Below are 72,089 nucleotides of genomic sequence, written 5' to 3'. Positions count from 1 at the left end.
TTCCACGACAGATATCCCTCAGATTCTTGATGAGCGTAAAAGGTTCATAGGCTACAAACCTTCTAGCCCAATCACCAGGGATATTGTTCAGCATGAGACTCATAACCTTTTTGAGATCCGCATCCCAGGCGAAAAATCTCTCAGGGGTCATGTCTCTGGCATAGTAGCTTGGCATGGGATGTAATAGTACATACTCAAGTCCATTGAGTCTGACTATTTCAACTAGCTTAGCTTCCCATTCAAGAAAATTTGCTAGGTTCAGCTTGACCATAAGCTCAGAACCCATGATGATGTTTTGATTGTTGTTTGCCATAGTAAAAACTACAATTGAAAAGAATAAACAAATAAATAACCATTCAAAGTTTCTCTTAATAAACTTAAATTCTAGCATACATGCATAATTCAATGTTCATTACGCATTTTATTCAATTTATGTGTTCCGGCAGGTGTGAATAAAATGATTCCAAGATCCTAAAATCATTGAAGAATTAAGCACAGTTTGTCGACTCAATTCTAAAACATCTTAGGTAAGCAAAAACCTTTTGCTAATAGTCTAGAAACTATTCTTGGTTGATAGGCACGTCTAAGAACTTATTAGGTAAACCTATCGATTTTGCCACGACATAAAAGGACTCCTTACTTATATCGTTGAGTTTCACCAAAACTAACATGTACTCACAATTATATATGTACCTTGCCCCTTTAGGACCAATAAGTAACACCTCGCTGAGCGAAAACTATTACTAGATTGATGTAAAGGATATCCAAGCAAGTGTATATTTTGGCATGGCACCTTTTAACTCAATTTTTAAGTTTGGAACTTAAGGCTGTTACTATGTTGGTTAGATTTTAAGTGAACTAAAATCCTTAATCATGCAACATAATCAAGCTTGATCTCATGCATATTTAAGACATATTTAAATGCAATAAATAACTTAAAACATGCATAAGATAATGTAATCTAGTATGGCCCGACTTCATCTTGAAGCTTCAACTTCAAAGTCCGTCTTGAAAATCTTCGTGGGAGGCACCATTTTCTTTAAATAGGATAAGCTTATAATTAAAACTAATTACAACTATTTGATGGTACGCAGACCATATTTGAATTGAAAAACAATTTTGGTACTTTAGACCAATTACATTCAAATTAATGGTACGCAGACCATATTTTCTATCCTATTTGGGCCATACTAGTCACTTCATAACCTGCAAAACAGTACATATACAATATATACCATTCACCCATTCATTATCATGAATGGCCCACATAGCTGGTTAGTAAAACACATTATGCATCACATAAACATTTGCAGCAATTAATCAAGGGCACCAATAATCTACAAATTATTCAGTCCTTATTAATTCTAATCAAGTTGTTTTAACCTTAAGGATTTGTAGACCTAATCAAGAGTTTATGACTAAAAGGGCTCCCACTTAAACCAATAAATTCATATGCTTTACTAATTTTAAACATAAAAATGTATTTCTAGCATAACCGGAAACATACAAATTTAATTAAAATTTAAAGCTCATATAAATTTATAATTGAATCCGCTTATTTAATTTATTTTTCAGTCGTATTTAAATTAATTCATGATTTTAATTTTAGTAAAATAATTAGAATAAATAAAATTTATTATAATTACAATATTCAAAATTAAAATCCAAGAAAATAATTTAAATTATTAATTTTAAAATTAATTAAAATTACGAAAGCTGAAAATTTCAAATTAAAATTTTAAAACGATCTAATCGTAACGCAACAACCCCACGCAACGCACGCCCATGGACCATACGCACACATCCATCGCTGGCCATGTGCGCGCAGCCCATGCGCTGCGTCGCATCGCTGCTGCTCACCATCGCAAGGCGCGCGCCAGCGCTCGTCGCAACAAGCACGCTGCTCACCATCGCTGGGCGCAGCGCTCGTCGCACGCGCATGGTGCTCACCATCGCTGGGCGCAGCGCTCGTCGCACGCGCATGCTGCTCACCATCGCTGGGCGCAGCGCTCGTCGCACGCGCATGCTGCTCACCATCGCTGGGCGCAGCGCTCGTCGCACGCGCATGCTGCTCACCATCGCTGGGCGCAGCACTCGTCGCACGCGTTCGCTGCTCAGCATCGCTGGGCGCAGCGCTCGTCGCACGCGAGCTTGCGCTCGCTGCGCGCGAGGCTCCGCACGCTTGCGCGAGGTAGTGCGCGCTGTGGCGCAGCTCGCTTGCTGCCCACACGCGACTGCTCGTGCCTCGCTCTATCCCTTGCCCATGCGCCCATTGCACACAGCCCACGACACAAGGCAGGGCTGCTGCGCCTTATGCTCGTGCACCATGCCCTTGCTCGCTGCATTCGTACCGCATGGGCGACGAGCTCCCTTGCTCGTAGTCGCATGCCCGCACTATACAACACACCTTAAGGGTAACACGTAGCGTCCATTGCTTTGTGCGTGCAAGTTATATGAGAGAATCGCATAAAAATTAAAAATTTATTTTCAAAATTAATGACAAATTAATAAATCATATTAATTTCATAATTTTAGGGCGAAAAATCGAAAATTTATTATTTAATTGATTTCCGATTAACATGGATTCAAGTCTAGGTCATAAAAATTTAAAATTTAACATAAATTTACAATTTTTATGGTGTTTTTAATCATAGGTATCTAATTAAATTATAACTAATTATGAAAATCAAATTAATTCTAAATTATTCCAATTTTCAACAAATTAATCATAATTACAAATTAGATTGCATAATTAACAAGGCTAGGCATTCAAACTTGTTAAACATATACAGTAGGTCAATAAAAAATTCAAGATTTATCAACAAGAATCGCAAATATTTAATTTAACATCTTAAATTTACGAAATTTTGCATTCGAAAAACTAAAACCTCCGAAAAGTCATAGTTAGGCTTCGAATTTGAGAATTCTGGGTTCGGCCGAAAAATATTTTTTTTGTCAAAATGTTAGAATGCCTTTTACATGCGGAATTGACACAAAAATCACTCGATTTGGATGAGTAACGAAGAAACTGCCGAAAAACTGCGTACGTATAATTAAATAAACGCAATTTGCAATTAATTAACAATTACGAAAATTAATCACCCCTTTTAATTCTTGCAAATTTGTAATATTTAACCATGTTTATGCAATTTAGATTATGAAAATAATAAGAGGCTCGTGATACCACTGTTAGGTTATGATACATATGACAATTCATAAATCATGCGGAAAAACCATAAAGCCAGGAAATCATATTATTTACACATAATCATTTAGCATAGAATAGATGCATACATGTTGTAGCGTTCCTTCCCTAGCTGCGCCCGAACCGAATAAGAACAAGTCTTTAGGACTCCAAATGTCGTCCCTCCGTAGATAGTCCACAGTACGTCCGGATCCGCCTCAAGTTAGACCAACTAGAATCGCCCTTAAGGTGCTTAGGAATTTCGGCTAGTGTAGGCAAGTGTATGGCTGATTTTATTTCAAAACTTACCCTTTGAATACTTCAATCGTACCCATAAATTGTGACCCTAGGCACCTATTTATAGGAGTATGGAAAAGGAATTGTAATCCTACTAGGATGTGGATTTGCTAGTTAGAACTTTATTAGGACTCTAAATAACAAAGCAAATCTAATAGGATTAGGATTTTAATCTTTGCACAAATCCTAATAGGATTAGGATTTCCCGCACACGCATCGCACAAGCCGTGCACCCGCGCAGGCCTTGCGGCCCACGACAGGCGCACAGCCCATGCTGCTGTGCTGCGCGCGCGCCCTTGGCTGGGCCTGGCCTTGCGCTGGGCCTGGTCGAGGCGTGCGTTGGTGCGTGCGGCTCGCTGGGCGATGGCCTGGCTTCGTGCTGGGCCTTCGTTTAGCGGGCCTCGTCCGATGCTAATTCGTACGATACGCTTCCGATTAAATTCCCGATTCCGGAATTCATTTCCGATACGAACAATATTTAATATTTCCGATTCCGGAATTAATTTCCGTTTCGAACAAATATTTAATATTTCCGTTTCCGGAATTATTTTCCGATTCCGATAATATTTCCGATTCTGACAATATTTCCGTTTCCGGCAATATTTCAGATTCCGGCAATATTTCCATTTCCGATAATATTTTCCGATACGTACCATGTTTCCGTTTCCGGCAACATCTACGACTTGGATAATATTTATATTTCCGATACGATCCATATTTCCGTTTCCGGCAATATCATCGTTTCCGGAGTATTCATTTCTTGCTTGTGACGATCTCAGCTCCCACTGAAACCAAGATCCGTCGATTCCGAATATCCATAGATAGAGTATTTAATGCCATTAAATACTTGATCCGTTTACGTACTATTTGTGTGACCCTACGGGTTCAGTCAAGAGTAAGCTGTGGATTAATATCATTAATTCCACTTGAACTGAAGCGGCCTCTAGCTAGGCATTCAGCTCACTTGATCTCAATGAATTATTAATTTGTTAATTAATACTGAACCGCATTTATTAGACTTAACATAGAATGCATACTTGGACCAAGGGCATTATTTCCTTCACTTAGATATAGAAATTGATTCTCTAAACTATGCAATGAACCTCATACATCAGACAATAAATAATATTCATACTCAAATATGAAATTTGCGAATAACTTTCCTTTACATAGTCTGTGAAACTAGAGGATCGAGATATACTAATATACAAAAGCAGAAATATTGTTGGAGAACTACTCATAATCTTGATAACATAAAAAGTAATTCAAACTCTCAACAATTTACTAATAAAATAGTAAAAACAATAATCAGATCATAAAAGAAGAGAGAATCAGTACCTGAAATTAGATGAAACTCCGATTCTAGAGGATAGATCTGTTAGGAGCCTAAGTAGTTCTTCATGAACTCCCTGATTGAATTTCAAATGCCGAATCTCATCTACATTGACTTCATAAAGATAATTTTTAGGGAAATTAGAAAACATGAATTCATATGAACAAAATGGAATAAAATTTATTGAAATCGATAATTGATGTTCGTTGAGCTGCCAATTCACACAAATAGAAAAGCAAATCCCTAGTTCTACAATTTAAACCCAAAATTGAAAGAACAAATTTCAAACGAAAGATTGTTAACGGATAAATTAAACTTACGTTACCTAAATCCAGATCTAAAACTGCAAAGTAGAAGATGCAAAATCCATCCAGATGGTCGAACAAGGTATGCTACTTCCTCCCCCTCATTGAGCGATTTTCTGGCGAAATCTGCCTCAGGAGGGAAAATCTCCTCCCATGGCGCCCAACCTCGTTCGACCCAGGTCCGCTTTTGGGCTTCTTCCTAGGTTTCGGTGTCTTTCGGGCCGAATTGCTCGAGGAATGTCTCGTTGACCGGGAATGCATCACAAGCGTAGGATTTGGGGGGGGGGAATTGAGAGAAGGGGTAGAAATTAGGGTTATGGAGTTAGGGTTGTGGAAAATGGGAATTGGGGGTTTAAGAGGGGTTTTAGGGAGGAGAGAGAGTGGGAGGAAATGAGAGGTTCATCTTCACTCTGTAAGTACCACCGGCGACGGACGATGAAAATGGCTTCACACAGGGAAAGCTGAGGGAAGAAGAGGGAGTTGAGTGCTCGAATTTGGTCCTGAGGTTTTATGACGAAATGTTTTAGTTAACTCTGAAGCGAAAAAAAATTTACATGTTATTGCAGGGGGCTTTTACCTGTACGCTGCAAAATAAAAGGGTTATTGCAGGGGGCTTTTACTCTGTACGCTGCAAAAAACTCTTTTGCAGGGGGCAATTAATTTTGTACGCTGCAATAACCCTTTACAGGGTTTGACCCGCGTTGACCTACTGGTTGTTGAAGCGTATTAATACATGTACGCTGCAACAAGGGGGCTGCAACAGGGGTTTTTTCTACTAGTGTAAAGGCTGGAACTTAATGGTATTATGTTCCATTAATCATCATAATCAATTTCTGTTTGGACAACGGAAAGATTCACATTCAAAGTAAAAAAAAACATTTATTGAGTGTTTATTTGAATGAAATGGTCACTTAAGGGTTGAGTCATATGATTGATTAATAAACAAACGAATCTCTTCACACTCAAACTTCAGAAGGTTCAAATCAAACATTTTTGATTTGTGTTCCACATATCTTTGGCAATGTCATACGACCATATCAACAAGTCAACATTCTAAGATTCCATGGCATGGATTTCTGAAAGTTGGTTAATTTAAGACACGTGGGTCTTGCTTGTTGAACATGACATAGAAATGGACTATTGTTAGAAGTTTCTAGACAATAAAGTTCATGGGCCAAAGATGGATTTTATGACCTACCTATTTCACAAGAATTTGAGAAAATATGGCTATATTTACTCAAAATGAAATATGTGAAATACTTCAATGTAATTCACAAAAGGATATAAAATCAACTTGGCAAGAATTTTGGAACATCTAGGCTGGGTCAAGGTGATGTTTGCATAAGCCAAGAAAGATTATCTAGATTGTTTATATGGCAATATGACAATTGAAGCTCCATAAGAATATGGTATGTCCAAATGGAGAAATCGGAATCTATTCGATTAACGATAATCACGACTATTTTCCTATATAGTTTCTAAATGATACTCTCAAGTGACTTTCACACTAAACAAGGTTGTCAAAGCTAAGATAAGATGTCATAAGGATTGAACTTCGGTTCAGTACATCTTTTCAGCATATATATCTAGGGTTGTCAAACCCAGTGGGAGTTAGTGTTTACATCAAACAAACTCAAGGATAGATATATGTTTCTTTATGAGCGACTCATAGAAACAAAAGGTATTGATTATACCACAAATCTGAGAGCATATGGTTGTTGCTCTAGATAATGTCTTTTAGGAAACCATCATATTTCCAAAAAGGAAAGTGGGAGAAAAATGACCTCGAATGGACTTCGAGTCAAGCAACAAACAAATGTAGGATACTTAGGAGTCTTTGGAAAAGCTTCGTACTTAGAAGCCTTTGGAAGAGCTTCAGGAAGACTTTAGAAGTGCTTCAAGAGAATCCTAATACTCAAAGGACTTGAGTAATGTCTTTATAGACACTAACGTTTGATGTTCAATACCTAGGTAAATCGTATAAGGAATAGAATTCAACCAAGATATATACATAGATATCTTGAGGAATGAAATCTGAGAAGACTTTGGAAAGTGCTTCAAGAACATACGACTTACAGGTTAGCTACGACGAATTAAAAATTCTCAAGTATGGTTTGAGGCGATCAGAAACTTAAGTATGGTTCGAGGCCATACAAAATGGTTTGAGGCCATTTCATCCAAAGTACCTTCATCTTGAAGAATCAAATCTATGATTTGGTCGATTTGCATAAAGGGTTCACTCCCATTAGTTGCAAACATGTTTTCTAAACAGAACGTTGATTTGCATAAAGGGTTCACTCCCATTGGTTGCAAATATGTTTTCAAAACATAAAAAGATGATATTGTATACACATACAAAAGAGAAGCTAGATTGGTGGTTAAAGATTGTAAACAACTTCACGGCGTTGATAATGTTGAAATATTTTTCACCAAGTCGGAATGCTTGAACTATTTTGGATAAATCTAGCAATCATTGCATATGGCAATATGGCAATTGGAAAACGAAACACCTTACTCAATTGGACTTGTAGAAAGGAATTGTGTACATCACACAATGTAAAAGTTTTGGATGCTAGATAAAAGAGCAAGCTTAAGAAATCTATTCGTAGATTAAAGCATGCAAGTGGGAATTGGACCATATTTGTCTAAAAGGCTATTGAGAAATCATAGCTTTATGAAAATATGGATCAACTTATAGATGAGGAGTTTAGTGGGAGCTAAGTCCAGTTTATTAGTTCTATATATGAGATACATATCTCTGTATTGAAAATGACATTCAAATTCTAAATGGTTAGATTTGAAAGTATTTTATTAGAACCATGGTGAAACTTAGAACATACTGGGTTAAAGATCTATTGGATAGGATCTAAAGAGTTGTTTGGATTCTGTAAAAGTAATTACTAAATCAAACACAATGGAGAGACTCAAAAGAGACTCTCATCCCATATGATTAAGTCTAAGTTATGAATGCTTTAACTAATTATAAAGCTAGGATGTTATCACTAAAGTTAAGCATGAAGGACCTTGAAGAGGTGGATAGTGACGAGTTTATACCAATCTCTATTGATCTGGATCAAAGATCATTGGAACAGTGTCAAGAACATCCAATACATTTGGAGATGTAGGATGAGCACTTGATAGGAGAAAGTGAAGATAACTAAAGTTTTGATGCTACATGCATTTGCCTAAGCAAAAGTTGAATCTTGTTGTTAGGCAAACCACAAACATACACGGGCAATTAGGCGTCGAGATTAAAAGGTGGTAACATAGGTTCTAAATCATATGTGATGCATGGGAAACTGAATCAATGATTAGTTTCCAAGTTCTCAGTTGAAAGATGTATCTCCCACATCTATGTGAACTGGTTGGAGCATTCCAAAAGGAAGCATCTATAATTTGAAATTCTACATAATTGAAATGAATTCATTGTTGCCTAAGAAGCAATGAAAGGGAATTATTTTTAGTGGGAGTTCTTCAATGAACTCAGGTTGATCACAAGTATGCTACCTGGATGATTTTCTATTTTAGATATGATTATCATTCTAAACAGCAACGAAAGACTAGATCATACTAGAAACATATTCAAAGATCTTTTCATCTTACATCGAAAGGCTTTCGATAGAAAAGATGCTAAGGATAGCAAAGTATGATAAACTAAACCTCTTCATTGAATGAGACACAACATTCATATGCATAAATGGAATCAAGTTTGAGTTCCATGAATGTTTTAAGTATTGGGTGAAAGGCCTATATCTGTAAAACATTAAATGCTTGATTTTGGGTTTGAGGCCCACAAATTGGTAACCATTTGGTTTAAACATTTATCATTTATGAAATTATATTTCATAGTTCATTTAATCTTGGTTTAGTATTAAATGATAAGTCCATGTGATTCAAATCATTTAAATGGGATGTCAAGAAGGATTCTTTGACAAAGAAACACCCATAAGTGAACTTGAATATTGAAGTCACAAAGGATCCCTAATCTAGGTCATTGAAAGGTGGACGACCAATGACTACTTAGTTTTGTTTCTTGAACTAGAGTGACTGGATGTCAGAATCTTTTGCATAGATACTTATTGGATCTTGTATCGGATTGACCATGAGAACACTTTAAGAGATTAAAGTCATGTCATAGGTAGTTCTCATTAATGGTGATTAGAAAACATTCCTCAGAACATGAGCGATTATGTCTGCTCGTTTGAGAATTAGTTCGCTTTGATACTAGCTAAACGTCGCACCGTAAAAGGAGGCTATAAAAGCAATTATTGGGCGTACTATGAATCAAAGTGAGTGTTCATAGATTGCAAGAATGGATTATCCTCCTATCTTTGATAGGATATGGTGTTGTTGTGTAACAAGGCCTCTCGGAGAGTTAGATACTCTAAAATGCATGGCCGTGCTCAGAATGGTTAGGCTTAACCTTCTGCAAAAGTTTGACAGTTGAACTCTGTAATCCGAGAAACACTTCTGGACCTAATAAGGATGGCTTGGATCTTACCTTATGCTCAGTAAGTAACACTAAGTGACAAAGGAATATGGATGCACACTTGTCTGAATGACAAGTGGGAGATTGAAGGAAATATGTCCTTCACCCAAGGTGCATTAAGTCTAATACCAAGGTTCAGATTAATTGCGAACAATTAATTCAGTGAGATCAAGTGATCGGAACAGCTAGCTGGAGCAATGCTTCCAAACAGTGAGTTCTAATGGATATTGAACTCACAACTTACTCTTGACTGAACCTACAAGTTCACACCAATGACACGTAATAGATCACCGGATTAAATGAATCGGAAATTCATTTAATAGCTTTTCGGGATTTAAGTTGGAAACGTATTATACGATACGACCTTTGTCGGAATCGTATATCGTATCGTGAATATTTTTAAGCTGGGCGACACGAATAAATCGTATCGTACGACGGTGATTCGTCGTATACGAAACGATAAATAAATATATCAGAAATATATTTAATCGCGAATACAAGGAGCATCCCACGAGCCGAGTGCACGAAGCACTCGAGGCCCATGGGCGCGCGCATAGGCGAGCAAGCAAAGCACGACAGCAGCGAGGCCCATGAGGCGCGAGGGCTGTGCGCGTGCATGCGGGCCGAGACCACGACACAATAGCAAGCGGCCCACGGCCCTTCGCTGTGTGTGTCCGTGTGACTTGGCGTGCAAGGCTTGCTAGCCGACCTTGCCTCTTGGCTTGGTCGGTTAGTAAGGTTATGTAAATAACCTTACAACCTAATTTCCAACTTAGCACAATTCATATTACTCAAACCCTAGAGACACAGAGAACCCTAACTCTCTCTGTGCCTCCAAAGTGAGGTCTTCCCAAAAGCAAAGTATCTTGATCAATTGTCTAAGCTACGATAATCAAGACGGATCTGATCGTGTCGGTGAACCAAGTAGAGGAACGACAAGTGGAGTTCTTTGTTCGTGTTCGTTGACAGATTATTGTGGAAAACACGCTTCGAATGTAAGTTTGATTAATCTGTGCTTTATACATGTTTACTGGCTTTGGGGATTGTTCCGCACATGTTATTATGTTTAACTGTATTCCCCTACAGGTACTTCTTAGAATTTATTAGGAAAACCTATCCCATTTGGCACGACATAAAAGGACTCCTTACTTATACCGTTGAGTTCAACCAAAACCAACATGTACTCACAACTATTGCGTACCTTACCCCTTTAGTATCACCTCGCTTTGGCGGAAAACTATCACTATTTGATATAAAGGTGAGAAAGTAAGTGTTGTTTTGGAATGACACCTTTTAACGCAATTTTATAATTTGGAAATTAAGATTCTTACTATGTTGGCTAGATTTTAAGTGAAATAAAATCCTTAATCATGCAACATAATCAAGCCACAATCTCATGCATAATATCAAGACATATATAAGCAATAAATATCTTAGCAATAAACATCTTAAAACCATGCATAAGATTTAGTTGTGATCTAGTATGACCCAACTTCATCTTGAAGCTTCAACTTCAAACTCCGTCTTGAAAAAGGATTGAAAACTCCATTCTTGAATTTCACCATGGGAGGCGTCATTTTCATCAAATAGGATTTTCAATAATTAAAATAATTACAATAAATTGATTACAAACCATATTTAAATAAAAACCACGGTACTTTAGACCATATTTTACGTTCAAATTAATAGTACGAAACCATATTTTCTATCATATTTGGGCCATACTAGTCACTTTCCGCAACCTGCAAAACAATATATTTATAATATATCATTCAGGCATTCACCCATTCATTTACCAATGAATGGCCTGTTAGGTTATGATACATATAAAGCATATATATATCATGCGGAAAAACCATAAAGTCAGGAATCCAAATTAATTGCCACATAACAATTAGCATAATTTAGGATGTATACATTTGTAGCGTGCCCTCCCTAGCTGCTCCCGAACCGAACAAGAACAAGTTTAGGACTCCAAGTGTAGTCCCTTCGTAGATAGTCCACAGGACGTTCGGATCCGCCTTAGATTTAATTAACTAGAATTTAACCTAAGGTTTTAAGTTATTTGAATATAATTTGTGGCAAATTATTAACTTTAGGTTTAACCTTAAAACTAAATATGAATACTTAAATTGGGTGATTATAAATTGTGAATGCCATCACCTATTTATAGGGTTGGATTATTGGAACTAGAAGCCTACTAGGTTTCAATTAACCTAATCCTATTAGAATTAGACATTAATTAAAACTATTAAGTTAATGTTTAATTTAACAACTAACTCTAGTAGCTGATATGTTCATATTTTATAGTGTTTTTACCCCCGTCCCTTAGTACTTTTTGATCTCAAATGAGCTCTTCGGAGCGATTTTTAGTACTAATGTGCTCCTTGTAGTGTGTTTGTAGTTTCAGGTTCATCATTGTAGGAATTAGCATATTTTTTGTGCATTTACTATTCATTTGAATCAATACAAGACATTATGTACTTTCGAGAGCACAACATTGAGTTGGAAGAGTTTTCGAGCAAAGCGGATAGTGAAAGAAGTAGAAAACCGACACTCATCTACTCTTTTGATCATAACTTACGTTCTACAACTCCAAATTAAGTGATTCTAATTGGGTTGGATTCTAGATTTCAAGAGCTTTCCAACGAGTGGTCACTCGCCTAATTCCGACAAATAACGAAGGAGATATGGCGTTTTAAAGATAGAGGATCGTGCAGTTTGTACGCGCGCCCGGCGGGCGAACAGCTGCCCGGCGGGCGAACGTCTGCCCGGCGGGCGAACGTCTGCCCGGCGGGCGAAAAAAGAAAATTTGAGGAACGTCATATTTGGCCCGGCGGGCTTAGCTGCGCCCGACGGGCGGTTTTCGAGCTTCTCGCCCGGCGGGCGGATGTCTGCCCGACCGGGCGACGACAACCCAGGGCGCTTTTTCGCGGTTTTCTTTCCGATTTTCTTTTATTATTTTGGGCAAACTATAAATACTAAGCCCTATTATTTTAGTTGACACCTTATTATCTTATTTTCTAGTATTAAGCACTTAGATTATTTTCCTAAGCTTAGTTTTTCTCTCAAATTTAGTTCAAAACACTTAGTTTCAATTCAATAAAAATTCAAGCTTTCAATTTCCTTTGCCATTCAATTAGGTATTGCTCCTTAATTTCATTCATTGTGTTGCCTTAATAATGCTTTCGATTATGTTAATCGTTTTGGTTATTGTTAATATGCTTGAGTAAATCTATTTTCTAGGGTTTGGGGATCCATGAATAATATGAAGGGACATTGAATAATTGTGATTGTTGGCATTGTAATTAATTCCTATTGATTGGTTATTATTACTATACAATTAGATTTGCGCAGGTTTAATTGTGGTAGTTTGGCAATATCAAGTTAAGATTCGAGAGATGCAATTTGATGTTTAGGCTTGTGTCAATAGGTGGAATTAGGATTAATACGTAGCGAGAGCCCGTTAATTCCAAGTCTATGATTAGTATCGATTCGAGAGAGCATGCTAGTCTAATTAATTGCTTTGTTGATTATTGTGATTGTTTATCGTCCTGGATTGTTATTTGTTGGTGAACCTATGCCCTAGATCCTTTAATTCCTGAATTCTTAATTGTTTAATTATCGTTCGTAGTCTTAGCATACAAACCAACCAATTCTTGTTTCCCAATAGTCTAGTTTAGTTGATTAATAGTAGAAAGAACACTGTTTCCCTGTGGATTCGATCCTGACTTCCCTTGCTACCTAGCTAGTGGACCTTAGGTTATTTTTGACTAGGTGATACGACTTTAGCCTGTCAGTAGCTTTAGGAAATTAATCTTTAATCTAATCCTAATTGCTTAAGGATTCGATGCATGCACGAACTCAACGCACACACGCACGCACATCCCGTGAGGGGCGCTGGGCGCGCGCGCGCGTGGAGAAGGCTAGGCCCAGCAGCGCTGCAGCGCACGAGTGGGCGTGCGAGCCTGCTGGCCTCGCTTGGGCCTGGCCTTGCGCTTTGCTTGGCTGGGCCTTGCGATGCTGGCGGGCTGCCTTGCTGCCTTGCGCGCATGGGCTTGTTAGGCGCAGGCCTGGCTTCGTGCTGGGCCTTGCGTCTAGCAAGCTCGTCCGATGTTATTTCGTACGACGCGCTTCCGATTAATTTTCCGATTCTAGAATTCATTTCCGATTCGAACAATATTTAATATTTCCGATTCCAGAATTAATTTCCGTTTTGAACAAATATTTAATATGTCCGATTCCGGAATTATTTTCCGATTCCGATAATATTTCCGATTCCAACAATATTTCCGTTTCCGACAATATTTTCGATTCCGGTAATATTTCCATTTCCCATAATATTTTCCGATACGTACCATATTTCCATTTCCGGCAACATCTACGACTTGGATAATATTTATATTTCCGATACGATCCATATTTCCGTTTCCGGCAATATCATCGTTTCCGGAGTATTCATAATTTGCCTTTGACGATTTCAGCTCCCACTGGAACCGAGATCCGTCGATTCCGAATATCCATAAATGGAGTATTTAATTCACTTAAATACTTGATCCGTTCACGTACTATTTGTGTGACCCTACGGGTTCAGTCAAGAGTAAGCTGTGGATTAATATTATTACTTCCACTTGAACTGAATCGACCTCTAGCTAGGCATACAGTTCACTTGATCTCACTGAATTATTAACTTGTATAATTAATTAATACTGAACCGCATTTATTAGATTTAGCATTGAATGCATACTTGGACCAAGGGCATTATTTCCTTCATGGCCCACTTAGGCCCTGTTCTTTTGGACATTATTGCAGTCCAGTTCAGTTCAATTCAGCTCCATTCAGTTTAGTTCAGTTCAGTTTAGTCTTGTTCAGTTCAGCTCCATTCAGTTCAGTTCAGTTCAGCTCCATTCATTTCATTCAGTTTATTTTAGTTCAGTTCAGTTCAGTTCAGTTCAGTTCAGTTCAGCTTCATTCAGTTCAAAAGAACGGATTCATCTTTCTTTATAGTTATTTTTATTCTTGATATTGCAATTAAAGTTGACAATTACTTTCTCCGATTTTTAATACTCGCAACGTTTGTGAATTCTACACTATTCATATATTATACTTTGACCATTGTAAGTGATTTATACGTAAGATAAAACATAGTCATGTGGGATCTTGTTAGATTCGTCTTAATGTGTATTTTCAAAATATTAACTTTTTAAAATTTTTGCTTAAATAGAATTAAAGATATTAATTAGCAAAGTTGTGCTTTGTCATGCGTGAAAGTGACAAACGTTGCGAGTAAAAATGAACGGAGGAAGTATTACTTATATATATATATATATATATATATATATATATATATATATATATATATATATATATATATATATATATATATATATATATATATATATATATATATATATATATATATATATATATATATATATATATATATATATATATATATATATATATATATATATATATATATATATATATATATATATATATATATATATATATATATATATATATATATATATATATATTATTATCGTTATTATTACTTAAATATTACTATTATTATATTAATATTATTTGTAATTATTGTTATTAATAAATAATTATGATTATTGTAGGGCCTTAGCAAGTTAGCAGAAAATATGCATCACATAATATTTGGAATAACTAACTAACTCAAGAATCTACAATTATTTGACCTTATTAGTTCTAATCAAGTTTGTTAATCCTAAGGAAATAAGGACCTAATCAACCATTTATGAATAAAAGCTCCAATTCAAACCATGAATTATACTCCGTATGCTTTACTAATTCTAAACATTGTCCTTCCAAGTCTAATCGAAAACCACAAATTTAATAAAAATTTAAAGCCCATATAATATTTATTTTAAATGCCTTTATTTGATTTTTAATTAACTAAATAATTTATTACAATTTATTCAAGGTCTTATTTTTATTAAATAATTAGTATAAAATTAATTATAATAATTAAACTAATAAAATTAAATTCCGAGAAAAAATTATAAGCACAAATTAAAATTAGTTAAATTCGTCGCTCGATCGAAAAATCAAATTGCATAAGGCACACAATGGCACGAGGCCATTGTGCCTTAGGCACGTCGTGCAAGCATGCACGTGGGGCAGCCATGCCTCGCCTTGCACAACAACAACGCTGCTGGGAATCGTGCACGCATGGCCAAGGCGCGAGCCTTGCCATCGCACATCAGCACCCTCGCAGGCATGCCCTCGGCTTTGGTGCCAGTGCTGGCACGACAGACATGTAGAGGAAGCGTGTGTGCGAGCTTCCTTTCTCATCGCGTCGCTTGCCTTGCTTACTTGCGTTCTCGCTGCTTCACTATGGCTGGTGGGCTTGGCGCATCGCGCATACGAGCTCCTTGCTCAGCGTGTCGCTCGCCTCGCTCTGCCTTGCTCGCTGCCCTCACCTGCGCCTCACTCACACAGGTCGCACACACAACACTCAGGGTGCCGCGCGCCCCCCTGCACCTTTGCACGCCATACATTGCAGCGTACAACACGAGCATCCATCGCTCGTACGCTGTGCGCCCACGCATAGCGGCAATGCTCATAGGGGAACTCGTACATTCTTGGCCCTTGCGGCCTTGTTCATACATGCAAGTTCGTGAACGTTTTATAAAATAAAATAAAAAATTGTATTTAAAACTTTATGAATAATTAATAAATCATATTAATTTCATAAATTTAGGCGAAAAATCGAAATTTATTAATTAAAACAATTTTCGTTTACATGAAATCTAAGGATTAAAATTAGGGTTCATAAAATTTTAAAGATCCAAGCTTTAACAAATTTTAGGTGTTTTTTAATCATAAGATCACAATAAAATTATCAATTAATTATGAAAAAATGAAACATAATTTAATTTATTCGTAAATCAATAAATTAATTATAATTACATATTAGGTTGCAGAATTAACTAATTTAAAACGTGAAACTGTATGCAGTAGGTCAATTATTAATTGAAGATTATTAAACAAGATAAGCAAATATTAATTTAACATCATTAAAAATTACCAATTTTGCATTCGAAAAACTAAAACCTCCAAAAAGTCATAGTTAGGTTTCGAATTTGGGAATTTTGGATTCTCTTAAAAAGGTTTTTTTTGTCAAAATTATAAAACGCCATTTACATGCGGAATTCAATATAAAAACATAAGATTCCGATCAAAATTGACAAAACTGCCGAAAATCCTGCGAACATATGATTAAATAATCGCAAGAATTGTCAATTAATTACACGAAATTAATTCACCCCTTTAATTCTTTGCAAAATAAAATTTAATCCATGTTAATGTAATTGATTAAGGAAGTAATTGGAGGCTCGTGATAGAAAAGTAAGAAGGAGGAAATCTATCAGTCGTTCTAGTACTGAAAGTGGCTATTATATCACCAACCGCAGCTAGAAAGAGAACAGAAACTGTAAGGATATAAACAATCTAATTGCATGCGGAAAAATCATAAATTTCCATAATCAAAATTAATAACATATAATCAATAGCATAATTCATAATACATACTATGTGATGCGTGCCTTCCCAAGATGCTCCTGGACCGAACAAGAACAAGTGTAGAGCTCCAAATGTCACCCTTCCGTTGATAGCCCACAACACGGTCTGATCCGCCTTAGATTCAACCAACTAGGATATTATCTAAGGTATTAATGAACTCGGGATCTCACTTTGAGTGACAGGCAAAAGTATTGAATTTATTGTGTGTTCAAGTGTTTTATGAAATATGTCACCCTAGGGTTATATTTATAGTGCATGGAGTATTCTAGAATATCACAAAACCTAAGCTTATTAGGATTAGGATATTAGAATTAGGGATGACTTAGAAAACTAAAAATTATAGTAAGATTAGAAATCTAATTCTAATCCTAACATAAATTGGTTTACTTATGGCCCAAGCAACTTTCATAGCAAGTTTACTTGGCGCATAAGAAAACGAGACTTGGCCAAGCACGCGGCCCACATAGGCGCAAGGCCCATGGGCGCGGCCTAGCCTCGCGTGCTGGCGCTGGCCTGCTTGCCTGCGGGTTGGCCCTGCACTGCGGTGCTAGCCTCGTGGCGTTGGCTCATGGGCGCTAGCCTTAGCGTTGGCGTTGGGCCGACTTGCGGTGACCCACGTGCTGGCGCTTTGGCCTAACCTTCGTATTTCAGATTTCTTTTCCGATTCCGAAAATATTTTTGATTCGGAAAATATTTTCATTTCCGGCAAAATTTCGATTCCGATAATATTTCCGATTTCGACAAATTTTCCGATTCGAACAATATTTTCGTTTCTGGCAATATTTCCAATTCCGGTAATATTTCCCTTTCCCATAATATTTCTATTTCCAAACAATATTTCCTTTTCCGATAATATTTCTGTTTATAGTAATATTTCTAATTCCGATAATATTTCCGATATGAACCATATTTCTGTTTCTGACAATATCTTCTTTTCAGACAAATATTCTCGTCTTTGTTTTGATGGTTTGTTTAGCTCTCACTGAAACCAACATCCATCATTTTTTAATGTCCATAATTAGAGTATTCACTGAATAATTTGAGTATTACTATTTGTGTGACCCTACAGGTTCAGTCAAGAGTAAGATGTGTCATTAATATTATTAATTCCACTTGAACTGAATCATCCACTGTATACAAATCAATTGATCTCACGGAATAATTAATTTGTTATTAATACTGAACCGCATTTATTAAAATTAACATTAAATGCAAACTTGGACCAAGGGCATTATTTCCTTCATGTAATACTTTAGTAATTTCTTTTGTTTATTCAAGAAAATAGTTCTAGAAAATCAGGGAATTATTAGGGTGTTACAAAATGGTATCTTAGAGCTCTAGTTTAAGAGTTACTTTGCAGTAACTAACGTTGCAAAATGGTAATTTCTTAAGCTAATGTTGAAATTAGCTACTTGATAGTAATTAGTATTAAAATTACTATTTAAGTGGTTCTTGGAACTTTAGGTTGAATTTTTCGTTTCAAGAACATATGTCCATAGTATAAATATCATAATTTATCTTTGTAACTACCTTTACCGTTTAATCATATTTGAAGCCCTTGGATTCCTATAGATTGATTATAGGAGGTAAATGTGGGTTTTTTTTTCAAATATAGGATGTGTAGATAGGAGGATCAAACCATACTTATGCATGAATGATTTTTCCTCACAAATCCTTCTTAAGCACTTCAACTTATTTATATTCCTCCAATACAACAACTAGTAAAATCAAAGCGTGCGAGAACAAAATGTAATTAAGCAATAAGCAAAAGAACGACATATATATTATTCATAACCAAATCCACACGGCTCCAACACCATCGGCTGCCACGAGAGACGAGTACATGGTTTAAGAGGAGAGTGATACACAATCATATAGACATGCATTGCACGTGCTTTTATTTAACATAGAAAGTGTAGATACATATGATTAAAACATATTTCTCCATGAGTAATTACCATCTTTATTGATTTTCATCTTAACACCTCAATCTACAAGCTCATGTTGAAATTTGTTCCCCCTCCTCCCCAGAAGAAAGATGATTTTGCGAATCTGACCTGAATTGTCCAGAGTTCCAGACATCTCAACAAGCCTAAATTCACTTGCCATTGCCCACCCTCCATCTCATACATCTTCTCAACACTCATCTAACTTCCCTGGCATCACACCATGTATAACTAAGATAAATTTGCAATTCCACCTCTAAAAAAAGCAACCCATCGTAACATCCAACCCTAATAACCTGCTTTCAATAAGCTCCCTATCCATTTACACTTCCTCATAAACTCCTAATCAACCCGCCTATAACTGTAAATCTCAAAACCACGCTATGAAACGATATTTCCTAGTATAAAAGCTACAAATACCAAGTATAATCAGATCATACTCCTCCAATACTCATCTTTACTCTGAAATCCTTCTTAAACCTGGAAACTCAAACCTTACATAAACATTCCTTCAATAAAACGACTAGGAAAGCATGAGAACAAAATACAATAATGAATGCACATTAAAAGATTCGTCAAACGATATTTCCTGCCATAAAAACTACAAATATCAAAGATAATCAGAACATGCTCCACTAACACTTATCTTCACTCTGAAGTCCCTCTTAAACATGGAAACTCAAACTTACCATAAACATTTCTTCAATAAAACGACTAGCAAAACATACTAACAAAATACAATAACGAACGCACATCAAAAGATTCTTCAAACGACTCCACACGGTTTCGACCACCGGCCTATTTCATCCTTTTTGGTACGTCCATACGTTTTTGTTACTTGTATTAATAATTATTTATGCTTCTAATACAAGCTTAGTCCTTGCTTTTGTTTTTGCACATCTGTCTTTCTTCTTCTTCCCAAAAGAACAAAAACAGCGAACCAGAAAACCAAAAATCTGCCCCTAAAAAAAGTTTGAAATAGTTTAGCATTTTCTCTCTCCTCTTTGCCTGACCCCAGGTAATGTACTGCCCCTTTTCTCTCTTAAAGTTCGATCATACAACTCATTTCCGATGTCATTTTCCCTTTAATTTCGCTATTTCTCGATCTGGGTCTTTTTTTTTGTTTTGTTGTTGTTGTTGTTGTTTAACAACCCCTTTTTTCTTATTTTCTTTCGTTTTTCTGGGGGGTTCTTCTTTAATGGGATTGAATTTCAATTGAACTTGAAATTTCTCCTTTTTTGTTAGGTTTTTAAAGCAAAAAATCGATTCATGGGGGTATTTCTATTCCGGAATTTTTTTCCCATTTCCTGTGATTAATATTGCGGGTTCTATTGTTTGCTTTCGACCTAATTAAAAGGTGAAATTTCTTGCAAATTTTTTCAATTTTGTTTTTTGTAAAATTTGGGATTAATTTCTCCCTAATTCAGTTTTGCAATTTTGGGAATTTTGTTCTTGATGGACGACAACTTTCACCGACGTGGTTTAGTGGTGAGGATCAGTTGATCCCCTCTCTTTTTTTCCCCCAATTGTTTTGGGGTACAAATTTAATTGAATTTGTTTCCTTTTCGTTTTTCTGTCTTATTTTTCAGGCATTTCGTGTTTGGCATGATAAATTTGTTGTAAATTCTTACAGCTTTTAAATAGTGATCATATCTTGTGTTTTTTTTTTTACATTTAATAGAACTGATAGAATTTTAATCCATTTGTTCTTAATCCATATGCATGTTGTAAATTCATTGTTGATAATTCATGTGCTAATTTCATAATTAATTGCAACTTATTTTGTAGTATTTCTAATTTGACTGAATTTTGATATGGGGTTTTTGGAATTTTGCATGTTTTTGTGTGAATTCATGTGAATTATTCATTCTGAATAATATAAGTATACTCTTTGTTTTTAGCAAACTTTCGTTTTTAACTTGATTTACTTTGGTGTTGTCATGTGAATTGATTCATAATAACATGAAATGATGAAAGTTTTTGATAATTGATAGGCACATGCACCTCCCCCTGGCCACTTTGTACGCTTGCAAGGACACTCTCAAGACGATTTGAGTTTGAGAAGGCCAGTATCAAGAATGCGGAGGTGGCTTTGTTGTACTTGTCATGTTGAAGAGTCTTATCCATCAAATGATGAGCCCCTCAAAAGCCCAAGGAACAATGCGGAAAGTATGTCGTACTCATCTGTTTTTTGCTGGTGTTATTTGTGGTTTTTATGGTATAATTTGTATTCCTTTTATGGAAATTTTTGAAGGGGTAATAATTTATTTTGGATTTCATGGGGCGGAGGAGGGTATGGTTATGTATAATGAGAGTAGCTATGTATGAAACATGAGGATCCATATTATATCAGCCGAATGCTCTTGACAAACTATTGTGTCGATGCTTACGGAGTAATTCTTCATTGATGGCATGCTGAGGTTCAGTTATTGAGTTATGTGTAAATGAGAAATTTTAGGGTTTGAATATGATACTCTTAGGTGTTTCTGGTTTGGTTTTATGAATTCTGATACACTTGGTGTCTGGATTTTAAAGTTCACTACTAGTAAGGCAAGTATCATATTTTGTTCCTCCAGCGAGTCTATACTCTTTGTAGATTTATGAAGCGAAGTAACTGACTTTCTGTCCTCATGTCCGCTATGACTGTTTATCTTCGCTGAAGCCTGATACTAGTGGTAGCGAAGTAACTGTCTTTCTGTCCTTATGTCCGCCATGCTTGTTCTTTGGACTAGTGTCTGCCTAGGGATTCTTCTTCACTTTCTTTTTTTTTTCCCTATTGTTATTGTATTCTTTTGATAGCCACTAACTAGTAGCTTTATCCTAGCATTGGTATTCCTCCTGAAATAAAAGCTAGATGTTTTAAAGGATTCTGCTCTGGATCCACTCTTGACTCTGCAGAGGAGTTCTAAAATTTTGTAGATGGTCATGTTTGAGAATAAAATACCATTGAGTTCATAATTGGTGGTTGGTATTACGACCTCTTGATGGAATGCTTCTTTGTTTCATAGATTTATAGTATAGCTGACTGGCTTTACTTAGGACTGGGATGGTCTTCATTTTCATTTATTATCCCGAATTGAGTTCCAGATTGATGCTATATTCTCTACCTTGTGAAAGTTGATTCAGTCTGGGTTTGTGTTGCAAATTAAACATCCAACATTTCAGATAATTAAGTACTTAGAATAAAGTTTAAAGAGAATTATAATCATGTGTCTCTTCTTGAGCATTGAACACTGCCACTCTGCCAGTGTAACAACAACCAGTAGTCTATCGTGATTAGCTTATGTAATCATAAGCAATGAAATAATCAATGAAAATTTTTATGCTGCAGTTATGGGATTAACCTGTAAGTGTGGAAGTGGAGTAGCTAGTTGCCTGAGTGCTGACCTGTAATTAATTGGGTTGGATAGAGACATTTTTTGTTATTAAATGGTCAACAGAGGAATAATCTGCCAACTCATTGCTGGTCCCCTGCTCCACCCAACTAACCATTTAAACATGAAAACTATAATGGCCGGATTGAATGAAAATTTCTGATTTTAGGGAACTAAAAGTCAAGTTACTAATTACTGTCAGGGCTAATATCATATGAGAGGGCCTTGTTTGTTATTGGTGGATTCTTGCTGTCAGATGTACAACTTATATTTATTTATTTGTTTATATTTAAATGCTGATTGCTGAATCTAATATATCCAATATAGCTAAGTTGATGAAGTAGTGAGTCATTGACCTAAAAAATTTACTCCCTCCGTTCTTGAATGTTAGTCCCCTTTCCTTATTGAGTTGTTCTATTTTATTAGTCATTTTGGAATCTTTTCTTATTTGTCCAACATTTATCCCTTTATAAATATCCAAATGACCCTTGTTTACTCTCAAGTAAACTTTTATCCCCATTAAACCCTTTAATTTTTTCTCTCTCCTACTCACATTGGTTAATATCTTATTGAAATTCATATGACAATTGTACTTTTGTTGGCTTGTCATAAATTTCAAAAGGGACTAACATTAAAAAAAACAGAGGGAGTACTGCTTTTCTATTCAATTCAATGATTAAAAGAAGACCTTTCTCTCTTCTTTCATATTTTTTTAAAGGCTTGGGTGTGCTATAATAGCATTATTATTTACTTTCAACGATGGGGCATGCTTAACATGGACTCTTTATAGTAGCATGTGTTCTAAAACAGTAATTTCTGGTCAATGCTTTATGATGTACTTCATGTCGAATCAATGTCAGATCTGTTCATGATCAACAACACATTTGCTCACCCGTCTATTTCATCCTTTTTATTGGAGGGGGGGTGTTAGCCGGAAGTGTAAGGAGAGTGTGTTACAAATAGCAGTTGTTTGTCTAAAATAGTACGCCATTCTAGTAATTTTTAACCTATCCCTTAAAAGTGTTGCCTTGATAATTGCAGCGCGTTATGGATGTGAGTTGGAATATTACTTAAAACCAATATGTTCTCTCTAAACCAGTTACAGTATTTATGTATTTAAACTTTCTTTGTTGCTCTTATTTTGTTGAACTAGGAGCCCCTAAAAAGCCTGCAGCACCTATAAAGGAAGATGTGCAGAAGACAACACCACCACCAATTGAAGTACCCGTCTTGTCTCTGGACGAGTTAAAGGAAAAAACCGATAACTTTGGATCCAAAGCGTTAATTGGTGAAGGTTCCTATGGAAGAGTGTATTATGCTACTTTGGAAAATGGGAATGCAGTGGCTGTGAAAAAGCTTGATGTTTCCCAAGAACCAGAGTCCAATGTTGAGTTTTTGACACAGGTATGGTTTACTGTAGGCAACTACTACTGAGAATTTTTACTTTTACTACCTGTTCGGCCTTCAGTCTAACCTGCAGGTTGTGCGCATTTGGCATTTGTAGGTTTCAAGAGTTTCAAGGTTGAAACATGAAAACATTGTTGAGTTGCAAGGCTATTGTGTAGAGGGAAATATGCGGGTGTTGACGTATGAATTTGCTACCATGGGATCCTTGCATGATATCTTGCATGGTATGAAAAACTACTTGCATTTTATGGCTTTGAAAATTCATATTGGGGAGTTCGTGTGAAATTAATTTGAAAAAATGTGAAATGCATTTGAAAATAATGTTGGAGTCCTTTTGCAGGCAGGAAAGGTGTGCAAGGTGCTCAACCTGGTCCAGTGCTCGACTGGATGCAGCGAGTAAGAATTGCTGTTGATGCCGCAAGGGGATTGGAATACCTCCATGAGAAGATTCAGCCAGCTATTATTCACAGAGATATTAGATCTAGTAATGTCCTCTTGTTTGAGGATTTCAGAGCCAAGATTGCAGATTTTAACCTTTCAAATCAGGCCCCTGATATGGCTGCTCGTCTTCATTCCACCAGAGTTTTGGGCACCTTTGGCTATCATGCACCGGAGTAATTTTCTCTTCTGTCTTTGTGTTAATATGAATCCATGCCCTAGGGGGGTAATAAGGATTTTAGTTAGTCATGTTCACGTCTGTTGTCGTTTAATTGTTTTTATTTTGGAGATGGGGGAAACCAGCTAAAGTTTGAAAAGCATAGTATCTTTATGGTAGCTGGATTATATCAACTTGCTAATATCCAGACTATACAGAATCCTTACTAGGCCATGCCCCCCCATGGGTGGTGGTAATGTAGGAAATCTTTGAATTGGCTAACTGATAAACAAATGGGTTGCTTCTTCTTGATTTATGTTACTTGTGACATTGACCACTGTGTGAACCTTTGCTAAGCTGTCTGCAAATGTCCCAGGTATGCAATGACTGGACAGTTGACGCAAAAGAGTGACGTGTATAGTTTTGGTGTGGTTCTTTTGGAGCTATTAACAGGACGCAAACCCGTGGATCATACAATGCCTCGTGGTCAGCAAAGTCTTGTTACTTGGGTAAATTTCCCATACTCTTTTTAATTGAACCAGTATAAGAGGTGAATGAGTCATTATTTATGTTCTGCCCTGGAGTAGTTGCCTAAAAACATGTGTTTGTTTCTTCTGTCAGGCAACTCCAAGGCTGAGTGAAGACAAAGTTAAGCAGTGTGTTGATCCCAGATTGAAGGATTACCCTGCAAAAGGAGTGGCTAAGGTGTTTTTCTTACCTCACCTCTTATTCCCTTGTTGTTGTTGTTGTTGTTGTTGTTGTTGTTCTATTTGCTGATTGCTGACATGGTGTGGGTTTTGTAGTTGGCTGCTGTTGCAGCTCTATGTGTTCAATATGAAGGTGAATTTAGGCCAAACATGAGCATCGTTGTCAAAGCACTCCAGCCGTTACTAAAGCCACCAGCTCCAGCTCCAGCTCCTGCACCAGTTCCAGCTCCAGAGGCAACTTAAAAGAGGGAATAGTTACTGTCAAGTTGATTGCGTTGATTGTGTTAGATAATTTCTACAGCTGTTTGGATTCTCTTGTTCCTTGACTCTTGGCCGGCTTTTGTTCATCACCATATATATCCGATTTTTTTTCTTCATAATTCGTTGTTGAGTTTGTTGGTTTGGATGTGGGGAAAAAAAAGAGTTTGATGTCTAGGAAATCCGGTATAAGTCTTTTTTGCGCTTATACGGGTTTCACGGCTATTTGTATGAAAAAGAATAGCGACAATATGATCAAACTCATATTTTGAAAATGGCAAAAGGCGGATTCTTTCATGTGCAGTAATATTATTCATTGATTTTGTTTCGTTTCGTTTCATTTTTGTTGCTGTTGTCCGAAGTTTTTCCGCCCCCCTGCGCGAATTCCATCATTTTTCCAATCAACTCATGTTGGTTGTTCAGAGAGACTCTGCTTGATGTTTAAGTATTGCGACCGAGTCGTGCACTTTAAATTTCCGCAACTTTCCTTATTCAACGGGGAGCTGCCGCCTAACAGCTAATCTGATACTCCGTATTCAAGTGTGTAAACGAGTCAAGTCTTGTACTAGTTCGTGTTTATCTTTACTTAGTTTATGCGAGTTTATCTCAAAAATATGTTCAAGCTTAGTTGTTGAGGAGATTTTTTGTTGATGAACGTCTAGTTCATTAATCGAACTGAGTTTACAGATGAGCTTCTTTCAGTTCACAGATGAGCTTCTTTCAGTTCACAGATGAGCTTCTTTCGTAATCGAGTCTTGTGCTTTCGACATTTGAAATTTTCAAAAGTATATCTATGGTTTGTATTCTACACTTTATTATGGGAGGCTAATAATAAAATATGTGAGTTTTTTTTCTATAATAATGAAAATTTTGGTGAATTGGTGCTTATATAATAGTTATGTTTTTTCCAAAATAAAAAATGTGGTTGAAACATTAATAAACAATCTTGTTCAATAACATAAATAAATAATTATACCCACTTACTAAAAGATGGGCAGCAATTAGAAAACATTGGATTCAATTGTCTATCCTATTCAAGGATTTTTTTCCTCATCGCTCTCTTCCCAATATAAAGCGTGAAAGGAGTTAAACCCTATTCTTTTGAGTTGAATCGAACTAAACTTAAATAAACTGAACATAACTAAATTTAATTGAACTTAACTAAAACACTCGCTCCGCCCCAAAATGCTCTTTACGTATTCTATTTCGTTTATCCCATAATCTTCTTTATACTTCGTTTTATATTATCACATAAATGCTTAAATTTTCTATCAAAATTTATGTCAAGAATTTTTTTACCAATTAAATTCATTGGGATATTTAATCTTTCACACTTTTACATTGGGACATTAAATCTTTTTCATTTTTCCAATGTCAGATTTTTGATAAAAGTGAAAATATTATAAATAAACATAATTTGCATGGTTTAAATAAAAAAGCAGAGGAATCTTAATGCACATTAAATCGCATGCAAAATATCCAAACATAATTTTTAGGGTATTGACACACGACCCGCCTCAGCTAAACTAGGTTGGGTCGGGGACAATTGACACATGACCCGCCTCAGTTAAACTAGGTTGGGTCTAGTCATGGGCTGTGTCGGAAAAATGAACACAGTACATGATGGGTCGCGGGTCGAGGTGGGTTGTGCGGGGCGGGTGGTCTGATGGGTTTGGTGGGTTACGACAAATGTGATTCCGATAGGTCAGGTGGATTTGGTGGGTCTACATGAGTTTTAGGAACTGATTTGGGTTAGGTGGGTTTTCACGATTAATTAAGCGTGAAAAAGTTATAAATTTTGTATGAACTTAAAGTTAAATTTTATGTTATTCACTTACTCACATAAATGTGGTTAATGTATATTTAAACACTAAAATTAGAATATATTAGCATTTTAAACATACACAATTGTTTAAATTAGGATGAGTTTCGCGAGTTGGGTTCTGGGTTCGTGTGTTGGGTTGGGTGGGTCGGGTGTGCCATGACGGATTGTGTCGGATCCGATGGAGTGGGTCGAAATAAGCTGTGTTGAAAAAGTTCGACCCACACCACATTAAAAAAAAATATCTGAGCCACTATGGGCCGTGTCAGGGTGGGCTGGGTCAAACCCGACCCACTGACCATCTCTAGACTCTAGCGCGCACATCAATTAGCATTCTAGCTCATCTGCAGGCTGCAGCAGTTCTTGGCACCCTCTTTTTAGATAAGGTATGTTTTCCATTCAACTTCAACCCTATTTCTTTCTTTCTTTTTTCATCCCTTTTTCTCAATTTCAAGGTTATCTCAATCTGAATTCCGGTATCAGTCAATTAATTAGGTAAATCATTCAATTTCTTTTATTTGCTCAACTCTTTCGATTTCAAATTTGTAAGATTTGGGCAATGATTTCAAATATTTTAGTAAAAATACTTTCGAACTAGCAATTCATCATAAATTGTTACTCATATTTTGTTGCTCAAATTGAGCAAACGCCATTACTAACCTGTGTTTATTTCATATGATTACGAACTGTTCGTGCACTCCAAGTGTTCGATAAAATGCCCCAATAAAATAAGTTTGCTATTACTGAATTAGTTTGTTCTATTGTCAAACTACTTTGGGATTGGAGTGATTCATACATTGAAATGGAGGAAGGGGGATCGTAAAATTTGCAAACCAAACACTATATTGACCCAAATAATTTTCCTTTAGGGGTTTAATTAAGTTTATATTGAGCTTAGTATGTTGTTGTGCAGGAAATTAAGGGAAAAGAAGCCGGGAACTATATCCAGTGATGGCCAGTGTTATTTGGTCACCAACATTTCACAGCTCTGTGATTCGAACCAACAAGTCAGAACTAAAACGGTGTGATCATAATGTTAGCAGAAGTGGTTGTATAAAGGCAATGAGGATAGAGAAGCCTTTGGAAGAGCTATACAAGATAAGGGTAGAAAGAAAAGTATCTCCAGAACGTTTAAATGAGCTTGGAGTATCAAGATGGACAACATGGAAGACTGGAAAATGCAGATTGCCTTGGGACTGGCATGTGGATCAGCTGGTTTACATTGAAGAGGGAGAGGTTAGAGTTGTCCCTGAAGGTAGCAAACATTATATGAGTTTCAAAGCTGGTGATCTTGTGCGTTACCCTAAATGGTTCGAGGCTGACCTCTGGTTCAACGCTTTTTACCAAGAACGTTATAGCTTTCGAGCTTATGGTGATGATTAGATGTATGACTTCTTCAGTTTTAAATAGTCTACCATTTTAGTAATGCTACAATAGATTTAGAGTCACAATGTTTCAGTGTATTAGCAGGGTATATTGTTGTTGAATTTTTCTGTATGAAAAAACTTAAGAAGTTGGTTTATTCATTTCAGACGGGAATGAAGTTGATAAATTTTTTTTAGTAAAATAAAGATTAAAGAGATGTTGAACCAAATTATAACCATATTCACATGTCATATATATATCATATGATGAAAGTAACCTTCCTTACTAAAATTCAGTACTGTCGAATGTCGATACACAATTGTAGATATCAAGATTAACAAACAAACAAACTAACAAGATTACATGAAACATTGAAACTACTCGGATGTAAGAAGAGTTAGATTGTTCTTGGAAGTATTAGAAAACACAAAGGCTTGTTGAATAACGGTTACTTTGTTTTTTGTACAACTCTGTCTAACAAAATTTATGCAAGGACCGTATGCTGCAGCTTTAGCCCGAATATGATTATCTCGAATCTTTTTTAGAATGTCTCTGGCTTTCGTAACTTGATCCGCCAAACGTTTTTGGTCATCTTCACTTCGTTTATACATGTCAGAGATGATCTTATAATCCGCCTCTAAAGTTTCATTTGATATTTGTAGACTTCGTTTTGAGCTTCCTAGAGTTCGGTTTTGATTTCGCAGCCACAGAATTTCGGTCTCGAGTTCTTGCATTCTGTCCCTCATCCGCTTACTTGACTCTTTTTTCCCATGCTTTGTCATCCTCATGATTGATTGATGATTGATTATATGAGATTATACTACAAACATTATTAATTTGAGCCCTACAAAATTAAAAATTAAAATTTAAAATTTGGCTACCAAGAAAATTAAATATGAGTGAAAAGATGAAGAGTTGATTTTTATTTATAGGTTGATAAGCCTTGGAATATACGGAGTAACGCGTTTACTACATGAAATAGGTTTCCTATTCCATGTTGTTGCACCGACTCCCTAATTGATTTTACTACTTGTTGTTTTCAATCAAGTCTTATTAGGAATTTTCTTTAATTTTACTTTTATTACCCTTAATACATTAAGCTCAATCTAAACATGTTTTCTTTCAACATGTAGTATCAGATGTTTTTTTTTTTTTTTTTTTGACATAAGCTTATAGAACAAACTAAGGATAATTACTAAAATTTAAAAGTAAAGTAGAAGCTGAAGTTGCTAGATCATGAGCCTTCTGAACTTGATGACGATCTACCTTGTTGACACAACACCAGCTAATTAAAAGTTTTCTCAATTTCCCTGATTTCCGCAATCGTCCACCTGACCTGCACATCTGACAAATCATCCAGTCTTAAAAGTTCAACTAATCGTTGTGAATCTGTCAAAATTGTAACTCTTGCTATCGAAGCTTGTGACGCCCAACATAAAGCTAGAAGACAAGCTTTAGCCTCTGCTTGTAACGCAGAATGCGCAGTACCAGATTGCGCCCCTCCCAAAGTACTTACATTCTGGATATGATGCTCTTCTAGTACCCAACCCATTCCTGCATTCTTAGTTGACTTGTGCCACGACCCATCTACCAAAATTGTAGTTGGAGTTCCCTGGAATTCAGTACCAGAAATGATAGCCCTAAAAAGCCCCAGTGGGAAAACTAAAGTATCCTTTGGAGGATGGAGAAAACCTAGATAAGGTTGGTTATGACGCTGAAGGATTCCATGGTCATTCAATCCATTATTGACAATTGATTGAATAGTCGCCGTCGAAGTAACTTCACCCCTAAACACACGGTTATTCCTAGTTAACCAGAGCCCCCAAAGTGTACTAATAAAGTATACTATTCTCGGTCTGCTCTTTCCATCCTGACGTTGAAATTGTCGGATATAAAACAAAAACCATTCCGAAAAGGACATGGTTTCGTTGAGTTCTGAGTGGATAGCTAGTGATCTACTCCTCCAAACTTGTTGCGCGAAGTTACAAAATCGGAAAAGGTGTTGTAAATCTTCCTCCCCTCTATCACATAAATCACAAGAAATGAAAACTTGAATACCTTTCTTCCCCAGATGTTTAAAACTCGGACAAATACCTAACAATTTTGTTCAAATTATTGGGTGAATAATTTTCAAAATATTGGTGTGTTTTTAAATTCACTACATGTAAAAGTTAGTCGTGCACATATAAAAATTTGTGCGCGTAATCGTAAAAAATACCAAGAGTTTAACTTTAATGTGAATAAAATTCAAATCCAAATCCGCCGAATTACTGAATAGAGGAATTCAGATTAAAAAAAAACCAATTACTTTTGAAAAATATGAGGACCTAATAATGTATAAAAATTGTGTCAAAGTTATTATTAAATTTTTTTTTATGATCTAATTAATTCATTGATAAATATTCATACTACACCTATATAAAAATTTGAATCTAACAAATACAAAACAATGAATCAAATAAAAACTTTCTTTCACTATAGCACGAGCGTAGTGTAGAACGGTCCTAATATTTGGAAACCCTAAAAAGAGAAGAGGAGAGAGGGCAGCATCCACTCAAGCCAACCTCAATTGGTTATCAAGTTATAAATATAATATGGAATTACATAGAATAACACGAAAATTAAAGGTCGAACCAATAACTAGTTTTTTCTATGAAAACAGAATTCGAACAAAAAATTATTGTGCAGAGTAAATACTCGATCGATCATAACGAAACATAAAGTAGCAAATTATAAATGAAACTAGTTTGAATCATTAGTTTCAAGACCACATTCAATTCGTTTCTCGTAGGCATAATAATTTTAGACACCGCCTCTTCCAATGCAAGGCTCTTGTCCATAGCTAGCTTCCTCTTCCTGTGTGTTTTGGTATTTCGCGATCGCTTTAACAAATTCCTCTATCAAAAGCTTTCGAGTATTGAAACTCTTACAATACATTAAGAACATATAATTAGCTAGTTTATTTGAAGACTCGTCGTTTTCTCTTTGTAGCCGCGTAACTTGGGTTCTCAGCCGCGCAACTCTAGCCTCGAGTGCTAATTCCCGCTCCTTCAACCGTCTTCCTGACTCTCTCTTCCCATGCTTTCTCATTTTCATTATGCTTATATTCTTCTTCTTCTATATATGAGATTGCATAGCCAATTCATTCAAGATACAATAATATATATATATATATATATATATATATATATATTATGTTGGTATCCCTAATTTATTTATAGGGTTTTTAGGGACGGTACAAAATAATAAATAAAGAAATTATGAATAGACTAATTACTTTTTTCTAGAGGAAATCCCAGTCAATGCATTAATCACTGAACAAAATAGGACAGTAATTTACTTAATTGCAATAGATTCTGGTCGAAAAAAATAACTTTTTGATAACCATTTAGGGCCGTGTCGTAATCTTAATTGTACATTGAAATAATTATTACGGACGTGAGGTGATGATTAATTGTTTCTCTTTGTCTACCATATTCTTGTTCTTTGTACAAAATTATCCACTCATTTTTTGGGAACAAAATCATGAATTCGTTTACTCAATCTTCTAAATTTTATATCCCTAATTAAGTTAAATTATACTATCAATTCAAAAGCTGAAATTACCCAAGGATTGTGGTAACACCAAAAAAAACAAAGAGAAGGGTTGAATGTGTTATGTGTAATTGTCTATTTTACAAGAATACAAATCACAACCTAAAGTAATTGTTATTCCTTTTAGAGCATGTTTGGTAGCATGTTTGTTCTTTGCTTAGGGGCTGTGCCCCTCTTCTTCACCAAATAAAAATAAAAATTAACTCGTGTTTCATATGAGAGGTGTTGACTCAAATCTTTAGCCAATTTTGTTGTGATTAGTGAATTAAATCCAAAATGGAGAATTAATATAGTTGAGTTTACTAATTATGCGAAGAGGAATTAACGGAGAAATAATTTGCTGAAAAAATGAGCTGTTGTAGCTTCCTTGAGTTATTAGAGCATGTACATTGGGGGCTCTTGGAGTGGCTCTCCAAGTAGCTCTCCAACAAGAACTATCTCTTGGCCAACATTGGGGCTCTTGAATGGTTCTTGAGGGGCTCTTGAGTAGCTCTTCATGGAGAGCTACTTCAAAGTAGCTCTTGCCCAAGAGCCATTCAAGAGTTGATTCTTGTTGAAAAGTGGGGAGTAACTTTGAAAAGTGGATAGTAACTTTGGTAAAAAGACAATTAATTGTGGACCACCAAATGGTAAAAATTATAATGGAGAGCTCATTTGAGAAACAAACCAATGTTGGGTGTTTTTAGGAATGAATTCTTGAGTGTGTCTTGTAGAGAGATAGTGATAGAGAGAGAGAGTGGAGAACCCTTCAAGAGCTCTTTTGAAGAGCCAACCAATGTACATGATCTAATTAGGCGCACAAAATAGTGAAATAGGCCCATCATCTACTAAGCCCAGCTGTCCAATGAGAAGAAAGAAAGAAAGAATCATTTTTTTTTTCTAATACTATGAGTACATAAACTTATGAATTAATTAGCTCATGTTGTATTTACATTAAAATATACTACATCTGTTTCTGAAAATTCTTTACGCCTTGGTATATGTGTCAAATGTATGAAAACTTTGACCGTAAATTCTCATTGTTATATACATCAAAACGTTATAATGTAAGATCTTGTTAAATTAGATTGGTCTCGTTATGTATTTCCAGAATATCAATTTTATAATTTTTTAACATACGGAATTAGATATATAAGTGGTTAAATATTGCATTGAAGTCTGTGCAAATAGTAAGCTTAAAGAACTTTAAGGAACAGATGTAGTATTTTTTAACGTTCATGCAGCCTAATAGATGCAATCAGGTCATGGAAAAAGTATTCCCAACCTTCGAAAACAAAGTTTTTTCATGGGCGTTACCTCCACCAATTGGAAATTTTAATCCAAAACATTCTTATAATGATAGTTATGTGTTGCACATCGATTGGTCGGAGGAGTGCATGTGGTTAAGAAAGTACATTGCGAGCAAGAGAAAAAAGTGAAACAAATTATTTTATATTTTTAATTACTTTACATTGGTGCAAAATTTTTGATTTTCGTCATGTAAGGGCATAGATTTTATATGTTTAATTACTTTACATTGGTACATATTGAAATTTGCAGATAATTTTTTAGTTCTTAATATTTGTTGTGATATATTAATTGTGCCAATATAATTTTAAGTTTTTTAATAATTTCACATGCATCACGTGCATATAACACTAGTAATTAAAAACAAAAGCGAGTGGGCGTGTAAAAAAAAAAAAATTCACTAAAACCGTTTCAGAAGTTTTTTTTTTTTCATTATCAGAAATGGAAGTCTCTAAAATTTGTCCCCTGTGGATCCATATTTGGCATGCAAATTTGACCAACATAACCTCTTATACTTCGTATTTTGTTTCCCTTCCAGTTCCAGTGGGACCCAACACAATACGGAGTAGTTGTGCAAGAAAGAAAAGCAAAGAAGAGAAAACGTAGTTCTGTAGCGGAAATGGGGAAGAGTAATCGACGGAGGAAGAAAGAAGAAGTGTCAGAGGACTGGTGTTTTGTCTGCAAGGAAGGCGGAAACCTTATTCTCTGTGACCACAAGTAAGCAACATTTCCCACTCTCCATTTCCATTTCCGAACTACTCCCTACTTTTTTTGTTTGTTTAATGGTTGACTCGTTTCCCCTAATTTTTAATTGTTTCTTTCGTTCATGAAATCAACAATTTACCAGTTAATTACTCCGTAATTGCTACTTTAATTATTCTTAATTTTCTGTTTTCCGAGGAGAGAGAATAGAGGAACTCCATTCTTAGCCATTTTTTGTTACTTTTTACGAAGTATTATTTTTATTTTTATCAGAGGGCTAACAAACGATTACGGAGTACTCCCTCCATCCCCTTTTTTATCTTACTGTACTCCCTCCCTCCTATTTTATCTTCCTGTTTCTATTTTTGGACATTATTTTTTACCATAAATTTTCCCATCATCCCTTATTTAATTCATTCACATTTTCCCATTCACCTACTCAACCCCACTTTTATAATTTTTATTACTTTAATAAAAATATCTTCTCTCTCCTTCATTTCCTTATTACTTTTCTTCATTTATTTAAATATTTTCTCTTACAACCAATCATTAGTTCATTACTCTTACACCCAATTATTACAAGATTCAATTTTCTTATTTTCCACCCCAAACACCAAATAGGAAAATCATTTAGGAATGGAGAAAATAATATTTAATAATACATGGCATTTTTAGAAAATAAAATAAAATTAGGAGTTTGTTTGCTTGTGAGTTACCGAAGTAGAGGTGATCAACTGATCATATGACCGGACAAGGACAGTTTTGGACCGAAAGACAGCGTCTTGCTTTTCGGGTTAAAGGGTTAATGGCCGGAAAGCCGGATGTGTTCATGCATGGTTGAGATTTTAAGTACAAATTGGCCCGGGTTGACCCAGGTGGGGGTCTCGGGCTACTCCTTTTTTACCACGTCTAGTGTAAAGTAACTCATCTTGTAAATGTTGGATATTGAGGGTCAGTTTTATCGAGTCTACTATTACCCAAATCCAGCTAGTTTGACTATCTGGTGATTAGCTGTAAAGTATTTGGTAAATTAGTTGTTAATTAGCCGTTTAATGTATAAAATTACCATTAACCACCTTTAGAAAATATTAGGACAAATTTGTCATTTTACACCTACTTCTTCAAACCTCTGACGCAAATCTTGCATTGAGTTGTTTCAAAATTAGGGGTGCAAACGAGCCGAGCCGAGTACTACCCTGTTCATGCCCATGTTCATTTAATTTAGGCGAGCTCGAGCCCAAGCCCTAGCTTTCAACCGAGCTCAAAAATCTTTTCAAGTTCGGTTCATTTAAGAGATTTTGTGTTCGTGAAGGGTTCATGAATGTCTCGTTAATTAATCGAGTCGAGTTCATAAACGAGCTCTTTTTTTAAACGAGCTTTGCGCTTTAGAGTTTAACCATTTGAAAACATAATTTTGAATGTACACTAAATTAGCCATGTAAATTTAAATTCAAAATATTTTATTCTATCATATTTTTTAGATGTTTAAATTAAAGTCAAAATACGATTTTTATCTATAATAAAACAATTATGTATAGAAATTTGATTATAAACACAATTAGACGAGCTTGTTCACGAACAAAAATAAACGAGGTGTTCATGAAATTAAATGAACGAGCATAAGTATAAGTATGTTCATGTTCAAGCTCGTTTATTAAACGATCTTCAAAAGTTGTTCAAGCCTGCTCGGCTCATTTATTAAATAAACGAACATGAGCGAGCATTAACCGAGCCCGAACCCGAGTAGTTTATTGAGAGTCTCGGCTCATTTGCACCCCTATTCAAAATTAGTTTTTTCATCCCAAAATTCTTTTCCAAACCTCTCCTAACCAAAAACCCCAATTAGCTTTGAAATAGTCAAACATCTAATTCACTTCAAAAAGCTCTTTTTTCTCCAAATCTCTAAACCAAACGCCTCGTTTATGACTTTTGGTCAACCAAATGAATACGGTACTGTAGAAATGAATTTGAGATCAAGAAGGCTATCTGACTTAACATGTTATGTATTTTACCGATTGAATTTCATGCCTTCTGATGCATTCAACCATTAATATCTTTAATTATCCATAAGTGAAATTTATATAAAGTAAATATGAAGAGAAAGCTAACAAGATCCCATCTGACTATATTATAAATAGAATTGTTCCAACTAAGAGTGAAGTTGGTAAAATAAGGGCTGCTTTAGTATAATTTTCAACTAGAATAAGCTTTTATAAGTTCAAATATGTAAGTTGTAAATACAACGTAATTTAGGTAAGACTGAGTGAAAAGGTGGCCGAGTGTAAGATAGTAAAAGGAGTTTGTAAAAACAATGAAGGAATAAGTAGAAGGGTCTAGTGCAAAAATAAATTATTAAACAAATAATGGAGGGAGTATGAGTAGTTTAAAAGCGAAAGGCTGTAATTGGTCTGTGGGCTGCGTTTGACAATTAGTCATTAGTTGTATGCGTTAGATGTTAACAAGTTGTAGTAACTATCTTGATTCTTGACTAGCTTATTGTATTGGTTGTTTGTCCAAAATGTTTGGTAAATAGTAGTTAATATATCAACCTAATTTATTTTAGGAAATTTTTTAAGAACCCTTGGTAAAGGGTATTAAGGCGTTCGACTTATGTTGACTTATTTCACAAAATAAGTTCAGATAAGCTCATAACAAATAATTTTTGTTCATACATTTGCACATTGAAATAAGTTTTTTTTTTCACACAAATAAGTTTTTTTTTCTAGATAAGTTTTTCAAACAAAATAAGTCGAATAGAGCAGAGCTTAAATTTGACAAGCTTTAAGATACAATAGATCTTTCTCCTCTACTATACAAACCTCTCTAAAAATTAGTCCTTTTGACTCAAACCTCTTTCCCAATCTTCTATTAGTTAAACACCCCCATTATAAGTTTGGACCAGTCAAACCTACATGTGGCAATGGGTTTGATTGGTCTAGAGACCCTCACTTTTTAGCAGTGGGGCGAGAGAGGTAGTAAAATATTTCCAAAATAAAAATGTAAAGAGTGCTGAAAGACCGCACATGCTATCCCGAAACATGTCACATGATCACATCCTCTCTACAATGGCCTCCAAATATGTGATGATATTGATATGGATATCTCTATAAATATTGGATTACTCTAAAAAAAAGTTTGGAACAAGTCTTGAAACCTCAGCCTTCCATTTGCAACTTTGTAAGTTTTCTTTTAGAAGGAGAAGGGACGAGGATTTTGTAATAAGATGATGAATGAAGATTTCACATTCACTTGGTGGCTGGGTGTGACCTCCACAAGAACCACTCCAAGAAAAAACACTTTGGGCCTCAACTTTGAGACAAGTAATGTTAAGAAAAATTTATGCCTCGCACATAATATAACTAGGGCGATGATAACTTTGGTCATCAAGTATCTAGCTTGTGATAATAAAAGAATATCATGGCGAGATTCTATAGTTTTGAATAAGAATGGAGGGGAAGATAAAATGTAAAAAACACAGTAAAAGTGTTCCCTTACCTTGTCCTATTTTGATCCTCCAAGTCCAAGCAGTATCTTATTTTCATCTATAATTCTATATCTTCCTCGTCTAAAAGGATACGCATGTTTTGAAATTCCAGAATACATGGTAGAGTTTTAATCTTAATGGTGTTCTGTCTTCTCCCTCCTTTAGCTTAACTCTTTCTTGAAGTTAATAGCATTATACAATTATTTATATGGGGTTGGATAATGTATCTCAAAGAACAAAAGAAAAATTGGAATGTGACTAGCACGAATGGGCTTCTAATGCATATTTATTTTCCATGTCCTATAGGGATGATTTTTTCTTGATGATATTGCTTTGAGATATTAGCTCTGAATTATAACGTATCTTGCTTCTAGGGATTGCTTAAAATCATATCACCCTCATTGTGTTGGAAAGGATGATTCGATTTTAGACTGTGACGAGAGTTTCAAATGTGGTAAGGAACTTCTCTTTCTTTATGCAGTGAGAAGAATCATCTTTACTTTCTTTCTTTCTTTTCATGTATGAACTGATGGTACCTTGCTTTTCAGATTGGCATATCTGCTTCATTTGCAAGAAAGCTGCAAAGTTCCACTGCTTTTGTTGTCCACGTGCTGTTTGTGGAATGTGTATGGCTGAAGCAGAATTCATTGCTGTAAGAGGCATCAAAGGATTCTGCTGCAATTGTCTTAGGTTTGCCTTACTTTGGGAGGAAAAGAAGGATGTCGACTCAGATGGGGTATGCTTTCTTTCTATATCTACAAATAAAATTTTGTTTCTGAAACATTCTCATGAATTAAGGGGTAGTCTGGGACTTTTGGCATTTGAGCTACTATTTTCTCTCATTACCTGTATTGATTAAGTGAATGACTTTGTAATTATGGCCTCTTATCCCATTCTCATAATCATATCTTGTCATCTGGATTTGTTAAAGGATATTAGACAGTTGTTCAATGAAGGTGCCTGTGAGGGTCTGCTGAGGGCATTATGTTACCATTCTCTTTGTGTTATTTTGTCTTGAGTAGCAAAAATAATACTGTCATCTTATGAGAAGTGTTTCTTTTGCTTATTTTGCAGGAGAAGGTAGATTTTACAGAGAAAGGAACTTGTGAATTTCTCTTTATGGATTATTGGGAAATTATCAAGGAAAATGAGGGGTTGAAACTGAAAGATCTCCAAAAGGCACACATTATGTTGAAGAAAGGCAACAGCTACTTGGAAGATAGAGATGAGTTTGCAAATGGCAACCAAGATGTGCTGAATTTGAATAGTTTTGAAGACTGGGAATGGGAGCCTATAGAAGATTATAGTCCTACAAAGAAAAGGAAAAATAAGTCAACAAAGCCTTTTTTGAGAAGGAAAGTCTTTGTGCAGTCTGCGGAGAAAGCAAATTCGAACAAAAAGGAGTTCATAGGCTGGGCTTCTAAGCCACTCATGCATTTTCTTACATCTCTTGGTGTTGATACAAGCACAGAAATGTCACAGTATGATGTATCGGACATTGTTACCAAGTATGTAAATGAAAAAGGGCTTTTAGACTCGAAGAAGAAAAAAACTATTAATTGTGACTCAAACCTAAGATCTCTGCTGGGGAAAAGCTCAGTGAATAAGCATAGAGTATTTCACCTTTTAGAGGCCCATTTAGCTGCAAACCAAGAAGAATTGTCAGAAGATGTTGCGTGCAGCTCAAAAGAAGATGAAAATCCCTTAAGTTTATGTGAAAGGAAGAACAAAAGAAATCCAGGTGGACTCCAACGTAAGGAGAAAGTGATTTCAAGGGGTAGCATGGCATCAATAGTTCCAGAAAACATCAAGCTTGTGTTCTTGAAACGAAGCCTGGTGGAAGAGATATTGAAGAAATCTGATGCTTATGACACCAAAGTTATTGGTAGTTTTGTAAGGGTCGAATCGGATCCAGATGACTATATGCAACAAAATTGTCATCAGCTTGTGGAAGTCACTGGTAAGCATCATATGGCTTATTTTATTATTACTAATTATGTTCTTTCAGATTTGCTAGAGGAGACACAATGTACTGGATTATTAACTTTTTGATCTTATTATTGACCTATTGCTTCTTTTCATTATTGTTTTGGCTGGTAGTTGACCAGGAGGTACCTGAGGTATAATGTATAATCCTCTCTTCCCTATCTAAGATTCCATTCAATAACTATGAAAATTATACTCCAATTTAATATAGACCACATATCAAATTCTTCATCTTATTGATTTAGTAGATGAAAACTGTAACATTGGATGGTTTTGTACAATAATAAAGTGAGATCATTATTTCAGTAGCACCCATATTTTAAAAACTGTTCCTGATGAATTCTATAGAAAAAGAAAAATGCATGTTATGGTGTTTATTCTTGGCCCTACTAATATTAATCGTCTTATATTAAATCTGATGAAAGAATGTACCATTTACCTTTCCACATACTGTGTTAAGGACTTCAGGTGTATCCATATTGAGAGTTTGTTTCTGTATTGTCAAAATTGCCTCTCATATACTGATACTTAAACAGTGATGACATGTTTGAACTGTAATAATGATTCTTTGTGTAGTCGAATATCATTCTGTATAACGTAATGCTTTCTTTAAGGGGGTGTCAACAAATGTACATTACATGCCTCTATTCTACGCCCAGCTAACCACTGGTTTATAGGTTCTCATATGACTAAATTGTGTATTTCTTGTTTTTTCCTCCAGGCATTAAAAAGCGACCCGTTGGAGGAGAGAAGATGGAAATTCTTCTCCAAGTTTCAAGCATGCCAATTGATATTAGCATCTGTATGATATCTGAGAGTGACTTTACCAAGGTCTTCCCTATTCCTCTTCTTTAATAACCCCTACATGCACATTTTATAAGACATTGATTTCCATAGCTTTCCATCTGATACAGGTCCATGAAATATTATGAATCAGGTTCTTTTTCTTGGGGGTGGGGGTTAGGGGTAAATATTTTAGATTCGTGAGTCCGGAATAAAGTCATCAAGGTTGCGCGAACTTTTTTTTTTTTTTTGAATTTTGGCGCAATATCATTCAACTCAGCTACCGATAAGATCCATGAGATTACAAATTAAGAATCTGATGTTTAAAATGTACTTATTACTCTATTAGTGGCTAATCTTCTATATTTCTGGGACTTATTTGCTTTGTATGCAGGAAGAGTGCGACCAATTGCATCAAAAACTTAAAGATGGACTACATAAGAAGCTTTCTGTTGTAAGTACTCAGTAATAAGAATGTTTTCTCCCATTTTTTGTGAACAGTTCTTATTCTATAGTGGATATTCTATTTAAAAGAATGCATTGGAGAACTGTTTCTTTGGCTTGTCCAATTCACAGTATATGGGTGCTTCAGTATTTAATTGTGCTTGTATAAACTTTCCAGTGGTGGACTCAAAAGATATGAACTTATTCCTTCAGGCAGGAAAAAAATATCTTCTTGTCCACAATGTTAAAATATTCTGATCGGCAAAACAATGCTGTAGAAAGCCAAAAATTTCTTAATTTCTCACTCTATATGTTGAGTTGATGTCTTGTACATGTGCTTCTAATGTCCTTGAAAATACAGAAGGAATTTGAAAATTTATATTGAGTGACACCTATGTTTTCTCTCTAAGGTGGAACTTGAGCAGAAGGCCAGGATATTGCGTGAAGACATTATCAAGCATGTATGCTGTTCTGCTTTTTCCATTGTAGCCTACAATGAGAATCGTTCTCACTCTTCTCAGTCATTTAATTTTCACTGGAAACTTAACTTTGCGCAATTGAATTAACCACAACTAGAAAAAAAAAAAAAGTTGATGAAGATGTTTCTATTGATTTGTTTATCTGGCCATTTAAAACTTCCTTGGTTATTATTAACAACAAATAATGTATGTTGCTCTTCTTCACCTCAAGTACACATGTTAGGCTCTGTTGGACCAATTCCTTTTTTTTGATATATACTGTATGCAAAAGAAAGAGCTTAGTTTGTCTCGTACCCAAAGCCAACAGGAGCACTCAAGTCTGAATAACTATGGAATCTCATATTCCGTCAATTTTTCTTTTATCCCTCTCGTTTTTGCAGATTTCTGATATGATACAAAGTGTATTGTTGACAATTAACAACCATCCCATCCAATCTTCCTCCGTTACCCCAATCATGTCCTTTTCCTGATTTTTATTTCACCCTATATATATTGCTTTTTTCAAGAAACAAAGTGTACTGTGTTCAAAGTGTGTGCTTGTGTATTTTATTTCCTTTTCTTTAGATGTAAATATCATGATAAGAAAAGCAAAAAGAAGCAGTGTTTCGCCTTTGTTCTTACCCCTGCTGAACCAAACTCTTGTTTCTTCCAGTGGATTGTGAAGGAACGTGCACTATTGAAGAATTTAATTGACAAGGCAAATGAGAAAGGATGGAGAAGAGAGTATCCTTTTTAGCTTTGATCATATCTGTTGTTTTTAATGTAATGAGCTTAATAATTTATTTTCAATATATATAGTATAATCGTTTAAGATGGTTTGGACATGTGAGCAAAGTGATAGAATTGCAAGGGGTAGGGGAAGACCTAAGAAAACTTGGAGGAAGGTGATTGAGCACGATATGAGCTTTCTTGGGATTGAGGAAAATATGGCGTTGGATAGGACATAGTGGAGGGAGAGAATATACATTGATGACTTCAGTTGATTTATACAGATTTCATGTTTTTGTTTCTTTCTATTTTTTATTTTATTTTTATTCTTATTTTTAAAATTCTTTAATTTTTTTTTTTAATTTACATGCTATTTTGAAATATACTTATTTTACTTATTCATTTATTTTAAACTTTACTTATTTTTATTATCTCTTACCATATTTCTTCTATAATATATATACATTTTTCTCTTATCTTCATTAATTCCACTTTCTCTTCCTTGTTTTTTTTTACGATCTCCTACGACGATTCATGTTAGCCGACCCAAATCATGTTGGGACTAAGGCTTTGTTGTTGTTGTATATATAGTATAATCGGGCACAATATAATAGTTTTAAAGTGGTCTCTGATTTATCCTAAGCAAGTAAGCATCCTTTGTTGAAATCCGCTAAAGAAGGTAAAGCTTAGAAAACAAACATTCATGCTTGACACCTCCTTTCTTACATTAGCCACTCCTGTTTTCTATTTGGATATTTTAGTAGAAATGTTTTATTAGGTTATTTAAAAGTGACAGCAATTATTTTCTTGTAACTGCTTGTTCAACTAAGCAACCACATAGAGAAATTAAAATGCTGCCTCCCAAGAGTGGGTAAATAGGCATAGGAAATTGAATTTAGCTGAGAAATCAGTCTTGGGTCTGTTAGTCTCCTAAATACTCAGTAAGATGGTTTCAATTCCCATCTTCTCTGTGTCATTGTTACCTTAACAGCTCATTGGACTTGCGGAGTATACTGAAAAAGTAAAACAGCTTGAATCGGAACAAAAACGCTTGATAAAGCAGATTCCAGAAGTAATAGCTGAGGATGTAGAGGTTGAAGCTAATTCTGTCAGTGCTAACGAAAGCAGGAAAACATGTTTTTCTTCTGGCAAAAATCTAGATGGAGTAGAACCTGCAGGTTAGTGAAATCAATTTACTGACTAGGAAGATCTTTGCTTACTGACAGCTGAGTATTCTTCTGTCTATTCTATAATTTTCATCAGCTGTTTTGTATTCGGCTGTATCATATTTATAGTTGAGAACTTGTGAGTTTGTGGTTGGTAGATCATACAGCTGGTATATATGGAAAATATTATGGCTTATGTTGGCCCTGAATTATTCTAGTAGTTCTTACCATGTAAATGTTCCCATCTAATTACACAGGTATCATAAATAAACATCTTTTTTAGGTCATTAGGTGTATAGTTGTCTAGTATTTGAGATAACTAGTTTCTAATAGATTTCTCATAAACATCTCATTGCACAATGTCTGTCGCAGCATAGCTTTAAGTTTTTTGTTGGCCTTTTTTTTAATCCTTGTGTGAGTTTCAGCATGTAATCAGGAGAATCCCATCTTGTCACCTGGCATAGGAGAAGAGCTCCATTCTGCAGCAGCACAAAGTGAAGATGATGATCCTGAATCCTGATACAGAAAGGGAAAATCAAGGGTCAGATCACTTTGAATTTCAGACTGATGAGTGATGAGGAACAAACAACCCAGGTGGTGCAAGGAACTGATGATGTTGAATCTGAGAAAGATGTGGAACTAAAAACTGGGGTGGTAGAGATGATTGAGTTATGTGATGATGAGAAAGATGTGGAACTTAAAACCGGGGTGGTGGAGATGATTGATTTAAGTGATGATGATGATGAGAGATAGAGGAAGAAAATCAGAAAGCTTGCACCTGCAGAAACAGAGGTTGATGCATAGTATTAGTATTACTATTGCATGGGTCTCAACTCTCAACTCTCAAATCTCAAATCTCAAATCTCAAATCTCAAATTTTGGAAGAAGATAGAGTGCCTTTATTTGCCAGACGCTTGTTGATTAGTCGAGCAGTCCCCTCTTAATTATGTTATTATTTAGGTGTATGGGTAAACAAGCGTTATAAATGGTAAGTAGATACCACGTAACTTAAGGTAGCAGGTTCGTAATACCTGATGTAGCTTCTGCCAACTTCATATTATTTAACTTTTTGGGCTCCCTAAATGTTTTTTGTCCGTAGATTGTGATTATTGTTCCTTTACAACACCGAAATTCATGTTCAAGCTCTAAAGGGCTACAATGTATCTATTTTGTATACGACCAAGTTAATCCGACATTGGAACCTCGACAAGGTGATAGGACCCTAGTAGTATATTAACTACCCACAAAGATCATCTCCAAGACAATCAACCAAACAATACAACTCCAATAAACCACAAATAATCCACCAAATAATAACCTATCAATCAACCAATAATGGACAGCAACAAATAATCAAATGCGGAAAAACAAAATGCAATCAACACACACGAATTATACGTGGAAAACCCCTTCGATGTGAAGAGTAAACATCACAGGACTTGTGAGGAGTCCACTCTTGTCACCTTCTGATGACTGCCCTGAAAGTTACGAACCCTCTCTTCTCTTACTCTCCTCTCCTTTTTGTGTGTATTTTGATCTGATTTTTTCTCACAGCTGATCTAACTCCCCTTAGTTCATAACTAAACATCAAAAAGACTAAAAGTCTTCTAAGATAAGCCAACCAATTTAGCCCCAAGTGGACTAAAAACATAACCCAACATTTTGGGCTAACAAACACAAGATAAATTAATTACTTGTGCAACAAGTAGGCTGGACCTACAACAATCTCCCCCTCCAGCCCATCACAAAGAAGACACGATCCCTACATGATCACTTGAACCTCATCCCGGTAAGCTTACTACAAAGCTCAACCTTGCTTCCGGTAACTACCTTTGTCAACATATCTGCACCATTCTTGTCGGTGTGGACTTTCTTCAGTTTCATTCTCTTCTCTTCAATCACATCTCGCAACCAATGATATCTTATGTCAATGTATTTGGTGCGAGCATGATACATTGAATTCTTGCTCAAATCCATAGCACTCTGACTGTCACAGAATACTACATACTCACCTTGCTTCAAACCCAACTCTTGAAGGCACCTCTTAAGCCAAAGCATCTCATTGCTTGCTTCCATTGCTGCAATATACTCTGCGTCAGTTGTGGACAAAGCTACACATTTTTGAAGCTTGGATTGCCGTTAGATGGCTCCCCCTGAAAATGTAAACACATAACCTGAGGTCAGTACTATAGCCTTCAAGTATAGGTTTGTCACCTCCATAACATAGGCTCAATTTGGAGGTGCCCCGCAAGCATCTGAAGATCCACTTCACTGCTTTCCAGTGAGCCTTACCCAGATTGGATAAGAAACGGCTCACCAAACCGACCGCATGTGTAATATCAGGTCTAGTACACACCATAGCATACATCAAAGAACCAACATCAGAAGAGTAAGGAATGGATGACATACCTTATTTCTCCTTCTCTGTTGTACGACAAGCTCTCTTACTTAGCTCACTAGTAGAAAAAATCACATTTGCAGCGCGGGTAAAACAGGCTTTTTGCAGCGTTTTCGCGCGCTGCAATTGTGATGGCTGCAAATACTGTAAGTTTTTTTGCAGCGGACATAGGCGCTGCAAATAATAGGTTAATTGCAGCGCGGGTAGACCTGTATAAGTTGCAAATAGTGTATGAGTTGCGGCGCGGTTCGACCCCAATAAGTTGCAAATAAAAACTAGTTACAGCGCCTTGTTGAGAAATATGTGCTGCTATTAGTTGTCATTTTGCAGCTTAGTGCCAGTACACGCGCTGCAATTAATTCTTTTTTAAAAAAAAAAAATTAAATATAATAGCTCCGTTCAGATGCATATTTATATATTTATCCCTGGACAATCCTATTATTTTGACAAAAAATTATAATAAAAACATTATAAATAGTTTAATAGGTTGCAAAAAATTTGCCATAGTTTCCCTTGTAATTTGCGAAACCCGGACAAAAGGGGAATTTATAAACACCTGTATATAAGACATAACATACATATATGTTCCAACAACTATATATATGCTCCAAGTAGCATCCAATGTCATATCCAACACATAACAAAAACATAAAACACAACAAATTACTAGACAACAAACTCATTCGCCGGCATCCATCAAATAGTTGTCCTTAAAATACTTTGCCCATTGTTCTCGAGTTTCTTCTAACTCCTCATTAGAGTGTGGAATTTCTCTTTGTACATAACCCTTCAAAAAGCAAAAACTTGGTATTAGTTGAAAACTAATTTAAAAGAACTTGGTATAGGCATAGAGTGACTTGAATACCGTCATTTTCGCTCCCATTTTTGAACTAATGAACCTAATGATTCATTTTAAACTAATTACATGTTTTATATGCTTTGTTTAAACTTTCTAATACTCATTCCAATATGGTTATGCGCGTTTTAGGCTTGTTGGGTCGTTATGGACATATTTAGGCTAAAATGAAACATTTTCGCTCCCATTTTTAAACTAATGAACCTAATGATTCATTTTAAACTAATTACATGTTTATATACTTTGTTTAAACTTTCTAAGACTCATTCCAATCTAGTTATGCACGTTTAAGGCCCGTTGGGTCGTTATAGGACATATTTAGGCCCAATTGAGGCATTTTGCTACCAAGTTTGCACTAAAAAACCTAAGGACTCATTTTAAACTAAATACATGTTTTATATGCTATGTTTAAACTTTATAAGACTCATTCCAATCAAGTTATGCAAGTTTAATGCTTGTTGGGTCGTTACGGACATATTTAGGCTAAAATGATACATTTTCGCTCCCATTTTTGAACTCATGAACCTATGGACTCATTTTAAACTAATTACATGTTTCATATGCTTTCTTTAAACTTTCTAAGACTCATTCCAATATGGTTAATTATGCACGTTTTAGGCTTGTTGGGTCGTTATGGACATATTTAGGCTAAAATGAGATATTTTCGCTCCCATTTTTTAACTAATAAACCTAATGATTAATTTTAAACTAATTACATGTTTTATATGCTTTGTTTAAACTTTCTAAAACTCATTCCAATCTAGTTATGCACGTTTAAGGCTCGTTGGGTCGTTATAGGACATATTTAGGCTAAAATGATACATTTTCGTTCCCATTTCCGAACCCATGAAACCTATGGACTCATTTTAAACTAATTACATGTTTTATATGCTTTGTTTAAGCTTTCTAAGACTCATTCCAATATGGTTATGCACGTTTTAGGCTTGTAATTGGGTCGTTATGGACATATTTAGGCAAAAATGAGACATTTTTGCTCCCATTTTTGAACTAATGAACCTAATGATTCATTTTAAACTAATCACATGTTTTATATGTTTTGTTTAAACTTTCTAAGACTCAATCCAATCTAGTTATGCACGTTTAAGGCTCGTTGGGTCGTTATAGGACATATTTAGGCCAAATTGAGGCATTTTCGCTACCAACTTTGCACTAAAGAACCTAAGGACTCATTTAAAACTAATTACATGTTTTATGTGCTATTTTTAAACTTTCTAAGACTCGTTCCAATCAAGTTATCCACGTTTAAGGCTTGTTGGGTCGTTACGGACATATTTAGGCTAAAATGATACATTTTCGCTCCCATTTTCGAACTCATGAACCTATGGACTCATTTTGAACTAATTACATGTTTTATATGCTTTGTTTAAACTTTCTAAGTATCATTCCAATGTGGTTATGCACGTTTTAGGCTTGTTGGGTCGTTATGGACATATTTAGGCTAAAATGAGACATTTTTGCTTCCATTTTTGAACTAGTTGATTTAGCTACAAAGGCACGTCATTCCAAGTCACAAAGAAATTAATCTGCAGCGCATTGAGTCGTAGAAGAAGGTTCCTATAGGGATCTGACTCGTCAATTTCCTAGAATCACGCAACTTGAAGTAGTCTTCTGTAGAGAAGATTGCTATAACTATTAAACTTAAATGGTAGCATAAACATGCTGTAGGATAAGAAAAGCAGACCATATGGGAAAATGAAAAAAAAGATAAAAAATCTCCGATTGTTTGTGAATAACGAGGGTATATAAAGAAATGTGATCGGGTTAAAGACCTTCATGGAAGACACTGGTACTTGAATCAGTTGCAGCGTGCTGGTCCAAACTCAACTCGGCATCTTCCTGCTCGTAGAGTTTGTTGTTTCCTGGAATAAACAGAAACCATCAGAGGCACAAGTTCTTTATGTCTAATACGCACTAAAACATAAGTATGTAACTGACCATCAATTGTCAACATAAAACCATCTTCGTCATCTGTTTCCTTCGGAAGCTGCTGGTTATCAACAAAGTAGCTGCCTACCATTCTGACGGTGGACGATTTTCAGACAACACATTGCTAGTGCACTCTCCTGTCAAAGATTCAAGCGAAAAACTGCTTCAGAAAATATGTTGGAATGAGTCTAAGAAAGTTAAAACTATGCTTATGAAACATGTAATACGTTTGAAATCAATCCTTAGTTTCTTTAGTTAAAAATTGGGTGCGAAAATGTGAAAATTCGGTGCAAATATGCGAAAATGGGGTGAGAAAATGCGAAAATCTGCATAAAACTGATCAGAACTGTGCGCAGAACAGTGCACAGAACTGATCAGAACTGTGCAATGATCTGCATAGAACTGATTAGAACTATGCAGATCAGTGCACAGAACTGATCAGAACTGTGCAATGATCTGCATAGAACTGATCAGAACTGTGCAGATCAGTGCACAGAACTGATCAGAAACTGTGCAGATCAGTTCACAGAACTGATCAGAAACTGTGCAGATCAGTGCACAGTTCTGATCAGTTCTGTGCACTGATATCCAGCTTCAGAAAATGCAAATCATGCCTCTAATGCAAAATACTAGTCACATTGTGCGAACCTCACAAATCACGCCCCAACTTGTTTTGATCATATGGCTATCAATTGAATTTATGCAGGAGATTAAACAATTTAATAACTTTGCCTATGGGAAATTACACCGACAAAACACCAATAATGCAAAATACCAATTCTGTTTTTTCTGTTAATTTTTGACAGTGGATCCAAGTAAGTTGGAGATGACTAACATATGAATAGTTTAAGGTGTTTTCCAACTAAACACTTTTACAAACAGATGACTATACATTACTTTTTTTGAGCACTAGTCTCGGGTTCTAAACTAATTAAAAAAACCATTTCAGAACTCTGTTAACAGTTGTTCTCAAATATATTCCATAAATCTACTAGCAATAAGAGCTATACTGCGCACTCATTGTCTGACCTTCAACACGTGGTTCTAACTCCTGAATGACAGAACTATTAATCTGACCATGTGTTTTAAGGGTGACTCTTAGCAGTAAGATACATACATCCTCCACCGATTGACAGAAAATCTAGATAACAAACACGAAATAAAATAACCACCAAGATCGATACCAGCTCACCAAAACACGAACAACCAAGAGAATGATCAAAGCATAAGTACAAGCAACGTTTCACAACAATCACACCTACAAAACACCAATACTGATCCACCAACCCTAAGCTCACACAAAAACACAAATCAAAAATCCGAAAAACCCTAATTCATGCATTCCGCAACAACTTCAAACAACAATTAGGCAGAAAAAACACGATATCAGATCCAAGCCAAAAACCCTCAAAAATCGAATTAAAAACCTTCATTCTGATCATTCTCAGTGCCAGCCTTTGTCAAACCAAATGTTAAGGCTGCAGTAAATGCGAAAGGTAAAAATTACTTTTCTACTCTACCAGCATGTAAAAAAGGAGCTTATAACTCTAAGCCTAGTGTCAAAAGGTGCAGGGAATGGATCTCCATTGCCAGAGGCTTCCAATCAAGTTGGTTCAAGAATGCCTGTACCCAAAGGCTTCCAATCAAGTTGATTCGATATAACAGATTCAGACAACATTACCACATAAAACTAAACTGCTTTAATCTGTAGAATTAACCATATCCCTGAATTATGAAGATCAATACTACTGATAATTTCTACTGGTTCAGACAACATTGATTAACGTAAGCAAGTTCAAATGCTCAAAACACATAAAATACTGAATTCAGAACTTAATTTGAGTAAAATTCAGAACTTAAAACACAAAAAATAAAATTCTTTGGTTCTTAACATTACCAGAAAACAAACATCGGAAAACCCTTTTATCTCCCTTCTTCTCCCTTCAATTTTGAGGTAAAGGAGAATTTTGCGAAGTAGAAACACGAAGAAATCCCCTCTGCCAAATTGCAAGGCGGCGAAGAATTAACCATTGAAGAACTCACTTCGAACATCTCTACCTACAAAGAACAACTACAACAAGTAATTCTTTTTCCCATTATCTTGTACAATTTTACATCATATTTTTGCGACTTAGGGTTTATTAGAATTTGATTTTTCAGTTGACGTTTGTTGTTCTTGGAATTCAATTAGGGTAATTTGTTTTTATCAAAAATAAATTTAAAAAGGGGAAATTCGAGTGAACAAACCTAAGCAAGTACCGCAAAACCCTAGCTCCTTATATCTCTACTTATCTGCAATTTGAGGGCTTGAATTGGAGGGGTGCGGTGTTGCCGGCGGCGGATGTTGAAAAGGAACAAGAAAACCCGACCGGTGGCTGGCGAATTTGTTTGTTTAAACAAGAAAACTTCGGCGCCTTTCTCTCTCTTCCGCCCCACCTTTATTTCTCTGTAGACATGAATGACGATTTGACACAAAGTCGAAACACTACAAGTTTACCTATCTCACAAACGCGTGCTATGGCTGGCGAAGGAACAAAGATGAAGAGGAAGGAGCGAGTAGGAAAGATTTGTGTAGAAGGAGCCATGGCTATGGAGATTCGAAAACCTTTCTCTTGAAATTCTAGATCTGTGGTGGTTTGAGAAGATGAGATCGAGAATCGAATATTGCGAAAAATCTTCCTTACAATTGCAGCAAAGTCGACAGGCAAAGGTTGCGAATATTCCGAGTTGCAGCATTCAATACGGCCAGAAGCTGCGATTACTTCGTTTAATTGCAACTTGTATAGTATGCCCGCGCTGCGAAATCCTATTTTAAAAAAAAAATTAGCTTTTTCGCAGTGCTTGGTCACTGAAATTGCTGCGAATAGGTCATTTAAATATTGACCCGCGTTGACCAATGCTCGATTGCAACCCATATGACTTGCGTGAGTTGCAATTGATGAGTTGCAAATGAAGTTTTTTCTACTAGTGGCTTGAATTGAGTAGATAGTGGTGTACTAACATGCTTAGCATGCTTTATATTGAACCGTTCAAGCACCCGGTCAATATACTTCTCTTGGGATAACCACAATTTCCCAGCTTTCCTATCACGATCAATCTCCATGCCTAATATTTGCTTTGCATGACCCAAGTCTTTCATGTCAAATGACTTGGACAAGGCTTTCTTCAAACTTTGAATCATATATGCATCTTGTCCAACTATCAGCATATCATCCACATATAAAAGAAGGATGATGAAGTTACCTCCATGGAACTTTCTGAAATACACACAATATAATCATTGCTTGTCATAAACAAATCAAATTTCCGGTACCACTGCCTTAGTGCTTGTTTAAGCCCATAAAGACCCTTCTTCAACTTGCAAACAAGTTTATCTTTCCCTTTTCTTCAAAACCTTCAGGTTGTTCCATGTAGATCTCTTCATGCAAGTCACCATGTAAAAATGCAGTTTTTACATCAAGTTGCTCCAACTCAAGATCAAGACTTGCTGCTATACCCAAAACAGTTCTTAGATGTCATTTACACCACCGGAGAGAAGATCTCATCAAAGTCAATGCCCTTTTTCTGGTTGCATCCCTTTACCACCAATCTGGCTTTGCACTTCACTATCTTCTCACCATCTTTCTTGTTCTTGAAAACCCATCTATTTCTCAAGACTTTCTTGCCCTTGGGAGGCTTCACTAGCTCATAAGTGTCATTCTTTTCCAAGGAATCCATCTCCTCCTTCGTTGCATCGAGCCACTGATTTTTCTCATCATGAGACAACACCTCTTGACAGTTCTCTGGCTCTCCATCTTCACTAACTAGAATGAAATCTGAGCTTGGATACTTTTTTTTGAAGGTTTACGCTCTCGAGTGGACCTTCGAACGTATGTATCCTCCACTTGAGGAGTAGGTTTCCCCCCTGCTCATGAACCTCTTCATGAACCACTTCCTCATGTGCATCATGGATTTTTTCATCAAATGAAGACTCATCAAGATCATCGTCATCATCAACATGATCTGGTACATTATCATCAGGTTGTACCTCACCAACATCATCATGTACTTCATCAAGTACATCTTCGACATTCTCATTTGTTGGCTGAATAATAGAAGGGATAGAAGTAGAACTATTAGTAGTATCAAAAGACAAATCTGAAGTAGAAGTGTACCTTGTACTCAGAAGATCTCCACCTTTGCGTGCTCAAAGAATACTACATCTCTGCTTCTCACTACCTTCTTCTTTTCTGAATCATAGAGCCTAAAACCATACTCTTCATCCCCATACCCAAAAAATACACATGGATTGAATTTCGAATCAAGCTTTGACCTTTGTTCTTTAGGCACATGCATGTATGCCTTGCTGCCAAAGACTCTCGAATAAGTGGGATCACGCCCCTTCCATGCTCTCTCTGGAATGTCAAGACCAAGACGAATCGATGGAGATCGATTAATCAAACCACACGGCACATTGCACGGCTTCTACCCAGAATATTTTAGGAAGATCAGACATTCTAAGCATGCACCTCACCTTCTCAACAATGGTTCTGTTCATCCTCTCAGCAACTCCATTGTGTTGTGGTGTGTCGGGCTCTGTCTTCTCATGTCTAATGCCATGTTGTGAGCAATAATACTTGAACTCATTTGAAGTATACTCACCACCATTGTCAGATCGAAGACACTTGAACCAAGGTTGTCAGAATCGGGATCCCACATAGGATCGGTGAGGGGGGTAGGAGCGGATCGGTAGGATCAGATCGTAGGATCGTAAGATCCTACCAACTAGAGAAAATGTCAATAAAAATAATATAATATAACGAATACATATCTTTGCAGTAAAAATAATGCTAAATGCACATAGTTTTTGCTTAAATAAGAGCCCTATAAAAAAGGTTTTAGACCATTTACAATATTCTACGCACTAATTGTGATGCATTTATAAATACACATCAAACTTTACGAAACTAAACCCAATGCCAAATCATTTCATTTAATGAGATATACTAAACAAGTAATAAATTAAGAAAGGAAAAGCATATTTTGATATTCATACTTTATTATTCCAAGTTCGTAATATCAACAACAACACTCAATAGTCTAATAGTCACCAACTTCTAGAACACTCTTAATTCATTTCAAATTACAACAAACCAATAACAAATAACATTAAACAGATAACCATATCTAACATCAATATTAAAACGAAATTACGAGTGAGACAAATTTGGAAACCAGACGCCTTAATTACAATCCTCTTTATCTTCCACCGTCATCACTTCCACTGAAAACCACCACCCCCTTTGAAGATATGACAAGAAAGAGAGAAGATTATGTTTGAGCTTGAAGATGAGAAGGTGAAAAAAGCTTCAAATCTTCAATACCAAGCTTGAAGGCGCAACATTAAAGTGAAGAGAGAAGATGTAGCCGCATGACATTTATTTGTCTGGGATTTTGTTTTTGGGCTTTGAAGAAGAAGGCCGGTAGTTTTTAGGTTCATTTTGATGATGTTTTGGTAGGATCGCTAGATTCGTACCTTGGGTAGCGATCCTAGCCGATCCCAAGCGATCCCACTACGATCCCAGCTCCTTTGCGATACTAATGAAGATCTGGATTGTTTTGTAAAATCTGGATCGTAGGATCGTACCATCCTACGATCCGGATCGCAGTCCTAATAACACTGACTTCGACTTTCTTTCACTCTCCCTTTCTGCCATTGCATGAAACTTTATGAATATCTCGAACACTTGGCTTTTTGTCTTCAACATATACACCTAAGTTCTTCAAGTAGCATCATCAATGAAAGTGACAAAATATCTATTGCCACCAAGAGACTCCACCTCAATAGGACCACAAACATCGGAGTGAACTAACTCCAACTTTTCCTTCTGGTGGACTTCCTAGAAAAGGAAGCTCTATGTTGCTTACCTCCCAAACAATGATCACAAGGGTCAAGTGAAACTGATTTATCAGCAGGAATAATATATTTACCGGCTAACAGTTTGATCCCCTTGTCACTCATATGCCCTAGCCTTCGATGCCACAAATTTGGAGATTTCTTTTCTTCAACTGCATTCAGCTCGCAAGAACCTACACTCAAGTATGTCTTATACAAAGAGCAACACAACTCGCCACGAGAAACTGTCATCGAGCCGTTAGACAATTTCCACTTACCATCACCAAAGGTGTGTCGGTACCCTTCTAGGTCAAGGACATTTGCATACAACAAGTTAAGGCATAAATCAGGGATATGGCGCACATTCTTCAATGTAAGAATGCACCCAACACTTGTCTTCACACGAATATCACCTAACCCAACAATGTTAGTTGAGCTCTTGTTCCCCATCTTCACACTACCAAAATCACCAGATTTATAGTTCGTGAAATACTCCCTTTTGGGAACACAATGATATGAAGCACCTGAATCTACAAGCCACGATGTGTCTGAACTATCTACATGATGACATTTACTAGTTGCACAAATCAAAGCGACCTCTTCATCACTCTTAGAAGCGGTTGCTGCAGTATTTTTATCATCTCCCTACTTTTGTGAGTCTTGTTTCTTACCTTGTTCTTTCTTTCAGCGGTAGCAAAACTTTTTGATATGGCCAAGTCTCTCTATCTCTAGACTTGGACCTTCCCTTTGAGTTATCACGGCCTTTGGGACCCTTACTCTTTCTTCTTCCAGGATTCTCAACAACAAGAGCATGTGAATTATCAACTCCCATCTCCCATCTCCTTTCTTCTAATATCTTCATTTAACATGCTTTATTTGATCATATCCAAAGATAGAACACCTTCTGGAGCAGAGTTACTAATAGTCACAACCAAGGTTTCCCAATTATCTGGCAAAGATCTCAACAAGAACAAGCCTGCAATTCATCATCAAGAACAATCTTCATAGTAGTTAGCTTGTTGACAATATCCTGAAAGTCACTAAAATGCTCAGAAACAGACTTTCCACCTTTCAATTTCAAATTAACAAGTCTCTTGATTAATGAAGTTTTGTTATGTGCGGTCTTCCTTTCATAAAGACCTTCCGATTTCTTTCACAAATCATATGGGTCGGACTCCTGAGTCACATGGTTGAAAATGCTAATATCAACCCACTGCCTGATAGTCCCCAAAGTTTTCCTCTTTAACTTTCCCCAATATTTCTCTTCCATTTTTTCTGGTTTTTCAGGTTTAGAAATGGAGCTATCGGCTTTTGTGGTTGTTTCAATTGGATCATACAAATCTTTGCAATACAACAATTCCTCCATCATTGGTCTCCATATGGAATAATTGGTTGATGTCAATTTAACCATTGAGCTACCTCCACTACCACTAGTAGACTCGATCCGTAACAATTATCAAATTAAACCTCGCTCTGATACCAACTGATAGGACCCTAATAGTATATCAACTACCCACAAGGATCACCTCCAAGACAATCAACCAACAATACAACTCCAATAAACCACAAATAATCCACCAAACAATAACCTATCAATCAACCAATAATGGACAACAACCAAAAATCAAATGCGAAAGAACAAAATGCAATCAACACACACGAATTATACGTGGACCCACAACACAAGGTTCTCTTTCTATTTTATTTGGTAAGATGGTAAGAAAAAAAACATCCCCCCATTCGAGAACGTGATGGTAAATACATGCATCAAAGCAATTAGTTTCACTTTCACCCCACCAACGCATTTGAACATGAAAAGACATAGGCCGGGAAGGTTGGAGCAAAAAACAAAGACAAGCACACATTTAATATGTCAACACTCAACACTGATCCCGGCCTACTAAATTATCTTCCACTAGGTAAATACAATACAATAATGCATGCATCGATGTACAAACTAGTTTTATACCTCCTCCGTTTCAAAAATAAAATAAAAAATTGTACTCCCTCCGTATTTTTTAAGAGATACACTTGCCTTTTCCGGCCGTATTTTTTTAAGAGATACACTTGCCATTTTTGGTAACTTATCAACCCCACCACCTAATTAAATAATACATCTAATATACTCTATCACCCACCATCCTATTAAACAAATAATTTCATAAACCCACCCCACCCTCCACCCACCAAAATGACATGGTCCCCACATGTTTAATTATTAAAATATCTATCCAACCCCACTTGCTTTATTATTTTATTTCATTCAATTATTCTTCTTAATACCCGTGCCCGGCCAAGTGTATCTCTTAAAAAAATACGGAGGGAGTAACACTTTTTGCTTTCCTAACATTCATACACCAATTAGGCCATATATTTCTACTAATTTAATAAAAGTAAATGGTATCCATTAAAATATAGTTGAATTGATTTTATTATATCTTTCATGATATTAAATGTGGAGCGCTAAACCCCGCCCCATAAATACTCACCTGCCCTATTAAATTCCTCAACTACCCCTCCCTATATTTACCCATTTCTTTTATTTACATTTTTTACCCCATCCATCCAACTCCCTCCATCAATACAGTAGGTGGAGGTAAATACACCCAACAACCAGATTCCGGCCACCTTCAACCCAGAATCCGGCAAAGATTTCGGGCCACCTTCAACCCAGAATTCCGGCTAGAAGAAAAAGGCCCTACGCTCAAGCCAGAATTCCCGCAATGATGACCCGTGGTGCTCCACCTCCGCTCAACCCAGAATTCCGGCAATGATACCCGTGGTGCTCCACCTCCGCTACACCCATAATTCGGCTAGAAGAGAAGCTAGGGGGAGTTAAAGTGGTCATCGGCGAGTATGGGAGATCCAGCAGCAGCAGCTAAGGCGGGACAGGCTCCGGCGGCGGCGGCGACGAAGGGAGTGAAGGCTAGGAGAGGTAAAACGGCTTCGGTGGTGGCGAGGAAAACGCCGGCAAATCGCAAGGCATGCCACTATTCTCAGAAATTTCGTATTCTGTATGTTTACTCATTTTCATTCCAGAATTTAAGCAAGAAACTGTAGAAAAGTAAAAAAAAAACTCAACCCAATTAAACATAAACCAAACTCACATAGTTTTCCAACTAAGAAAAGCCTCTGAGAATATAGACACTATAATTACCTGATTTTGATATACGATAGGCATAATTAATTGGGAGTTTTGGATCTGAAACTTCAATTTTTTGCTGAAAAAATAATATATTGTTGTTTGAAAAAGGACAAACAGAGAGAGTTTGAATGATTTTGCTGATGAACTAGATGAGGAAGAAAGGAAGTCATGTGTGCACTATTTCAATTCACAGCTAGATGGAAATTTTTCATTCCGTATGTTTTTGCATTTTTGTATTCCAAGTTTAATTTGTTATTTTTTTAGAAGGGAAAAAACTCTAGAAAAGCAATTAAGTCAAGGAAGAAAGCTAATTAATGTTTAGTAAAGGAGTCCACTTTTTCTAATTAATGTTTTCCTATTTAAAACTTATTAATATTCTCTTCTAATTCATGAGTTACTGCTCATATAAACAGGAGGATACTCGAGTGTTTTGGAAACTAGTCATAATCATATTTGATGCAACTTGTTGTAGATTGTTTAATTTGATGGGTATAGGAATGGGAGTTTGGTAGTTTATTCCCTTTACCTTGCAGTAAACAAAGTGTTTGCCATTAGTGGTTTTGTAGAGTTGATATAACACTTTAGTTGATATTTCAAATAGCCTTAGGCTTCTTTGTTTTGAGCTTGCACCGTGGTAGAGACTTCTGTTGTTTGAGCTTCTACCATGGTGTAAGCTTTAAATGAAGAAGTCTCTACCATGGTAGAAGCCTAAAACGCAAAAGTCTCCATGTTAAAAATTAAATTTCGTTTTATTTTTATTGGAGATATTAATTAATAATAAATAATTAATCGATCTTATGATTATTTTTGTTAGAACTATTATAGTCTACTAGTTAAATAAGGATTATAATTAATTATTTTTGTTAACTAATATTATGTGTAATAAGACGTTGTAATCATTATTGTTAAAAAAAATGTTATGGATAATAGATGAGACGGTAAGCATTAGCGTATTAGTATTGAGAATAGCTAATGATTAATATCCAAATTGTTAATTAGTGTTATAAGTTAGTTATTTTTGCTAATTACTTAGAAATTAAGAAATTGTGATAAAGAATGAGAAATAATAATTAGTAATCTTCACTATAATTGGATAATAAAACATACTGATATTTTAAAATAAATATAATGATAATTATTTACCAATTAATTCAAATATATAGCGAGCACTTGGAGAATCTACCTCGTCTGTTTATCTCACAAGTGATGGTGACTCCGGTGTTCGACATACTCAAGATCGACGTATCGACGCTTCAGTTAGGAAACAGGGAGAGAGGCAGGCTGCACCGTTGATGCAACCGGTGGTTGAGAGTGGGTCTTCTCGTCCATTCGATGACGAGGATGATGATGATAGGGGCTTTGAGTATGAGTTGGAGGCCCAATTGGACATGGTCGAGGACGTTGTACCCACAGACGGTGTACCCATAGACGGTGTACCCATAGACGGTGTACCCACAGACGGTGTACCCACAAACGGTGTAAGTTTGCCCATTACTTTAGTGATTACGAAGGGCACGAGAGGGAGGTTTTTCAGATCTGAGTCGAGCTCTACCACTACTCCGAGATTTAGTAAACGACATAAGCAATTGACAGATGATTCTTGGATGGTTAAAGGTCATACTCCCGGTGGTCCGACGGATGATAGAGTCATTCCTAGCTTTGGTGGACATGTTGCCCGACAAATTTTGGACGGGGTGGAGAGACAGATAGAAGTCTTGAAGTGCCAGAATAGAAGCCATGCTGGCTCGACTCTCAGGAGCTGGCTAGATGACTTTTCTGATGATTTGAGGCGACGTGTTGATGCGACTGGATTATCTCACCTACCATTTTGCATGTTTCCTCATATCGACATGCCTTTGATTTCTGCGTTCGTTGAGCGGTGGCAGCCCGACACGAACACTTTTCACATGCCGTTCGGGGAGATGACTATTATGTTTCATGATGTGTGGCATATCCTTCGCATTCCAGTTGAGGGGCGTTTTATTTTTGTTGAGAGTAGTAGCGAGCATTTAAAGTGTGACATGGTGGAGCTACTTGGCGTTAGTTTTGATGAGCTTAAATCCCCTCACTGGGTTGGTGGTGGTGTGGCAATCGAGACCATAGTCGCTCGTTGTCATATGGTTGATCGGACTCCTGATACGAGTTTGGTTGGTTGGATGTTTTGATGCTTGGAACATCGTTATTTGTCGACAAGAGTGGTAGTAGGATTATACCATCGAGCATACTCGAGCATAAGGATGGTGGCGTAGATAGTGTTACTTAGTATTCATGGGGAGCCGCCTCACTAGCTTTCCTTTATCGCCAGCTTGGGGTGGCTAGTCGGGGTGGCAGCCAGGGCATTTCAGGATGTTTGACGCTATTTCAGGCATGGATATATGAGTATTTTCCTACTTTTCGTCCACACACTTCTCGACTTACTTGTGAGACGGGTACGGCTCGTGCCTGCATGTGGAGCATTAGACAAGAGCGCAGGAGTTTAGTTTGACTACAGTGATTTTGTACATCCATAGATCAGTTGACGTCTGTAGAGGTAATTAATTTATTTCCAAATGTGTAACGTATAAAGTTGATCCGAAATATTCTTGTATAATAATTTAAATATTTTAATTATTGTTGTTTATGTAGGTAACATGGTTGCCTTACGGTCCTGACCCTGCATTGGCTGTTCCGAGGACCACACTCTGTGGGTGGCTTCGATATCGTGATATTTGATATGTGTGTTTTATATAGTGTTTCACCCCCGTCCCTTAGTACTTTTATGCGTCAAATGAGCTCTTAGGAGCCGTTTTTAGTGTTAATATGCTTTATTGAGTGTGCCTTGAGTTTCAGGTTTGATTATGAGAAATTGGTCTTTTTATGACCCGTTTCATGTTGATTTAGGCCACTACTCGAGCCCGAGGAAGTTCGGGACCTTTATCGTCGACTTTTGGGAACCTTAGATGCTTATGGTTGAGCCCCGAGAGTTAGACTTGGTGATATGGGCGAAGGATATTGAAGATTGCAAATCGCCCTGTGCGCCGAGGGCGAAACGCGACGATCGGGCGGATTTAAAAGAGGATTAATGTCATCTACACGCGCCCGATCGGGCGCAGCTCGCCCGGTCCGGATCGGGCGCCCATCAGAAGGCAATATGGACACTTCGCAAACCGCCCGATCGGGCGGAATTTGGCCCGATCGGGCCGACTATCGAGCACTTCGCCCGATCGGGCGAAGCGTCGCCCGATCGGGCGACGCCAACCTCCAGCTATTTTCGCGTGGTTTCTTTTCCGTTTTTAAGCTTTATTTTAGGAAAACTATATAAGCTAGCCTTTATTATTTTTGAAGGACACCTTTTATTTTGAGTTTTGAACCTTAGTTTATTTCCTTAGCTTATTACTCTCTCAAATTTGTTCCAACACTTAGTTTTATTTTCAATCAAAAATTCAAGCTTTCATTATTCATTGTTCTTCAATTAGGTATTGTTTCTTGTTCTAATTTAGTTTATTGCTTTAATCATGTTTTCTATTATGTTAATTGCTTTGTTATTTATTATCATGAGTGAGTAGTTTAATTTCTAGGGTTTAGGGGATCCATGAATGCATGATTGGGATTATATGTGGACATGATATTTGATTGATTGATTATAATTTCTATAGCTTATTATTATTGCTCGTCAATTCTGTTCGGCCGGACTATTTTGATTTGAGTTTGATTAATCTTAGATTATGCGCCGAGAGGTATAAATCTGATGTTTTTGGTCTGTGGCTATTAGATAGGAATTATTTCTAGTACGTAGCGAGAGCCCGCTAGTTGTTCTATCCTAAGGAATTCATAAGATTCGAGAGATGCATGATTTCCTAGTTATGATTGTTAATTGATTGTTATTGTCCGTTGTCCAATCCCGGTCTGTGTTTATGGTGAATCGCTGTCCTGGATTCCCTTAATATTGTTATATTCCAGTTTGATTATTTGCTTTAGCTTAATATACAAACCAATCCAACTCTTTGTTACCAGTAGTCTAGATTAGTTAATTAATAATAGAAGAACGCTGTTTCCCTGTGGATACGATCCCTGCTTCCCTTGCTATATTTTTAGTTGGTGAACGTTAGGTTTATCTTTGATAGGAGTGCGATTTAGCCTGTCAAATTTTGGCACCGTTGCCGGGGAAACGATTTTATTTTCTGTTATTAATTGTTTTTCTAGATTATTGTTTGTTACTGCTCAAAGGACTCCCGTTCATTGAGATCGGATCTCACGATTTTTTTTTCTAGTTTTTGCTTGTTTATGCCCAGGACTGTCCATACCAGCGATCTGACTTCGTTCGATCCTGAACCTGAACGGACCTTTCGTAGACGGCGTAGATTCGTTGAACAGTTGAGAGACTATTCTGACTCTGAATCCGACTATCTGATTAGCAATCTATTCCATACAGATTCAGAGATGGGTGACCAAGCACCACCACCACCACCCCCACTTGTGCCCAGGCTTACAGACTATTCTAAACCAAGTCTGTCTATGCTTCCCAAGGCAATCATGCCTTCCATTGCGGTCGAGAATTTCAAGATCGAACCCCAGCTGATAAACATGATCGAGAGACACCAATTCGGTAGGGAAAAGGGTGAAGATCCTAATCTCCATATTCAGTCTTTCATTCAGTATTGTGCCACCATTAAGCAGAAGAATTTAACACCGGAGCAGACTATGGAGATACTCTTTCCATTTTCATTGAGTGGGAAGGCCAAGCTATGGATTAACAGTCTCAACCGCGCAGCTATGAAAATCACCGATTGGAATTCCTTGGCCCTTGCGTTCTATGTTAAATATTTCCCACCTGAGAAGACAGCTCGTCTGAGGGGTCAGATATTAGGTATCTCTCAACAAGCAGATGAGAGTTTGTTCAAAGTTTGGGAGAGATTCAAGGACTTGCAAAGAGAGTGCCCGCATCATGGTTTGGATGACTGGTTCCTGGTTCAGCAGTTCTATAATGGTCTGGGTAATGAGTCTAGGTGTCTTTTGGATTCAGCTGCCAGCGGGAGATTTATGCAACTGGAGGTGCCTAGAGCTTTAGAGGTGATTGAGGAGATGGCCATCCATAGTGCCCAATATGGGAATCCTAGAGGTTTTGCCGATCGTGGTGTTAAGCATGAGATGAACTCTATTGAACAGCTTACTGCTCAACTAACTGCCCTACATCACAAGCTGTATAATATGCAAAACGCATCTTCCCAAGCCACCCAACAAGCTAGTGTCGCCGCAATGAGTGCTCAGTTGACCAATGTCTGTAATAGTTGTGGGATGCAAGGTCATTATGCACCGGAATGTAGGAGCTCTATTGAACAATGCAATGCATTCCAGGCCTACAAGCAGAACAATCCGTACTCCAACTCATACAATGAGGGGTATAAAAACAACCCCCTATTATCATATAGGTTCAACACCCTCCACCACCACAACAACCTTACCAACCACCACCACAACAACCCTACCAACCGCGGAGTAACTACAACCCGCAGCCTAGTGGGCCACCTGGCTTTCCTCCACAGCCTCAACCCACACAACCTGATCCCATGCTTGTTGAGATGCGGAATATGATGTTAGAATTGCAGAGGTCTCTGAGCGAAAAGGATGCCAAAATCGATGCCCTCACTGCTCATAACAAGATCATGGATAAACAGTTGGCACAAATGGCTACTACTCTCGCAGAGAGACCCAAGGGTCAACTCCCTTCACAGCCTGTGACCAGAGAGTCTGTAAATGCTGTCACTTTGCGGAGTGGATATGAGTATGATGGGCCACCTATGACTATAGAGGAAGGGGTTGAAGTATCTGTCAGTGGTGCTGTACCAAGAGAAAGTGAGAAGGTGGTCAAGGAGAAGGAAGCTGACACAAGGGTTGAGAAGAAAGTTGAGATACAAGTTCCACCTATCAAACTTCCCTTCCCTCATCGTCAGCTAAAGAACAAGCTAGACAAGCAGTTTGGTAAGTTCTTAGAAGTGGTAAAGAATCTGCAGGTAACGGTCCCTTTCACTGAATTAATTACTCAAGTACCTGCATATGCTAAATACATGAAAGACATCTTGACTAGGAAGAGAGCATTTAGTGAGGTGGAGACTGTTGCATTTACTGAAGAGTGCAGTGCCTTACTACAAAATAAGTCTCCACCCAAGTTGAAGGACCCCGGGAGTTTCTCTATCCCATGTAATATTGGCAACCTTTTTATTGACAAAGCCTTATGTGATTTAGGTGCCAGTGTTAGTGTCATGCCCCTGTCTGTATGTACTAAGTTGAACATGGGTGATTTAAAAGTTACCAACATAACTTTGCAAATGGATGATAGATCTGTAAAATACCCCCTAGGTGTTCTAGAAGATGTGCCTGTTAGAGTAGGTAAATTTTTTATCCCTGTTGATTTTGTTGTGTTGGACATGGAAGAGGACAGGCAAATTCCTATTATTTTAGGTCGACCTTTCCTACACACTGCGGGGGCAATCATAGATGTCAAGAATGGCAAGCTGACCTTAAATGTGGGGGATGACAAGGTTACTTTCAATTTAACCCATGTTGCTAAGAGCCCTATGGTAGAGGAGTCATGTTTTGGAGCCAATGTTTCTAATGATTGTTTTAACACTGAATTGACTCATACTAACTCTAATAACTCCTCGGAAAAAGAGCATGTTTCAAATTGTTTTGCAGGTGGAGATGATCGGAGTATGAACTCTTCGGCATGGGTTCGAAGGAAAGCACGATTTGATGATGCTGAGACCCGAAAGTTCGGTGAACGGTGGGCACCGCATTCATGATCAGGGTCGTGGTCTGTCACTTCCCGCGCCACATAGCTCATCCAAGGCAATTGATTTGACACCAGATGGCACCATCTTTGGTGCCCCCATTCGATGAGTTGTCGTGGCTCTCATCCCTTTCCTTTCGTTGTCTATGCATAAACTGAGATTGTGTAATGGGGACATTACACCAATCTAATAGGGGATGAGTACTTAACTATCCATTTATTGCTTTCCGTAGTGTACTTTATACTTTCGTTTTGTGTGTTTTAGTTTAATTTTTGATCAAGTGTGTGATTCAGTGTAGTCTTTAGTATTGGAGAGGCGAGATGAGGGTATTTTACGGTTTTGGTGTTTAATGTTATGCAGGTCTAAGGCCCCAAGCACGAAAAGGTTTAATCAAAGCCAAACGGAGCAGCTTGCATTTCACCCGATCCGGATCGGGCGAGGTGCGCCCGATCGGGCGCGTGTCGATACAAATAAAAATTTGGGAAATCGCCCGACCGGGCTAAAGTGGCCCGATCGACACAAAAGGCGAGTGAAATGCCCGATCGGGCGAAATTCCGCGACGATCGGGCGGTTGATGATGACGTCATAGAAAGGTCAAGGAAGGATTCTGGGCTGAGAAAAGTCAACAAAACAAGGCATTGCATTTCGCCCGATCCGGATCGGGCGAGGTGCGCCCGATCGGGCGCGCACAGATGTAAAGAAATTGATGAAAAAGCGCCCGATCGGGCGAGCTGTTGCCCGACCGGGCGAAACGCGAATCAGTGAGATAAGTCACGGGAATACCCTTATTCCTTCACTTTCTTTTCATCTTCAACCTCAAGTTCTCTCTCTTCCTCCATTAAACCCCAACCTCCAATAACTTCCAACCTCCATAACTCCCTCAATTCTCAACCAAATTCAACAATCTTTACATCAAAATCATCCTCTCATCATCCTCTACAACCTATACCCAACCAATTTTAGTTTACTCCGTCTCCACCAAATCCCCAAATTTCACAAAAAACCTCAAAACCACCAAAAAAATTCAGATTTCTACCATGGTTACTCGACCAAGGAGGAGTTGTACCACACAACCACGGAACCAACATGAGGCTTCCACTAGCCGAGCAAGGGAACCGACACCACCACCTCCGCCGCCCCAAATCGAAGCCGATGAGGACTTCCCGGATGTCATTTTTGCAACGAAGTGGCAACGAGACCGATTCATCCACCTCAAGAAGAGGGAGGTAATACCCACTCGTTTTATTTGTCAAAGATCTTTGCATGCAATGGGTATTGAGAGTGATGTAAAACGTCTTTTTCATGGTGTCGGTATGAAAGATATGTATAGTATGTTGCGTCTCACCTTTAGGCGTATAACTTTAGAATTTCTGAGTTCGTTGGCTTTGCGTAAAGATGGTTATAGAACTGTGTCCGCGGTTCAGTTTTGCTTGATGAACCGCAATGTTACCATGAGTATAGCTGATTTTGGTGGGATTTTTGTCTTGTCCACCGCCTATAGTAGGAAACCTGGTAGTGCACATAACAACTGTACAATGTGGGGAAAGCTGACGGGTAATGATAATCCCGGTAGTATGCAACATTTGCATGCTTCCAAGATACAACACCCTGTCCCTATTGTTTTCTACAGGTTTCTGGGGTTTACAATTTTTGGTAAAGAGGAGACCCAAAATGTGAGGAGTACTGAGCTGGAGATTTTGGGTGGCTATGTTTTAGAAGGGCAAGAGAGGTATAAAATGAACCTAGCACATCATATGGCCTCCCAACTCTTTTCTATAGCCACTAGCATACATACCCCTCGCATTACCGTTGGTGGGTTGATCACCCACATTGCCATGGCCACAATTAACTTTGTTGAGGCTAACCAAACCCCGGTTTTGGGTAGCAACTTACTTGATTTGGCCAATTTTGCTGGACTACGTCGCCTACAGGGTGAGCATGGGTTGTTTAGGCTGGGTGCCATGTGGTGGATGTTCGAGGGGAACAGGATTTTCACCTTGCCTGACCCCCAGGGCCGCACCCGTTTCAGACCCGGTCAGGCTCACTATTTATATGGTGGATTTGAGGGTGAGCCACAACCTGACCCCCAGCCAGAGCCCCACCAGTTCGAGCCCGAGCCTCGCACCTACTTTAGGAGGGGGCGTCGAGGGGATGAGGGGAGGCCACAGGGTAGGCCTACACCAGAGGAGGAGTAGGGGTCCATTCATGAGAGGTTGGACAGACTTGAGCTCGGTTCCCATGAGTTCGCGGCTGATCACCAGAGGACCATGTTCCCCTTCTATGATCATTATGCCAGGCAGGGCTACATTACCCCGGACGCTCAACACCCTTCCTGGTTTACCTATCCCGCGGAGGGATATGGAGTTCCCGGTGCCATGGGAAATTTCACACCCACCCACTACGGTGGGTTTGGAGCAGGCACTAGCGGTTTTGGCGGTCGGGGAGGTGATGATGGTGATGATGGCCAAGGCCATCAGTGACGCTGAGGAGGATCGAGATGGTCCGATACCCCTTGAGCCAATGAGGACATTGTCTGATTTAGCTTGGGGGGGTGTTTCACTCACTTGTACATATTAGGTATGTTTTCTTATTATTTTTGATTTTACTTATTTTTGGTGTGTTTACTGTTTTCTAGAGTAGTTTATTGCTTTGAGAAAAAAAAAATATATACAAAAATACGTTCCGATGAATACAATTTCATGCTTCCCTGTGCCCCTTGAACGAAAATTGTTTTTGATTCTTGGTATTTGATGATGGGCAATGTAGATGTGTTAGCCATGATTTGATATTCGATTGCTTTGATGCCTTAACATGAGTCAACTCCGACTAACTATTTGTGGACTTGGTGCTTGACTAGTTGATTTGGTTAGGATGTGTGATAGCTTCCTGGTGTGTCATTGATTTTGAGTATTGATTTGCAACTATTAGTAGTGTTTTATGACTCATATACATGCACATTGTGGAGGACGAAGGCATTTTTCTGATTAGGTAGCCTTCAGATGAATCTAGATACATTTTTTCCCTTCTTTTCTGCCCATGTTGTTGCTTGTGCCCTTTTATTCGGTGACTAGCCATATTACAAGCCCATGAAAACCCCATTGGTTACTAGTCCCAAGCCTAGCTTGGGGGAGCTAATAGTAGTGAGGTGAGGGAGTTGTAGTGTGCTACATTTTGAGCACAAAGTGGGTATTGAAAATGGAGTTCGTCTTATCATGTTTGTTGTTGAAAATGAGTTGGAAATGAAAAGAGATGAAAGAACAAAACAAATGTGAAGGTTGCTAAAAAGAAAGAAAATAAAGAGAGATTGAAAAAGAAAAGAAAGAGAAAAATCTATTACTCTCATAAAAAGTTCAAAGTATTGTTTCAATCAAGTTCTGCAAATTCATATCCTTATGAGTGATTGGTTACAATTGTGAAAAAGGGCAAGAAAGTATGGTGTTGGCTATTTGTTTTTTTGTCATGTGTTGAGTGGGAGATTATGGTCATTATGTTGGTTGATCATGGTTGTTTTTAGGATTTATGCTCCCCAAAGCCAAGGCTTTAAAGCTCACATTATACCAAATTTACCGCACCCTTACCTAAGCCTAACATTACAAGCTTTGAAGACCTTCCGACCTTTGTGCATAGAGTCGTACTTATGTGAAAGTAGTTGTTTATCAATGCAAGTTATGACATGACGCATTTCGAGTTGACTACTAGGTCGAGTGTATGTTTTTCTAGACACACGAGTGTTGTGAGTTTGGGAGGGCATTGTTCACTTATATGTTGGGAGGAGAGCGAAGGGGTACATCTTTTATCCGCCCCATAAATGAGTGACGAGTGTGTGAGCACTAGTCTTGAATTCCATTGTGCATTTGTGGTTCGCTTTGCGTGACGATTGTTAAGATGGATTAGCGGTTGAATGGATTTGATTGGTTGAAATTGATGCATGCTTGTTGGATTTTGCCTTGAATTATGTGTTTCATTTTGAAATATGTTGGGGGTGAAGTTGGTCTTGTATTCATCGATGATTTCCTTGCTTAGGGACAAGCAAGGATCTAGCTTGGGGGAGTTTGATATGTGTGTTTTATATAGTGTTTCACCTCCGTCCCTTAGTACTTTTATGCGTCAAATGAGCTCTTAGGAGCCGTTTTTAGTGCTAATATGCTTTATTGAGTGTGCCTTGAGTTTCAGGTTTGATTATGAGAAATTGGTCTTTTTAAGACCCGTTTCATGTTGATTTAGGCCACTACTCGAGCCCGAGGAAGTTCGGGACCTTTATCGTCGACTTTCGGGAACTTAGATGCTTATGGTTGAGCCCCGAGAGTTAGATTTGGTGATACGGGCGAAGGATATTGAAGATTGCAAATCGCCCTGTGAGCCGAGGGCGAAACGCGACGATCAGGCGGATTTAAAAGAGGATTAATGTCATCTACACGCGCCCGATCGGGCGCAGCTCGCCCGGTCCGGGTCGGGCGCCCATCAGAAGGCAATATGGACACTTCGCAAACCGCCCGATCGGGCGGAATTTGGCCCGATCGGGCCGACTATCGAGCACTTCGCCCGATCGGGCGACGCCAACCTCCAGCTATTTTCGCGTGGTTTCTTTTCCGTTTTTAAGCTTTATTTTAGGAAAACTATATAAGCTAGCCTTTATTATTTTTGAAGGACACCTTTTATTTTGAGTTTTGAACCTTAGTTTATTTCCTTAGCTTATTACTCTCTCAAATTTGTTCCAACACTTAGTTTTATTTTCAATAAAAAATTCAAGCTTTCATTATTCATTGTTCTTCAATTAGGTATTGTTTCTTGTTCTAATTTAGTTTATTGCTTTAATCATGTTTTCTATTATGTTAATTGCTTTGTTATTTATTATCATGAGTGAGTAGTTTAATTTCTAGGGTTTAGGGGATCCATGAATGCATGATTGGGATTATATGTGGACATGATATTTGATTGATTGATTATAATTTCTATAGCTTATTATTATTGCTCGTCAATTCTGTTCGACCGGACTATTTTGATTTGAGTTTGATTAACCTTAGATTATGCGCCGAGAGGTATAAATCTGATGTTTTTGGTCTGTGGCTATTAGATAGGAATTATTTCTAGTACGTAGCGAGAGCCCGCTAGTTGTTCTATCCTAAGGAATTCATAAGATTCGAGAGATGCATGATTTCCTAGTTATGATTGTTAATTGATTGTTATTGTCCGTTGTCCAATCCCGGTCTGTGTTTATGGTGAACCGCTGCCCTAGATTCCCTTAATATTGTTATATTCCAGTTTGATTATTTGCTTTAGCTTAATATACAAACCAATCCAACTCTTTGTTACCAGTAGTCTAGATTAGTTAATTAATAATAGAAGAACGTTGTTTCCCTGTGGATACGATCCCTGCTTCCCTTGCTATATTTTTAGTTGGTGAACGTTAGGTTTATCTTTGATAGGAGTGCGATTTAGCCTGTCAATATTATTGAGCCTTACATGCCGGATCGGGTTTTGCGCCATTTAGGTTACATGCAAGTCATTCCATCCCCGATTTTGAGACCAGAGTTTGCATACAGGCTATTTGACAGCACTGGGTATGAGGTTGTGTTTCCCGTTGCGTCAACGGAGTCGGCTTGGCATATGTTCCCGAGAGGTTTTAGGCTAGTTTTGTCTGAGTTTCAGAGAGCGGAGTTAGATCCGTCTACCTATTCCTCCGACTACCTTCCTTGGTTATGTCGGAATTCGCATCGTCATGTAGCTAACATGGATCATGCTGGTGTATTTCCGGATCGGACAAATGCACCATATGTGAGTATCTTTATTATTTTAATATTTAAATTATATATAGTGACTTTTTTAAAAAAACATATTTGACATTTAGTTTCATTATTGCAGTGGGTGGAGAGGTTCATTAGAGTTGTACAGCCTTGGATGGACGCTAGAGATAACATGCCGACCGAGGAGACTAGAGCTGCAGTCGATGATGTGGAGAAGATCATTAGCGATTGGAACTTGTTTGCCAAATGATGTATTTAGTTATTATCGTTTATTTTTTTAGACGTTGTCGGCTATATTATTTTCGTATGGATTTTTAGATGTATTTTACTAATTTCGTCTATTTTCTTAGATTATGTTTATTAGTTATAATCCTTTGAACTTTTAAATGTTCGTTCTTTATTTGGACTTGTATATGTTGTTGGCTATGTTATTTTCGCTTGAATTTTAAACATACTATTTACTTAATTACGTCAAAGACAAGAGTTGATGATATAATATTTATTATAACTTGAAAACAAGAGTTGATTATATAACATTCATTAAACATACAATGTCTGCAATTACATCAAAGACACTAAATGTTGCCATTGGGCTATCCTATGTTGATAAATTTGCTCCCAACCTATGACACTTGGCTCTCGAACCATAAACCACAGGTCAGCAAAAGGAGGAAGAGGACAGTTAGGTGAAAGATCTAATCGAATGTAATGTCTATACTCCATTAGATGGAGAATGAAAATCTCCCTACTAGGTCGTGTCACGTTGCAGCCGGCGTTCCATGGAAAAACCGTCATACATGGATATAAGGAACCATAATCTTTCACCCCTAAAAAAATCACCGCACAGTTCCAATATTGAGCAATAGGGAACAAATCTTCCATCACTTCCATATAATGATCCGATGTGCAATGTCCTCCGGGCCACTTGATACGTGCCACAGCTTCGTCGACACCACCATGGTGAATATCTTGATACTTCCATCTATGGGAAGCCACCTCATTCGCAATTATCTTCCTTGCATATCCCCAATTCTCTTGACCACCTAGGAACAAATCAACAAGACAACGAAATCCACAATTCCCATCACCAACTACATCGCTCCAATCTTCCACATAATCCAAAATGATGCTCGGAGTTCTTTCTAGATAACGAAAGTCTGATATGTCTCTCCGATGGTCATCTATTGACAATAATTCAACATAAAGTTAATAATTTTAAATGAAAAAAACTTGATATATATATATATATATATATATATATATATATATATATATATATATATATATATATATATATATATATATATATATATATATATATATATATATATATATATATATATATATATATATATATATATATATATATATATATTGTTAGGTTATGATACATATGAATAAACATAAATCATGCGGAAAAGCCATAAAGCCAGGAAACATATTATTTACACATAATCATTTAGCATAATTCAGATGCATACACTTTGTAGCGTGCCCTCCCTAGCTGCGCCCGAACCGAACAAGAACAAGTCTTTAGGACTCCAAGTGTCGTGCCTCCGTAGATAGTCCACAGCACGTCCGGATCCGCCTTAAGATTGACCAACTAGAATAGCCCTTAAGGTTCTAGGATTTTCGGCTAATATGGGTTGCAAGTGTTTGGCTGATTTTTGCTTGAAAATCTTACCTTTTGAATATTTCAAATCTCGATGTAAATATGTGACCCTAGGCACCTATTTATAGAGTTTATGGAAAGGAATTATAATCCTACTAGGATATGGATTTATTAATTAGAATCCTATTAGAACTCTAAATAATAAATTTAATCTTTTAGGATTAGGATTTAATCAATGCACGAATTCCGATAGGATTAGGATTCGTTACGAATATGAGCACACGCACACGCATGCACGCCCGCACGCAGGCCTTGCGGCCCACGCCGAGCGCACAACGCATGCGGCCTCGCAGCCCATGGGCTTCGTGCGCGCCCGCCATTGCTTGGCTGGGCCTGGTCGAGCACTTGGCGTGCGGCTTGCTGGGCGTTGGCCTGGCCTCGTGCTGGGCCTTCGTCTAGCAAGCCTCGTCCGA

At 37.1% G+C, this 72,089-nt stretch overlaps 4 protein-coding genes, 1 long non-coding RNA gene and 1 other non-coding gene across 14 annotated transcripts; 4 read left to right on the top strand and 2 right to left on the bottom strand.

The window, feature by feature from the left end:
• The first annotated feature begins 19,877 nt into the window (after positions 1-19,877).
• Positions 19,878-25,755, top strand: LOC110798942 (PTI1-like tyrosine-protein kinase 3). Of its 4 annotated transcripts, none has more exons than XM_056839935.1 (8): positions 19,878-19,926; positions 21,106-21,280; positions 23,639-23,889; positions 23,990-24,116; positions 24,233-24,506; positions 24,864-24,996; positions 25,109-25,192; positions 25,291-25,755. In XM_056839935.1, exons 2-8 carry the CDS (start codon positions 21,190-21,192, stop codon positions 25,435-25,437), a joined length of 1,107 nt encoding a protein of 368 aa, XP_056695913.1. In that variant the 5' UTR covers positions 19,878-19,926; positions 21,106-21,189; the 3' UTR covers positions 25,438-25,755. The 4 variants fall into 4 exon arrangements, with proteins under 4 accessions (XP_056695913.1, XP_021859827.1, XP_021859826.1 ...); XM_022004135.2 differs by lacking the exon at positions 19,878-19,926 and adding an exon at positions 19,972-20,129; XM_022004134.2 differs by lacking the exon at positions 19,878-19,926 and adding an exon at positions 20,244-20,599.
• Positions 25,756-27,531: 1,776 nt separating this feature from the next.
• LOC110798943 (uncharacterized) lies at positions 27,532-28,800 on the top strand. 2 transcript variants are annotated; one of them, XM_022004138.2, is made up of 2 exons: positions 27,532-27,660; positions 28,188-28,800. In XM_022004138.2, the coding sequence occupies exon 2, from the start codon at positions 28,226-28,228 to the stop codon at positions 28,655-28,657; it is 432 nt and encodes a 143-aa protein (XP_021859830.1). In that variant the 5' UTR covers positions 27,532-27,660; positions 28,188-28,225; the 3' UTR covers positions 28,658-28,800. The 2 variants fall into 2 exon arrangements, with proteins under 2 accessions (XP_021859830.1, XP_021859829.1); XM_022004137.2 differs by having other exon boundaries at positions 27,634-27,769.
• A 5,125-nt stretch (positions 28,801-33,925) lies between these two features.
• On the top strand, positions 33,926-44,355 carry LOC110798945 (uncharacterized protein At5g08430). 4 transcript variants are annotated; one of them, XM_056839932.1, is made up of 10 exons: positions 33,929-34,237; positions 38,081-38,160; positions 38,255-38,442; positions 38,781-39,666; positions 40,414-40,523; positions 40,870-40,929; positions 41,330-41,380; positions 42,051-42,121; positions 43,106-43,284; positions 43,698-44,355. In XM_056839932.1, the coding sequence occupies exons 1-10, from the start codon at positions 34,140-34,142 to the stop codon at positions 43,790-43,792; spliced, it is 1,818 nt and encodes a 605-aa protein (XP_056695910.1). In that variant the 5' UTR covers positions 33,929-34,139; the 3' UTR covers positions 43,793-44,355. The 4 variants fall into 4 exon arrangements, with proteins under 4 accessions (XP_021859831.2, XP_056695910.1, XP_056695911.1 ...); XM_056839933.1 differs by lacking the exon at positions 33,929-34,237 and adding an exon at positions 37,361-37,542; XM_056839934.1 differs by lacking the exon at positions 33,929-34,237 and adding an exon at positions 37,567-37,826.
• Positions 44,356-44,589: 234 nt separating this feature from the next.
• On the bottom strand, positions 44,590-51,262 carry LOC110798941 (uncharacterized). Its single transcript, XR_002536248.2, has 6 exons — positions 50,721-51,262; positions 50,371-50,531; positions 48,483-48,610; positions 48,317-48,406; positions 45,682-46,457; positions 44,590-45,425 (listed from the first exon to the last, which is right to left on the bottom strand). It is a non-coding gene; the product is annotated as an uncharacterized lncRNA (long non-coding RNA).
• Positions 51,263-56,569: 5,307 nt separating this feature from the next.
• LOC130470246 (uncharacterized) lies at positions 56,570-69,021 on the top strand. 2 transcript variants are annotated; one of them, XR_008930189.1, is made up of 3 exons: positions 56,570-57,330; positions 58,657-60,023; positions 60,119-63,043. XR_008930189.1 is itself a non-coding variant. In XM_056839931.1 (2 exons), the coding sequence occupies exon 2, from the start codon at positions 63,040-63,042 to the stop codon at positions 64,270-64,272; it is 1,233 nt and encodes a 410-aa protein (XP_056695909.1). In that variant the 5' UTR covers positions 58,659-60,023; positions 60,119-63,039; the 3' UTR covers positions 64,273-69,021. The 2 variants fall into 2 exon arrangements, 1 of the variants encoding a protein (XP_056695909.1); XM_056839931.1 differs by lacking the exon at positions 56,570-57,330 and having other exon boundaries at positions 58,659-60,023; positions 60,119-69,021.
• LOC130470977 (small nucleolar RNA R71) lies at positions 62,318-62,424 on the bottom strand. The gene has a single exon (XR_008931686.1). It is a non-coding gene; the product is annotated as a small nucleolar RNA R71 (small nucleolar RNA).
• Positions 69,022-72,089: the final 3,068 nt, after the last annotated feature.

Source organism: Spinacia oleracea, chromosome 3 (assembly GCF_020520425.1).
Source record: "Spinacia oleracea cultivar Varoflay chromosome 3, BTI_SOV_V1, whole genome shotgun sequence".
NCBI lineage: Eukaryota > Viridiplantae > Streptophyta > Magnoliopsida > Caryophyllales > Amaranthaceae > Spinacia > Spinacia oleracea.
The sequence above is the reverse complement of the archived record's forward strand: the minus strand, read 5'-3'. Positions and strand labels throughout refer to the sequence as shown.

Excerpts from the sequence above, each read along its gene's own strand:
- LOC110798943 (XM_022004138.2), top strand. The coding sequence starts at position 28,226 with ATGGCCAGTGTTATTTGGTCACCAACATTTCACAGCTCTGTGATTCGA.
- LOC110798945 (XM_056839932.1), top strand. The coding sequence starts at position 34,140 with ATGGGGAAGAGTAATCGACGGAGGAAGAAAGAAGAAGTGTCAGAGGAC. Across the intron at positions 40,524-40,869 it reads CTGAGAGTGACTTTACCAAG|GAAGAGTGCGACCAATTGCA; the intron begins GTCTTCCCTATT and ends CTTTGTATGCAG. Across the intron at positions 43,285-43,697 it reads AGATGGAGTAGAACCTGCAG|CATGTAATCAGGAGAATCCC; the intron begins GTTAGTGAAATC and ends TGTGAGTTTCAG.
- LOC130470246 (XM_056839931.1), top strand. The coding sequence starts at position 63,040 with ATGCTTGTTGAGATGCGGAATATGATGTTAGAATTGCAGAGGTCTCTG.
- LOC110798942 (XM_022004134.2), top strand. The coding sequence starts at position 20,567 with ATGGACGACAACTTTCACCGACGTGGTTTAGTG. Across the intron at positions 23,890-23,989 it reads ATGTTGAGTTTTTGACACAG|GTTTCAAGAGTTTCAAGGTT; the intron begins GTATGGTTTACT and ends TGGCATTTGTAG. Across the intron at positions 24,507-24,863 it reads TTTGGCTATCATGCACCGGA|GTATGCAATGACTGGACAGT; the intron begins GTAATTTTCTCT and ends CAAATGTCCCAG.